The 72089-nt window shown below is 40.4% G+C and overlaps 2 protein-coding genes across 3 annotated transcripts in view; one reads left to right on the top strand and one right to left on the bottom strand.

Annotated features, from left to right (window-relative positions):
- The first annotated feature begins 5087 nt into the window (after nt 1-5087).
- Nucleotides 5088-40889, top strand: LOC135205318 (ubiquitin-conjugating enzyme E2 H). The gene is made up of 5 exons (XM_064235750.1): nt 5088-5254; nt 13855-13931; nt 30540-30707; nt 34557-34685; nt 35438-40889. Exons 1-5 carry the CDS (start codon nt 5202-5204, stop codon nt 35563-35565), a joined length of 555 nt encoding a protein of 184 aa, XP_064091820.1. The 5' UTR covers nt 5088-5201; the 3' UTR covers nt 35566-40889.
- Nucleotides 40890-59705: 18816 nt separating this feature from the next.
- The window catches only part of LOC135205324 (large ribosomal subunit protein eL15-like), a 71135-nt gene continuing 58751 nt past the window's right edge, over nt 59706-72089 (bottom strand). For both annotated transcript variants that reach the window (XM_064235767.1, XM_064235766.1), the window contains exons 2-4: nt 60740-60933; nt 60324-60460; nt 59706-60069 (exon numbers count right to left, since the gene is read on the bottom strand). In XM_064235767.1, the coding sequence (XP_064091837.1) occupies nt 59764-60069; nt 60324-60460; nt 60740-60911 (615 nt within the window). In that variant the 5' untranslated portion in view covers nt 60912-60933 and the 3' untranslated portion in view covers nt 59706-59763. The remainder of the gene's footprint in view (nt 60070-60323; nt 60461-60739; nt 60934-72089) is intronic.

Here is a 72089-nt window from a genome sequence, read left to right on the forward strand (position 1 = left end):
TCGCTCGCTCCGTGGCGAGCGGAATGTCTCTCTTCTCTTCGCTCGTTTGTCGTAATGTTTTGGATTGTTTGTCGATGTGTATATGATGGAACGAGTTACCTAATTATCCTAATATGTAATTAAAGAATGAAGTTATTTGATAAAAGAACATGGTTTAAGAAATGGCTCTATGTGATGGAAGGAATTCCTATTTCGTTCGTTTAATATATAATTAAAGAATGAAGTTCGTTGATAAAAAAAAAACATGGTTTAAAAATGGCAATAGGGCCCACACTATATGATGGAACGAGTTACCTAATTCGTTAGTTTAATATATAATTAAAGAAAAATCGTTGATACAAGAACATGGTTTAAAAAATGGCTATAAGGCCTGCACTGTATGATGGAACGAGTTACCTAATTCATTAGTTTAATGTATAGTTAAAGAATGAAGTACGTTGATAAAGAAACGGTTTAAAAAATGGCTTTAGGTCCTACACTATATGAGGGAACGAGTTACCTAATTCGTTCGTTTAATATTTAATTAAAGAGTAAAGTTCCTTGATAAAAAAAAAAAACACGGTTTATAATGGCTATGCTATAGGGCCTAGACCATGATTATTTAACATGCAGATGGTCAACACTTATTGTATGTATTTGTATAAAATCAGATAAAAATAAAAATGATAATCATTCCATCTTTGCTGCAAGAGATTATAAGCATTGCTTTGCATGCTATTGCAAAGTGTACGATCCATTAGGGCGTATACAATATTAAACTTTAGTTTGTTACCAGTACTCTAATGGGCGGCTTATGATATCCATACACGCAAATGTAACTTTGAGACTAGCTCTATGATTATTTTCTGTTTTATTTCCTCATTGCTTTTGCATTTTCTGATTATCCTTTGGCTTGACGCTTGATTTAGTCTGTCAAGTTTGCTTTATTAGGTATTGGCTGCCGATATCTGCATAGCCCTAGGGTTTGTTCATTTTACGTCATGAACAAACAAACTCTAGACCTATATTATGTCGAGCAAAAACCTTACAATTAAGGCAAACTCGGCAATTGGTAACAGAAGTCAAACTAAACAACGTAAGAACAAGCAAGGGAGAATAAGGCAATAGAAATATAGACAATTAGCCATGAAGCTAGTCCCGTAACAGTTCTAGATCGATGGAGAATGCACGAAATGGGTTGTCTAGAGTGTAAACACTAGTAAAGAATGTTTCCGGTAAGGCACCTACGATTTCCATTAGCTTTCAGTTATTATTATTAATTATTATTATTATTATTATTATTATTATTATTATTATTATTATTATTATTATTATAGTGGGTTGCTTCAAAATGTGTTCAAAATGAAGATAATTCTCATTTTCTATTGTAGTTCAGTTGCTTTGAATATTGTCGGGTAAATACAAATATAGTAAAAAAAATAATATTTACATTAACATACATAATAGCGGTAAATTTCACAGTTATCAAATGTGTTCTTGTTCATATATAAATATCGAATTAAGTAGATTGGACAAGACAAAGGAAAGTCGGTATAGGCCTATACGTGAAAAGGAGGCCTATATATGGACCTCAATCTCCCGCAACCAAGAACTTATAGCGGTCCTGGAGAGTTGATAGGATACGCTTATCTTGAGGTTTTATAGGAAAAAATGACTTGAGTAACACTTGTACGTCAAGTACGAAGAGATATAACGTAAGTAGGTCTAAGCTTCTCCACCGCCTTTCCAACCCGCAATCTACACTTCCACATCTATCGACCCACAACGGACAAACATGCGCGCATATGCGCGCATACACACACGCATGATTGTTCCGCTTAAAGCGCGAGTTTGCCTGCATGTTGGACAAAATGAAATGTGATTTCTGGTTTCGGATAATATGCATGAATAAAAGATTAATAAGCAAATTGATAAAGGTGTTTATAGTTAAGCAAGCGTCCATTCTACCGTATGCACCATGGGTTCGCGTATGTCGATACATAGGCCTGTAAAGAAATTTAAAAATAAAGAAAAATTCTATTGTTTATATATATATATATATATATATATATATATATATATATATATATATAATATATCTATATATATATATATATATAATATTTAAAATATATATATACATATAAATGAATTATTATAATTAATAAATATAACCTTAGAAAGTTTTAAATCATATCTCGTGATGCTGTTATATGTATGTATGTTTTCTTGAAAATATTCTAGAGAATTGATGATTTTGCGACCATTTTTGTATTGAAATTTATTGTTGTTCTTGTAATTGTTGCTGGATTTTTGAAAATTCCACAACTGACCCTCATTATCTGTACTTTTTGTTCACTTTTCAGCAAAATTGCTGTGTACGTCAGCCTCCGAACCAAGTGACAATTTGACAAATCGACCCAGTGACCACCCCCCCGAAAAAAGCTTGAAGATAATCCGATTTCGACAGTAAATTGGAACAGCCAGCCTCTGATTATGAATAGGAAGATGCACTTATCGGATGAGGTACACTCCAAGGTTCCCTAGTATACCCAAAGTCGAAGTTATCTGTTGATCACTTCGACGGGAACTGCCGAGTGCCGAAGAGGCGGAAAGGATTCCTCCGACGGGAAAGAACGTAATCTGATCGGTGTATGTTCGTAAAACTCTCTCTCTCTCTCTCTCTCTCTCTCTCTCTCTCTCTCTCTCTCTTCTCTCTCTCTCTCTCTCACCGAGAGTAACGAAATTTCTGTTGGTATTCGTGATGGACACATCTGAAATAAAGCCATGGAAGTTTTTATTTTTTTTATATATTTTGATAATTAGTCGGTAAATGATAACACATCACGTGATGTCTACATTTGTAAGTCTCACGCTGTAGTACTACATGACACACATTTCAAGCAACGAAGCGGGATAGTGCCGTCAGTGAACCTCTTGTGGTGGACTGTAGGCATTACTTGAGGTTCTTTGCAGCGTGCCTTCCATGGCTCCTATAGCTGCAACATCCTTTCATATTCATTTTCCTCTATCTTACTTTCTACCCTCTCCTCACAATTGATTTATAGCACAACTGCTTTGAGGTTTTCCTTTTGTCACAACTTTTAAAAACGGAGAAGGAACGTAATAAGTGATAACTGAGAATGTTTTCAGTGAGGCCGTTATCAGCAACCTTTTATCGTAAGATAAGCGTGTAAGCTCTCTCTCTCTCTCTCTCTCTCGTCTTACTTGACGTTTTATTCATCAGAATATCGGCTCATTTACATAATGTTCTTGTATTTACAGTCTGAGCGTTCAAGTCTTCTTCTTCTTTGCAACTAGTAGGAAGTTGCAGGGTACGGTAACTAAATATTAAATAAATAGACAATTGGTCTTATAAATAGTTATGTAGACCTTATCATAAGTACACAAACAAGTAAATGTATATAGTTATCCAAATATTTGAATAATTTAATTTTTATATAGCGATGTACTAGCTAGAAAGTGCTAGATGGACGTGGTAGGGGAGAGAATGAGAAAGTCTCTAAACATCTACCTCCCTAGGAAGTGGGAGAGACCATGCCATGCATGCTCCAAAGGTGAGTGGTTCAGTGCGTTTTTTTAGGGCGATTTAATGCCACATGGATGAGACCTATGTGCAGGCACAATGAACGCCTCCTTCTGTTGAAGTTGTCAGCACAAGGGGTTCATCCATAATACAACACTTGATAGACAGATGTGACGTTGTCTAATATGTCCTTTTTCCATTGGAGCTACCCCTGTAGGTAAGTTATATTTGATATATATATATATATATATATATATATATATATATATATATATATATATATATATAATATAGAGAGAGAGAGAGAGAGAGAGAGAGAGAGAGAGAGAGAGAGAGAGAGAGAGAGAGATGTCTGAAGAAGTTTGGAAGGCCAGACTCTCTCTCTCTCTCTCTCTCTCTCTCTCTCTCTCTCTGTTGGTTGCACCGAGTCCAGAGGTGCATTTCAACACCTGTCTCATATACAAGTCTGGTTGAATCAGCCATCTAAATCGAGCTGTGATGTCGAAATCGAACCACAAAAATAGCCAAGTTTGAGCGATAAATAACTACTTGAGCACCAAGACCAGTAGGTCTGCATTCCCCCCATAAGAAGGATAAGTCATCCATTAGAACTTAATGTAAACAATGTTTGGAAATGTAGATATCTTGATTGCGTCGAAACAGAGCTTAAATGCGTTAATTTTATCAGTAACGTCTGAAAATGCCAAGCCATCGATTACAAACTTGAAATACATGTTTTGGGTTTAACTGCGAATACTTTCATTAAAAAAGGGGAGGGGGGAGGTTAAAATACCGTTGTTTCGATGCTCGTGTTTACTTAAAAAGTAAACTAAATCAAATAAAATGCTATTGAGACGCACTGCCATCTTGTAAAGAATTTATCTGAAAAATAAATTAAATCTAAAAGTTTCGAATCACACGTAGCTGGATTTTTTTTTATTAGAACAATTCCGTGAACTTCAAGGTATAAACACATCGTATTGTTGTTTTATACGTCCGTTCGTAAAAGCTACTGGATATCCAGGTATATAATGAAATAAATTTCGAAACCTGTTTACTAGAAACTTTATACATACTTTAAAAAAGTATTATATGTAATTTTCGTCGGAGCTGAATCATGCTAATAGTTTCATAATCGCCCGAACTTTAACATACGGTTGTTTTAGTAGACACATATAGACCTAAGAAGAAATAAATCGCAATGAATAAGGCCTGATTATATAATTTTGTGTCATGAATACCTAAAACAGTGACAGAAACCGTTAACAGCACGAAAATCAAACTAAAATAGTCCCACGTAAAAAGAAATACACTTGACATGCTAAAACGTAAAAACTAACATGGCGTAGCTGCCAGACGTAGGTCCAGTTAGACTACACTGATGGATATTGAAATAAATAATTCAAAAGCTCACGAAGACGAACTTTATTCATTCTTTAGCGACAAAGCCGTAAAATTATAATGATATATAAAAAAAACTGCGTTGGAAAAAAGGGAAGCTTAGCGAACGCCCCCGTGGGGGGGAACGACTTTCAGCCCGCTGCGAGGTTCGTGTATGACGTCATAGATCTCATCAGAAGGTCGCCATTGTTAGGAAGTGTAAAGGTGCATATCTGTCTCGCTCTCCACAGGACGAAGGTTTTAGGGGCGTCGTGGCCCTCGCAGATCCTCCAGGATGTCTTCTCCAAGTGCAGGAAAGCGTCGCATGGACACTGACGTCATCAAACTGTATCCTTTTACTGGCATCAAGGGAGAAAAAAAAGCTTTTCAATTTGTTAGCGAGAGAGGATGATTCCCTATCTCTCTCTCTCTCTCTTTCTCTCTTTCTCTCACTCTCTTACTCTCTCTTTCTCTCTCTCTCTCTCCTTTTCCTTTTGCGTTCTGGGTGAACTGGGAAGGGTATCTCTCTCTCTCTCTCTTTCTCTCTCTACGACACTGCCATGACGCCTTCTCTAAAGAATAGAATTTTCTGCAACGGAAAAGGATATTCTCTCTCTCTCTCTCTCTCTCTCTCTCTCTCTCTGGTGTGGGGGCATTTCGTGGCGTGACCCATTATGACCTTTTCGCGAACACCCATTTATTTGTTTTGATAGGGACCATTTTTGCCAAATGTGGGCCTTCGCCCCCCCCCCCTTCGTCCTTTGCAATCGCAAACAAGGGGGCGACCTGAGACGTACCCAATTGCGATTTTTTTTTGCGAGGGGGGGGGCGGGGGGGGGGCATGGACAGAGGGTATTGGGGGTGGGGGGGGGGTGTCCGAAGACCCGCAGGTAGCTCTAGACCTCGATATCGGAATTGGGAAGGAAACTGGTTTTGTTCTGCAGCAGTCACCTGGCAGCTTTAATCAGCCTGGCCTCTTAAGTATGTGTCTTGGGGTCCTTCTGACGACCTCTTTTGAGGATCTCTTCTGACGGACCTCTTACGACGACCTCTTCTGAGGACCCCTTCCGACGACCTCTTCTGAGGACCCCTTCCGACGACCTCTTCTGACGACCCCTTCCGACGACCTTCAGCCTGAAATTCCATCCTGGTGTTTTGTCATGAAGGCCCAGGATATATATTGGGCAAGAGTCCTGTCGAAAAAAGTGCGGCATACGTTGGTATCATTGTTCTGGGCCCTGGGGTACTTACAAGACTAGCCCAGGTCAAGCTTTTTGTATTGAAATTAAAAGGCTTCGGTAACAAAGCCCTGTGGCTGTTTTGTTCCATTGTCTCGGTATTTGGGCGTAAAATTTAGTGTTGAGAAGACTTGGGGAGTGTTCTTCAACGTAGCCTTTGTTCATCCTTTGTGAAGTGTTGACACTGTTTTTTTATGTGTATTTGACCCCTTATGAAGTATATTTAGCAGCACTAGGGTGTACTCGAAGTGTCTCCGGGTGTTGGGTGAAGTAGCCTGGTTGATAGCTTGGACACATGCTTTGTATTAGAGCTATTGGTATCGCACGAGAACAAAGAAGATCGCACAGTGGTGTAATGTGGCCTGCTCGCTGGTGTATCATTGAAATAAGCAAGTCATTTGCTACAGCGAATGATTTATTTTATTTGCCATTCTGTCTTTGTATGCTATAGTAGGATATGTTCGATTTTGTTGGTAACATACATCCTAAACATGGCTTACTTTGTTACGTAGTTGAAAGCGTACGATGATTTAACTTGCCTTTGTTTAGATGTCTCCTATACGTAGGAATTTGCGGAGAAATTAGGTCCTAAATGAGTTTTACTTTGTTCCCTAAGTTATTGTTCATTCAAGTAATTTCTCTTTGTTGGTGTAAGGTTTAGTTTCTTTCATTCTACTTGTTCTTTGTATAATTCAGACTCATTTCATTATTGGCAAGCCCAAACAAAGATTTTACATTGTTAACACTGAATTTTAAGCAATTTAGGCTAATGTTTTGGTTGCCATAGTACACTTTTAATTAGGTTTGAGAATTGGTTGTAAATTGATTTATTTAGGCTTGGGATTAAATACATATACTATTGTTTCAAACGCTTGTACTGTAACGAGTTTGCATAATTTTATTGCGGCTTACGTTTGCCTCTTTTCTTGTATCATAATAACAGGAAAGTAAGTTGAGCAGGCTACTATTCACATTCGCTGAATTAATAGCTGACTTTAGGATTTGCATTTAATGGTATTGTGAAAATTGTGCAGATGAAAATTGTGCAGAATTGGTCATATGTTTGGTTAAAGACCAAAGTGAACAAAGGAAATAAGGCAGAAGTACTGCAAACTAAAGTTGGTGTCAGCTGATCTGTCATCTGAATGCCATTGTCTTCATTAACAATTGTTCGTGTCAGCGCAGCTCATGATGTCGGTTGCCAATTTGCTTAATTCCATCTTATTTGAATGTCAACAGACTTTGAATCCCTACAAAGGCATTTGTATATATGGAAAACACAGGGTCATACATATGTTAAAAAAGGTGCAAAAATAACAATGAAAAATATGTTCTTTCATGCGCAATGTTAAAAAAAAGTGCAAAAATAACAATGAAAAATATGTTCTTCATGCACAGAAAGTGCAAAAATAACCGAAGATAGGTACGTTCTAAGGAGTTTTAATAGGTACACTCAGGCAATATTGATATTAAAACTAAACGTACAGTACCAGCAAGAAGTACTGGTAAACGTGTATGAACAAACAGAGGAAAATGATCCACAATGACTTTCAGATTCAGAGCTTCAGCTGAAATGCTAGCGCTTTTATCCCAATGTGGTAGTCTGCACTTTGCAGATGTGAAATATCTTTTAAATAAACAATATATATTACATAAGCATCCTTTAAAATAAATGAAATTAGTATTGTAAATGTGCCAAATGACTTGACTATGTGATTTTTTTTAATGATGATTGTAGGCATTTTATAAATAACGGCCTACAGTACTAGTCTCGGGTTACATTGCTTAGTTTTGTTATGATTGCACAGAGGTATACAGCTTGTTTATACTACCAGTGTCGAACATACATGTGTCAATTGTATTTTTTTCTTTGTAAATTTTCATTAATTGTTTAAGTTATGAATGAAATTCTATAAAATATGGGACTGGCATGGTCAAACCTTGCAAAATTTCTTTTTAGTTATGGTTTCACATATCTGCTTGTTATTGTCTTTCATGCGGATCTACTTACCATCTTTAAGATATTGCTTGTTTTATGAAATTTACCCTTTAGAAATCACATCATGAAAATAAGGGGCGGTGAGGGTAATGCTACAGTAGTTCTTTAAAATTCTGGAGGAAGAACATAAGAAAACTGGCTATTAACAAAGCTTACTGTACTGTATGGAAACAATGAGTTTATCGAAGTGTTAAATGTTGAAAAAGATTGGTTTAAAATTAAAACTACTAATGTATTTTCCATATGCTTTTTGTATATAAGCATAATGAATGCTTTTCGTTTATAAGCCTAATGAAGCTAAACATTCAAAATGTTTTTTCAATGATACAGAAAGAAGCACTTTAATACTAATTTTAATACGTTTCTGCCTTTTCTGACGTTCAGCAGTTTATTGGCTACTAACCTAGAAAACTTTATAAGCATTGTCGGGCTCTGCCTTCGAGTATTGGTATACCATTTTGTTGACATTGATAGATCTCGTGAGTGGTTAAGGCTGGTGTGAGGTAAAATCTTCATGAGGTAAAAATCTGCATAGGCCTCTGTACAAGAATGCATGCCCCCTCTCTTACTGACTACAGGAAAAGTTTAACATTATTGAAAAGTATGTGTTAATCGAAGTAAGGGAAATTAAGAAATCCATTACTGGAGGCACATTGAAGGATGTGTTTTTCGATATGTAGATTTTATCTTGAACCAGGTCACAGTAATGGAGACTAGACAAGTGATGAGGAAAAACTCTTAACTTAATGAAAATGGTACGTATTTTTCGATGAGCATTAAACTCTGCATTGGTAGGGTATACAGTACAGTATTGATATTACGGTTTTTACATTTAAAAGTACAGAATTTTCTCAATTAGTCAACAGTTTGAAAAAACGTGTAGGCCTAGTTCTGTAATTTGACACTGAAAATTAGTCAAGATTTTGAACAAACATGTAAGCCTAGTCCTATAATTTCAAGTTTTAAGGCAGTAGGATCGCTGTTATTTCTTTCTTGCCTGCCTCATTTGTTTGTAATTCTCTCTCTAGATTGTTTACTTCTCTCATTTCTTTCATAGTCATTCATTATTCTCTCGTGCTGTGTACTTCCTCTACTATTTTTCTTTCATCCTCTGCCTATGGGCAGTACATCCCACAAGATGCTATGGCCAGCAGTCAGTGATTGTTAATTTTTTTAGTGACAGAAGAGTTGAAACTGAGTACATATAGTACATAGTTCTGTAGGACTTGCTAAATCTCAAGGAACAGTTATTACTATAGTTTAAATTTTTGTTGTCATTTCCAATTTACTCCCATTTTGGGGGTAAGTTGTTATGAATGGTAAATTTTAAAAAACTCCCATGAGGGTACTAACCCTAATCTTTACACGTATATACTTATGGCACAGCCTGTGATCCAGTTTCTACACAAGGTCCTCTTGTACTTCCTTGGTCGTACTCCACTCAAGTATGGGGATCTGTTGGCCCAACACAGTTCAAATGCATGAGTTAGTTGACTTGTTGCTCACCTACATGACTGGGAAATTGAAATTGAAGGTGGCATGTACACTGCTACAAATTTGAGGTAATTTGTCCTCTTGAAGCTAGGTGTCCATATAAAGACGAGGGTTTGTGTTCTCATAGGAGCAAATGAAAAATTTTGAAATGTATCGTGTACATTGGAATTTGTGGGAAACATCAAATCTTGAATGAGGTTTACTTTGTTATGAAAGTTGCGACTCCATGTATTTTTTTGTCAAAAAGCACTTGCTATTGTTGACAGCATGCAATATTTTAGATTGGTGAGAAGAGTGAGGAGTATGATAGTTTTCTTGGTGTGTATAGTCTGTGGCAGAAGGTTACACAGCAAAATGTTTATAAATGAGCTGTAAAATTAATGTGGCACACTTTGCCAACAAAAACCTAACATAACCACCCTCCTTATATGTGAGCCTCAACTTTGAAGGAATTTATTGTGTATCAATCCCAACACAATACGCACCCAGTACTAGGAAGACTTGCTTTATGTGCTTTATTGTGGTAACAGAATGAGTGTTGTTGGATCAGCTTTCATAGTGTTTTGTACTCTAAATATCTTCTTCTATGCATTATGCTTTTGAACCAGTCTGCAAGAAGAATGGAGCTCACAGTAAATGAAATAAGTTTCAATGTATAATTAAAGATTTTTTTTCCTGGTAGTTCTAGAAAAGAATTCTCTTAACATTTTCCCTCACCAAGTCACCTGTTAAAATGGTGGCTCCTTGCATGGTACAGCACCCTGTAGGGGTTACCAAAGGTTTTTACAGCTTCCTGTTGGTTTTTTGCCCCGTAGGTGGCTAGCACCATGGAGCTGCAACTCCTTTTATTGTACCTCCATTCATATTCTCATTCATCTTATCACTTTCCACCTTCTCCTAATTGTTTCAAAATGCAACTGTGAGGTTGTCGTCCTGCTACACCTTTGAGACCTTTCTACTTGTAATTTTCCTTTCAGCACTGAATAACCTCAGTTTCCTGTGCATGGCCTTTGGATGAAAAATTCCATATTCTCTATTCTATTAATGGTTTTTCTTAGGAACAGATTCTTTATGTGGTATAAGTAGTCTGCACTATGCTAATAATATACTTTATGGGTAATTTGTAATTTTACAATTGATTAATTTTGTAGTCTCCACAGTTCTGATGACCCAAGACCCAAAGGTGCTGTATGCAAATTAATGCAGGAAAACTTGAGTGGTTATGTTGTCCTGACCTTCACAACTACAGTGCTGATAAGACACTCGCTTGTCACGTGAAGTGTGTTGTCATTGTTCTAACTTGGTTTTGCTCCTATCATACTACAGAGTTTCTCTCTCTCTCTCTCTCTCTCTCTCTCTCTCTCTCTCGTTTTGCAACTTTTTAAATTGTTACTCCAACAGTAATGACTTGGGTATCACATGCTAGTCAGTGTTTTTTTTTAAATATGTATTATCAAGAATTTAGCAACTTGATTTCTCTTAAGGGGACTTCCGGCTGAGAAATGGTGTTTTACAAGGAATTTTGTCATTTCCAGTTTTTGTTACCATGGCAACGATGTAGGACTTGGGTATCTGGTTATGAAGTTTTATGTTAATATCTCCAATAGTTTTACTGCTAGAGCATTTTTTTGAGAGATACTTTATATGACAGTTATCTATGAAAACCGAGGCACTGTGATATTATATCAAAATATCTAGAAATACTTTATTATAAGAACTTGGATGAACATGAATGGAGTACGATATGTTTTCCTGGCATCGACTTCCATCAAAACAAAGTTCCCAGCTGTTGAAGACTCGGAGTTAGAACGTTGACGAAAGGGGGTGTGTCATTATTTGCTCCGTTTGGCGATCAGCTGACTTGTCGGACTATATTTATCTTTTTCTGGCCTTAGGAAGAAGAAAGGTAGAAAAAAGAAAGACAGCAAAATGAAGAAGTCTACACACCAGGTGGATTCAATTAAAAACAACCTGGCAACAAAAAGAAGATTGGGCAACATTGATACCCTCTTGATGAAAGAGTAATACCCTGCCCGGGTGGGTAGGGGGGGGACCAGGAGCCTATATGGATGCATAATCAAAATATTTTACACCAAAATAATGGTTCTGATGCACAAAAGTGCACATTATAATATGCAACATTCTTTGCAAATCTTTAATTGCTCGTATCTCAAAACTAACTTTTTTCAATATATCTTCTAATAACTTTGCTATTTCTATAGTAGTAGTAGAAACATGCTTATAGAATTAAAAAGAGCCACACTTTCTATCATAAAAATCAAACTATAGTAAAATTAGCGAATATTTCTCTTTGACTTCGTACACCAACATCTCTTCTATGCACACACAAAATTTTACAAGAAAATATAAAAAATTAACAAAGTTATTAGCTCGAAACAAAAGGTCATTTTTATGGGGGGGATTTGGGTTTTTTTTTAGGGGGGGTTGCAAAACGGGGAGTAGTTGATTTTAACCTTGGGAAACCACTCTATGAATGGTACACTTTCAGTGATGTAAATATAAACATAGTCCCCCAGAAAAAGTTTCCAGCCAGAAGGCCCCCTTAATGCATATACGTAGTACATAGATGACAGTATATGTACTGATGATTGATTATAGGTTATATGCTTGATGCAATCTATGTAACTGTCAGTATATTTGCCATTTAATTCTTTTAATTCTCTCAAACGTGCTGATGGGTACATTTCAGTACAGCGATATTAATTTCTTATAGGCGAGTTTTATGTCAAAGAATGTAAGATTCCAGCCACTTTCAGAGAAAGTGTGTTATAACTTTCGATAGGTTTGGGAGTGAGAACTACCCACACTGTAGCTCCGATGTTATGCGGGTTTCAGTATGCTGTAACTGCCTCAGACCAGCCACAGTCCCATTTTCAGTGACCTGTCCCCAGAAATGTCCCTGGTTTTCATTGTGGTGAAAGATCTGAAATTGGAATACAGAAAAAAAATGTTGAACAAACTATACGTAGTTGCACACCATACTACTCACACTACAGTGTACAGTGTATATAACTAAAGAAATGATAAACAGCTTTGCACGGCATAATTTGCAAGAGTGCCTTCCAAGAACGTAAAACCAAATTTCTAGCCAAACTATCGTCAGTATCATCGTGCACGTCCCCGACTCCCCTCTTGCCTTCCCGCCAATGACCAGCAAAGCCCCATTTTCTCCTAGTCTACACTACTTTTTCTTCGGTCTCTTTTCATCTCTATACATTGCGTATTGGTGATTGAATATAGTTCGTTAGTGTTAACATCTTTGACCGTCACTTTTGCTCCAATTTATCTTTCGTGAATCCCAATTTTCAAAAGTTTCCTGAGCAACAAGGTTAGAGTCATTGCCATCAGCAGATCTGTTGTTGTTGTTGTTGTTTTTTTTTTTTTTTTGTTTTTTTCCCAGGTGTTACTCTGCTTTTGAAATCAAGAATCCACCCTCATGGGGGTTAGTGCCATCAGTGCACCTCATGCAATTCACTGTAGGCATTACGTACTTAATGTTCTTTGCAGCTTCCCTTCAGCCCATAGCTACAACCTCTCATTCCTTTTACTATACCTCCGTTCGTATTCTATTCCATCTTACTTTCACCCACTCCGAACAGTTGATTCATAGTGCAACTGCAAGGTTTTCATCCAGATACACCTTCCATCAAACCTTTTCATGGCCAAAATCCTTTTCAGTGCTGGATAACCTCGTAGGACCCAGTGCCTGGCCTTTGGCCTACATCCTATACATATTCTATTCAGTCTCCAATTCCCAGTTTCATTTCACTTCACTTTTAATCCTTACTGCTGCAGTTGTGGTTGCTTAGCAAAAAGATGTATGAGTTTTAAGAATTTTTACCGTAACGGAGGATTTTTTTGTGATATGTACATTTCCTTTTTCCTCCAAAACTTTTAGCAGTTCGGAAGTATGAGATTGTTATTGGTCTTGTTAATTTTAGTCTTATATGTTGTTTACTTAAGTTTAGGCATGTTATTGTATTGGATCCTTGCTTGATAGTCTGATTGGCACTCTCTCTTTCTCTGAAAGAGATAGGGGAAAATGGATGCTATTAAGTGTATTTAATTAAACTTGAAGATAATTGGCAGACATTCAAATAATTACAGTAAAAAGCAAATAAAAATATTGCAATAAATGTGTTAGATTAGAATGATGTTTTGTTGACGGATGCACTTTTCCTTAACCAATATGTCAGAATCGAGAAGAAGCATGAAGTAACGATGTTGAACGGCCTCAATGAGTTCTGTGTGAAATTTTATGGACCAAAAGGCAGTAAGTTAAGAAGATTTGTTTTTGAAAGCATTTAATAGGATATATAGAGATAGCAGGTTACAGCACACACTGTTTACTGTGTTGTGACTTTACAGCACTTGGCTCACAGTGCCATTAGCCTGATTGTACTGTGGCGTAAGCAGTTTTACAATGCCATACCCAGGTTTATGGTGCCTTAACCCAGTTTTAAAGTGCTGTAAGCCCCATTTATTTCCATTATTGTTACGATATTCCAGTTTGCGGCATTTTTCAGGTTACGGCGCACTGTCAGGAAGGGAATCCCCACCGCAAACTGGGACTGCCTGTACAGTACTTAGTTTCTAACTTATGAGAGGTTGTCTTAATGTAGACTGATAATTTACACACTGGTGAAGAAATCCACAGTAGTGTAGAGGTAAATATATATTGTAGAAATATACATTCAAAAGAGCTTCCGAGAATCGAGCAGGTTCTCAAAAGCACACTTTTGTTTATGCAGTGGACCTCCATATTTGTGTTCTCCAGATTTGCAGATTTTTCTCTGGACCATATGTACCCATTATTCGTGGGAATTTTGCCTATTCGTGGTATTTTTCTATGAAAAATATCCACAAATTCCTGGGTTTTTTTATCTATTTCATCATAAAATGCACTTTTTGTGTTAAAACTTAAAAAACCAGATATGAAAATGTGTAGTGGGTTTTCCTTGAGTTTTACTTAACAAAACAGGCCGTTTTCAGCATTTTTATTGGGTTTCCAGCTATTCGCGGATTCTAACTATTCGCGTGGGCTGGGGTCTGGTACACAGTACACATCACCCACAAATAGAGGTGACCACTGTTCATACTAGTATAGTATTTTAAAATATTCATTTGCCTCTACACCTGTGGATTTCTTCGCCGTTTTAGTGACTCAGACTATTATGAGATTTTTATGAACTGACACATTATTGGTACATTTTTAATACATTTGTTTGGGAATTCAGGCTGTCAAGTGTTGGTGATTGAAAGTTGTTTAGAATAAGGGAATAGTGTGTATGGAATTTGTTATAGAAGGCAGTTTGCAAGAGAGAGTGGGTGCATAATTAGGTTCTTTTAATCCTGTGTATTTGCATAATTTGAGTTTTTGAAACTCTTATATAATATTATGGTATACTGTACAGGCAGTCCTGGTTGTTGGTGGATTCAGTTAAATGGGCAATTTACGGCCAATAATATAGTTATGGTGCCATAGCTGGTTATTGGTGCCATAATTACCATAAATTGCTGAGTTTAAGTTATTGGCAGTTTTTGCTTATCACCACTCTGCTGAAAAAGGAACCCTCATCGATAACTGGGGGACTGCCTGTTGTCCTTTTGCCTTGGTTTATTTAAGCCCATTGTTAGTTATTATATTGACCTAAACCACTGATACCCATTTCCAAAAACAGTGTTCCAGTGTTGTGTGCAACCTTGAGTAAGGAGAATACAGAATGTGTTACACAAAAGTTTCCTTGTCTACTTTCAGTACCAAATATACCCAGTGGACCAAATGTACCATTGAACAAAAGACCATAAGTGTCTTGTGTACTTAGAGCACAAAATGTATAGTACTTGTTGAGGCACCAAAAGGCAGTGAGAACATTGGTCTGAGAAATGCGGGTGATCCTCAGGGTACTAACTCGGTGGCAAAAGTGAACCTAATAGATAGATTATCAGTGATCCGGTTTTATGGGGCTTGTCTAGTGCTGAAAATTGCAGTTTTATACATTCAACTTACCTGTCAGATATATACATAGCTATTGACTCCGTCGCGCCAACAGAATTTCGAATTTCGCGCACACGCTACAGGTAGGTCAGGTGATCCACCGCGCCGCCACTGGGTGGCGGAATAGGAACCCATTCCCGTTTTCCATCAGATTTTTTCTGTCGGCCATACTGGCAACATCGTTGTTGGTATCTCCGGCTGGATTTCGTTTTTGGATACAATTGATCATCGTTTTGGACCCTTTGGTGACGTATTTGGATCGTTGTACTGGCATACGCTTTTGTGGATCGTTATTTGGATTTTGGCTTGGAATTTTCATCATGATGTCTGATTCTGGAAGTGTGGTGAGAATGTGTGTGAATGAAGGGTGCAAGGTGAGAATGCCGAAAGCTTCGGTTGATCCTCACACTGTATGTAAAAGATGCAGGAAGTATGAATGCTCGATGGATAACACGTTGTCATGAATGTGAGAGTTTGAGTGCTGAAGGGTGGAAGTCTCTAACTTCTTATTTAAGGAAATTAGAGAAAGACCGGTTAAGGAAGTCATCTTCCAAAACCAAGCCTAGCTCTCAATCTTCAAGTGGTTTGGTGAGTAATATTGTACCCTCCTCTAATATTTCAGGTCCTTCTGCGAATGCAGATCCTACGGACTCTGCTTCGGAGATAGCAAGCCTTAAAGCTGCGCTTATGAAAATGGAGCGTAAAATGGCTGCCATAGAAGGTAAGCAAAGTAGTGCTGTGGAAAGTGATGTGAATTTCCCCAGTGAAGTGGAGGAGGCGTCTGATTGGCTTCACAACGCTCCCAGGCCTAGACCTCTTTCAAGCTCCCAAGCCCAGAGGAGAAGGAATGTCGAAAGCCTTACGGAGGTTATGGAGGATCCCCACCAGTCAGACGTCTCTTCGGCAGAATCTGTAACGTCACAGACTGCCAGAGAATGCATTAGAAAAAGCGTTCTACGTGAATGTTTTTCGTCATCGGAGAATTCCTCACCTAAAAGAGGATGGAGATCAGCGGATCGTTCTCGTCCCTTGAAGAGGATCTGGGAAGAATCGGGCATAAACTCGAGTCCGGAACGTTTTTCAGAGGACTCCCCGACAGAGAATAAGAAAGCAAAGGTTTTGGCTTCTCCCGATAAGTTGTGGGGAATGGAGAAAGAAGGCTCTCCTTCCTCTCGTTTAGACCAGAGAGAAGAAACGACGAAGATATTAAAAGATATGCAAGAGTCTATTGCTTCTCTAGTCGGGGTTCTTTCGAGAGATCCTCCAAGAAGAAAGGATGTTAATCTTCCTGTGAAGAAGTAAAAAACCCTACTATTCAACCTCCCAGAAAAGAAGATTCTTCTTCGGATGAAGGGTCTATTTTCACAGACCCGCGAGTTCGGGGCGCGAGCGCCAGCCAGGCGTGCGCCAGCCGAGCGCGAAGCGCCAGCCAGGCGCGGAGCGCCAGTTAGCCGCAAAGAACTAACACGTAAGCGCGAGGCCCCAATCAGGCGCGACGCGGCAACCAGGCCCTATCCGATATCGCAGGAGACAACTAGGCGCGAGAAGCTGGCCAGGCGTGAGGAGCCAGCCGCGCGTGAGAATTCCTACAAGCAGGAAGAGACAATCAGGCGCGAGGCGCCATCCAGGAGCGTAGCGCCAACCAGACGAGAAGCGCCAGCCAGGCGCGAAGCGCCAGCTAGGCGCGAAGAGCCAGCCAGGCGCGATGCGCCAGACTGCCGAGAAGCGCCTACCAGGCGAGAAGCGCTAGCCAGGCGCGAGGCGCCAGGCGGCCGCGAAGAGACATACAGGCGCGAAGCGCCAGCCAGACGCGACGCGATAGACGGCCGCGAAGCGCCAACCAGGCGTGAAGCGCGAGTCGAGCGCGAGGCCCCAGCCGCGCATGAGGAGCCAGCGTGGCGCGAAGCGCTAGCCGAGCGTGAGGCGCCAGCCGCGCGAGAAGATTCAACCAAGCGCGAAGCGCCAGTCAGGCGCAAGGCGCCAGCTGATCATGAAGAGCGGCAAGAGCGAGAAGTTATAAGGGGTAATAGAAGATCTTTTCATGTAATGTCTTCGGATAGCGAGTCTCCTACAAGTAGAAACCCTAATGCAAGGAAGCAACCTGGTACATCGAAGGTTACGGTTTCAACCTCCATGTCTCAGGATGTTTTGGTGGATAAGAAAGGGATAACTTCTAGATCTGTCAGTCTCTCTCCTTCTAGGATTATTTCTCCTATAGGGAATATGTCTACGGACAAAGAATCTAATAAAAGAGCTCGCTCTCCTTCTAGGATGGAGTTGGATGAGGTGTTGGAGGAAGAAACCCCGAACAATGAGGGGGTATCTAACTACAAAGTGTTAGCCTCTCTTCTCCTACAAGAATTTGGAGACACTCTAAGCCCTGCAGCTCCTCCTTCCCCGAGATCTCTGTTCTCCAGTACGAAGGTTCCTAAATCGTCTTCATATTTAAAAATGAAACCAGCCATATCAATGAAGAAGGCTATTCAATCTTTAAATAATTGGATGAAGGTGAAGAAGGAAGCTCAGAAGACAGTTTTTTGCACTCCTCCATGTAAGCTCGGAGGTAGGAGGGGAATATGGTACAGGACAGAGGAAGCGATGGGGCTTATGCTTCCATCTTCCGCGGAGGCGGATTTTTCAAGCTTGGTTGAAGCATCGAGAAGACATGCTTTGAATACAGCTAAAGCATATTGGAGCATGTCAGAATTGGATCAACACCTCAAGGGACTTTTCCATGTACTAGAAGTTTTTAACTTCTTGGATTGGTCCCTTGGAGTGCTGGCCAAGAAGGCAAATGAACCAGATGTTTTAGAACCTGAAGTTTTACATTGCATTTTATCCTGTATGGATAAGGCGGTTCAGGATGGATCGGGAGAATTGTCATCTCTATTTGGAGCAGGAGTAGTGAAGAAGAGATCATTATTTGGTTCATTTCTAACCAAAGCGGTTTCTCCTTCACAAAGGTCAGCCCTGTTATACGCTCCTCTCTCGGATCACCTTTTCCCTTCGCACTTGGTGAAGGAGATTTCAAAGTCTCTTGCTGAAAAGGCAACCCAAGACTTATTAGTACAATCCTCCAAGAAATCAAGACCAACAGTACCAGTAGCTAAGAAGACTACTCGTACTCCGGTAGTGCCCTTTCGGAGAGGTTCCACCTCTCGTCCTCCAACGAAAAGGAAGACAGCAGAAAAGCGAGGAAGGTCCTCCTTTAGATCTTTCAAGAAATCAAAGTAGCAGCGAGGTCCTCCAAACATCTGTAGGGGCCAGGCTCCTAAACTTCGTAGGGGAATGGAAGATAAGGAAAGCCGACCCTTGGACGCTAGCAGTCTTGGGGAAAGGTTACATTATACCTTTTCATACAATCAACTTACCTGTCAGGTATATACATAGCTAAGACTCAGTCGTCCCCGACAGAAATTCAAATTTCGCGCCACTCGCTACAGGTAGGTCAGGTGATCTACCGGCCTGCTGGGCGGCAGGATAGGAACCATTCCCGTTTTCTACTCATATATTTTCTGTCGCCGGTGGTATCAACATCGTTCTGCCTCCTCTTGACTGGAATTCGCTTTTCTAGACAATTGATCATCTTTTTGTGGACTTTTGGTGACGTACCTGGATCGTTGTTTTGGCATTCGCTACTGTGGACTGGTTTTGGACTTGCTTTTTGATTTTTCTTCAAGAATGTCTGATTCAAGTGTTTGTGTGAGAATGTGTGAATGTAGGCTGCAAGGTGAGGATACCGAAAGCTTCGGTTGATCCTCACACTGTATGTCGCAAATGTAGGGGTTTTGATTGTTCTATTTCTAACACCTGTCATGAGTGTGAGAGGTTGAATGTTGAGGAATGGAAGACTCTAACTTCTTACTTGAAGAAGTTAGAAAGGGATAGAGTCAGAAGGGCTGCATCTAAGATTGCGGGTAGTAGTACAAGGCCTATTGAGCCTTTGGATAATTCTAACTCTTCTCTTAATTATGATTCTGTATCAGGGCCCTCACTGGCTTTACATTCAGATTCGGCCTCGGAAATTGCTGAACTGAAGGCTACTCTTCACAGGATGAGATCCAAAATGGCTACCATGAAAGGTAAGGACTGTGAAAGTGATTATAGTGAAGTGAGTGTCCCCAGTGTTGTGGAGGGGGCGTCTGACCGTCTCTGCGACGCTCCCAGGCCTAGACCTCTTCCAAGCTCCCAAGCCCAGAGGAGAAGGAAAGTCGAAAGCCGTACGGAGGTTGTGGAGAGAATTCCCCCCGGTCAGGCGTCCCTTCAGCAGGTGCTGTATATAGACAGACTGCTCAGGACCGCTATCGAAAAAGCGTCCTCAGAGAGTGCTTCTCTTCGTCCGCTTCTCCCTCTCCTAAACAGGGGTGGGAAGGATTCGGACTTGTCCAGGCCCCTTGAAAAGGCACTGGAGAGATCCTGTGTTGGATTCAAGCCCAGAACGCTTTTCGGAAGAAGCGCCTCCTTCCATCAAGAAGGCGAAGAGGGTTTTGACGTCCCATGATGTGGGCAAAACGCCTTCGAGGTCTCCCTCTCCCGTTCAAGAAGACGCAGGAGAGGCTTCCAAGAGGATCATTTTGGCGGTGCAGGAACAGCTATCCGCCTTGGTAGGAGTCCTTTCGAAGGATCCTCCTCGTAAGAAAGACTTGAGACTGCCGGTCAAGAAGACTCGTCTTCCTTCTCCGCCCGCCAGGAGTGAGGCTCCTGTGGGACGTGAGTCTTTTGAGAATTACTCGGATAGAGACTCTTTGGACGATTTTGATTCGCCAGACAAGCGCGTCGCGCCAGTCAAGCGCGAGGCGTCCTACAGACGAGAAGCGTCTTCTAGGATTAGAGCGTCAGACAAGCGAGAAACGCTTTACAGGCGAGAGGATACTCCCAGATGGGATACGTCTGCCAGGCTAGCAGCTTCAGCCGAGCGCGTGGTAACAACCAGGCGCGAGGATTCAGCCAAGCGCGAGGCGCCAGACAAGCATCTGACATACAAGGATGTGGCACCAGAAAGGCGCGAGACTCCAACCAGGCGCGAGGCGTCAGTCAGGCGCGAGAGCTTTGAGAGGCGCGAGACGCCAGTCAGGCGCGAGGCGCCAGCCAAGCGCGAGGAGTCAGCCAGGCGCGAGACAGCCAGGCGCGAGGATCCTGCCAGGCGCGAGGCGCCAGCCAAGCGCGAGGAGTCAGCCAGGCGCGAGACGCCAGCCAGGCTGCGAGGCGCGAGGCAGCAGGCGACGGCGCCAGCCAAGCTCGAGGCGCCAGCCAAGCGCGAAGAGCCAGCCAAGTACGAAGAGCCAGCCAGGCATAGGAGCTCTTTACACTCTCTTAGCCCCTCTCCTATTAGGAGTTTGTCTCCCGTAGAGAGAGTTTTTGAACAGGAAGACCCGGAACGGGAAGTGGCCTCTCCTTCTGATCGATTTTGGAAGAGGAACTCAGAGGAAGAGTCTCACGGCAAAGAAGGACTGTCTAACTACAAAGTTTTGACAGCTCTCCTACTCCAGGAATACGGAGATGCATTGATCCCTGCCGCTCCTCTTTTGCCTCGTTCACTTTTTTCATGCTCTAAGACGCCGAAATCGTCGGCTTTCTTGAAGATGAGACCGACGATTTCTATGAAGAGAGCTCTGCAATCGCTGGATAGCTGGATGCTAACTAAGAAAGAGCTAGTAAGGACAGTGTTTTGCATGCCTCCCGCTAGACTCACGGGCAAGAGAGGATTTGGTACCAGACTGGGGAGAATATGGGTCTCACACTCCCAGCTTCAGCTGAAGCTGACTTTTCCAGTCTGGTAGATGCATCCAGGAGACATAGCCTTCACACTGCTAAGATTACTTGGGGTCTTTCAGAGTTGGATCATCTCCTCAAGGGACTTTTTCACATTCTAGAAGTCTTTAACTTCCTAGATTGGTCCCTTGGGGTGATGTCCAAGAAGGCTCATGCCCCTGAAGGGCTAGAACCGGACGTACTCCTTGCAATTTTGTCATGTATTGACAAGGCGGTGCAGGACGGCTCAGGGGAAGTTTCTTCCTTATTTGGAGCAGGTCTTTTGAAGAAGAGATCTGTTTTTAGCGCTTTCTTGACGAAAGCAGTATCACATTCGCAAAGAGCAGCTTTGTTATTCGCCCCTAGGTCTGATTTTCTGTTCCCTTTCTTCACGCTGGTGAGGGATATTTCCCGATCTCTGCGGAGACAGCGACACAGGATCTCCTGCGGACGAAAAGCGAACACAGGATCTTCTCCTGCAATCTTCCAGGAAGAAGAGACCAGTGATGGTGGGAGAAAAGAAAGGGGTGTCTACTCCTGTTCGGCCCTTTCGAGGAGGCCCCTCCCACTAGAGTTACCGCTAAAAGGAAAACGACCGAGAAGAGAGGTCGAGCCTTTCGTTCCGCCCCTTTAAAAGGGGAAAGTGAAGTGGCGCTCCTCCAAACACCAGTAGGTGCCAGGCTCCGGGGATTTGCGGAAGCCTGGTCTCTCATCGACACAGACGCTTGGTCGATGTCGGTGCTTCAGAAGGGATATCTCATTCCTTTCCTGGACAATCCTCCCCTGACGTCAACTCCGAGGGAATTGTCCGCCAATTACAAGGACCCTGTGTTGAAAGATACTCTTCAACAAATGGTGGATCAGATGTGGGACAAGAGAGCTATAGAACTAGTGCTGGATCAAAGCTCCCCAGGGTTTTACAATCGTCTTTTCTTGGTTGCGAAAGCCTCGGGGGGCTGGAGACCAGTTCTGGATGTCAGCGCTCTGAACAAGTTTGTTCAGAAACAGAAGTTCTCCATGGAAACCTCTGCTTCAGTCCTTGCGGCTCTTCGCCAAGGGGATTGGATGGTGTCTCTGGATCTCCAGGACGCCTATTTTCACGTCCCGATCCATCCTTCGTCGAAGAAGTACCTCCGTTTCATGACGGGGGAAGGATCTTCCAATTCAGAGCCTTGTGTTTCGGCCTGTCTACGGCGCCTCAGGTTTTCACGAACCTTTTGAAAAATGTGGCGAGATGGCTTCATCTGAAAGGAATCAGTATATCTCTATACCTAGACGACTGGCTTATCAGAGCAAAGTCAGAGAAAAAGTGTTTGGAGGACCTGACTGTGACACTAAACCTGATAAAGACATTAGGATTACTCGTGAACCTCGAGAAGTCCCAACTGATCCCCAGCCAGAACTTGGTCTATCTGGGGATTCGGATGGATTCTCGGGGTTTTCGAGTATTTCCTTCTCAAGAGAGACTAGCGAGAGGTTTAGAAAAAGTCTCTCTCTTCCTAAGGAAGGAACGTACTTCGGCGAGGGAATGGTTGAGCCTGTTAGGGACCCTTTCCTCGCTCGAACAGTTCTTTCATCTAGGAAGACTTCATCTCCGTCCTCTTCAGTTCTTCCTCAGAAGTTCGTGGAACATGAAGACAGGACTCCTCTCGGACAGTTTTCCCATTCCAGATCGGATGAAACGCCATCTAGAATGGTGGTTACTCCCACTGAGGGAAAACAAGGGTACTTCCCTGGAAATACAGAGCCCAAACCTTGTATTGTTTTCCGACGCGTCGGAAAAAGGTTTTGGGGAGCAACTTTGGGAAAGAGAGAAGTGTCAGGCACTTGGAATGCTCTCCAAGTGTCCTGGCACATAAACTGCAAAGAACTGTTGGCTGTACACCTAGCTCTAAGAGCTTCGAACCGTTAGTGTGCAACAAAATAGTACAAGTGAATGCGGACAATACAACCGCTCTGGCATACATTCGGAGCAAGGAGGTACTCACTCGTATGCCCTTTACGAACTCGCAAGGGACCTGCTGTTGTGGACATCGCCAAAGGAACATCTCTCTATTGACGAGGTTCGTTCAGGGAGTAAGGAACGTGAGAGCGGACAGGCTGAGCAGGAGGAACCAGGTCCTTCATACCGAATGGACCCTCCACTCAGACGTTTGCCGCAATCTCTGGTCTCTTTGGGGGACTCCTCATGTCGACCTCTTTGCCACGTTCCTCTCGAAGAGACTGGAAGTCTTCTGTTCAGTAGTGGAAGATCCCAGAGCTCTAGCAGTAGACGCCTTCCTGCTAGATTGGTCTCAGGTAGACGTTTACGCATTTCCCCCATTCAAGATTCTGGGGCAAGTGCTCGGGAAGTTTGTGACTTCAAAGGGGACAAGAATGACCCTGATAGCCCCCTTTTGGCCAGCTCAAGAGTGGTTCCCAGAGGTACTGGAGTGGATAGTAGACTTCCCCAGATCCCTTCCACAAAGGAAGGATCTTCTCAGACAACCACACTTTCGAGAGGTTTCATCAAAACCTCCCCGCTCTCGCTCTGACTGCCTTTCGACTATCGAAAGACTTGTCAGAGCGAGAGGCTTTTCTAGCAAAGCAGCAAGCTCGATCGCTAGAGCCCGGAGAACTTCCACTATCTGGGTTTACCAATCCAAGTGGGAAGTTTTTAGAAGGTGGTGTAAGTCGAAGAAGTTGTCCTCCTCCAGTACCTCTGTAACAGAAATAGCTGATTTTCTGTTATTTCTGAGAGAAGAATCGCAGCTCTCCGTAGCCACGATAAAGGGCGATAGGAGTATGCTATCGGCCGTCTTTAGGAATAGAGGCCTAGATTTGGGAAACGATAAAGATCTACATGATCTGATTAGGTCTTTTGAGACCATGAAGTCTAAGATTACTTCTCCCCCTAACTGGAATCTAGACGTAGTGCTGAAGTCTTGCTTCAGAGAGATTGAACCCCTACATTTGGCCTCGTTTCGTGATATAACGAGAAAATGTTTATTTCTTTTGTCACTGGCGACGGCGAAAGAGTTAGTGAACTACACGCCCTTAGTGACAAAGTCGGGTTCAATATAGATTCAGCCATCTGTTCCTTCAAGGAATTATCTTGGCGAAAAATGAAAATCCTTCGAATCCCTGGCCGAGACTTCGAGGTAAAAGGATTATCGGGTCTCGTCGGCAGGGAACCGGAGAGGTCTCTTTGCCCAGTAAGGGCGTTAAAGTTTACTTACAGAAAAAGGAACAGTTGGGAGGTTCTAGACAAGGTCTTTGGTGCTCAGTGAAGGATCCATCAATACCTATGTCTAAGAATGCTTTAGCCTTTTTTGTCAGGAACGTAATTACAGACGCTCATAAGGCTTGCACGGATGATTCTTTAAAACTCCTGAGAGTAAGAGCTCATGAAGTGAGAGCGGTGGCGACGTCTCTCTCTTTTCAGAGAAATATGTCACTGAAGAATATCTTGGAAGCGACATATTGAGATGTAATTCTGTGTTTGCTTCTCACTATTTGAAGGACGTGCGTGTGACCTATGAAAAATGTTTTTCCTTAGGTCCTTTTGTGTCTGCGGGCACAATCCTGGGTACAGGAGCTGACAACAATCCTTAATTTTTTTTTTACTACTTAAGTCTAATAGATATGTTCTAGACTTTCTGCTGAACAAGTGCAGATACCGCACAAGCGGCCAGTCACTTCCGTTCAGTAAGGAACTCTTGTGATATCTTTTAATAGATGAATTTTTTTTTTTTTTTTTAAATTATTCTGTGCGTGTGCAATTTGGTTTGAGTTACGGTTGTTGCGAAGAGTTGGGGATAACTCGGAGCAATTTTTATACTAACATGGTGGTTAGGATCAGGTGGTCGGGATTGGTTGTGTGCTCCTTAATAAGGTGTATTGTCATATAAGCGGATCAGCACCCATTGACAAAGTCCTTTCAGGCTCTGCCGAGTAAGTGGATAAGACCCCTTCGGCAGACCCACAAGAATTCTTGGCCATAGATCACATATCTCGCTAAAGTTTCTTGAGGTGATGCAGACTACGGGACAAACACCCACGAAGTCTACCACCTATCAGGTAGGAACCAAGGTTTTTATTTTATACCTACAACAGATGTTGTTTACCTGTCTATTCCAGTAGTAGCTGTCTCTTACCCTCCACCGAAGGGTGCCAATCAGCTATGTATATATCTGACAGGTAAGTTGATTGTATGAAAATGATATTGTTATAATACAATAAAGTTTCATACATACTTACCTGGCAGATATATACGATTAGGGCCCACCCAGCCTCCCCGCAAGGAGACAGGTGGAAGAGAAAATATATGAGTAGAAAACGGGAATGGTTCCTAGTCCTGCCGCCCAGGGCAGGCCGGTAGATCACCTGACCTACCTGTAGCGAGTGGCGCGAAATTTGAATTTCTGTCGGGGACGACGGAGTCTTAGCTATGTATATATCTGCCAGGTAAGTATGTATGAAACTTTATTGTATTATAACAATATCATTTTCAGGACAGACCACCTTTGTCGAATTCCCCAAAGGAACTGTCGGCGAAGTACAAGGACCCTGTTCTGAGGGAGACACTTCTTCAGATGGTGATAGGAATGAAGGACAAAGAGGCAATAGAAGAGGTTCAGGATCCTTCCTCTCCGGGGTTTTACAACCGCCTGTTTTTAGTTCCAAAGGCATCCGGGGGATGGAGGCCAGTCTTGGACGTGAGCATTCTGAACAAATATGTGGAAAAGAAAAAGTTCTCGATGGAGACTTCTGCCTCGGTACTTTCAGCCCTACGAAGAGGAGACTGGATGGTCTCTCTAGACCTGCAGGATGCATATTTCCACGTTCCTATTCACCCGTCATCAAAGAAGTATCTCAGGTTTGTGATTCAAGGGAAAGTCTACCAGTTCAGGGCCTTGTGCTTCGGCCTCTCCACGGCTCCACAGGTATTTACGTACCTGATGTGGAACGTAGCCAGATGGCTACACCTGGAAGGCATAAGCGTCTCTCTGTACCTAGACGATTGGCTGATAAGAGCAAAATCCCAGGAACAATGTTTGGAGGATCTGAAGAAAACATTAGAATTGACAAAGGAATTAGGACTTCTCGTGAATCTCGAGAAATCGCAGATGACCCCCAGTCAGGACATAGTCTATTTGGGGATTCAGATGAACTCTCGGGATTTTTGGGTTTTTCCGTCCCAAGAAAGGATTCTTCGGGGATTCAGAAAGTTACATCCTTCCTAAAGAAAGACAGGAGTTCAGCCAGGGAGTGGCTGAGCCTTCTAGGGACTCTTTCTTCCCTGGAACAATTTGTATCCCTAGGAAGACTTCATCTAAGGCCTCTACAATTCTTCCTAAAGAGATCTTGGACTTGGAAGAAGGGCCATCTGTCGGACACTTTTCCGGTAACATTAGAGGTGAAGAAACACCTAAAGTGGTGGCTGCTCCCACTCAAAGAGAACAAGGGAGTGTCCCTAGAGGTTCGGAACCCAAACCAAATCTTGTTCTCAGACGCTTCAGAAACGGGATGGGGAGCGACTCTAGGGGCAAGAGAAGTCTCTGGCAAATGGAAGAAAGAACAAAGAGATTGGCATATAAATGCCAAAGAACTATATGCAGTGTTTCTGGCATTAAAATTCTTCGAGTCAGAAGTAAGAAATCAAGTGATTCAAGTCAACGCAGACAACACCACGGAGTTGGCTTATATAAAAAAACAGGGGGGCGGGAGGGGGGGACGCACTTCGTTTTCCCTATTCGAGATAACGAAGGATCTGTTGTCATGGACGGAGGAGAGGAATATTACCCTCCTGACCAGATTTGTGAAAGGGGAAAGAAATATCAGAGCAGACAGGCTCAGCAGGACGAAACAAGTTCTCCCCACGGAGTGGACTTTGCACGAGCAAGTCTGCCAAAGTCTGTGGAACCTGTGGGGGAGGCCGCAGATAGATTTGTTTGCGACGTTCCTGTCAAAGAGGATAGAGAACTTCTGCTCCTTAGTAGAAGACCCGAGAGCGATAGCTGTGGATGCCATGCTACTGGAGTGGTCGGGATTCGACGCTTACGCTTTCCCTCCATTCAAGTTGCTAGGAGTAGTGATGAAGTTCGTAGCATCAACAGGGACGAGATTAACTCTCATCGCCCCGTTTTGGCCATCCCAAGATTGGTTCACAGAGGTACAGGAATGGACAGTAGACTATCCAAGATCTCTTCCAAACAGGATAGATCTTCTCAGACAACCCCACTTCAAGAGGTTCCATCAAAACCTCCCCGCTCTCGCTCTGACTGCCTTTCGACTATCGAAAGTTTGGTCAGAGCGAGAGGCTTTTCAAGCAAGGCTTCGAAAGCAATTGCTAGAGCCCGGAGATCGTCAACTATCCGGGTCTATCAATCGAAGTGGGATGTATTTAGAAGATGGTGTAGGAAGAATAAGCTGTCCTCCTCCGATACCTCTGTGACCAATATAGCAGATTTTCTGTTATTCCTGAGAGAGGAATCCAATCTGTCCGTAGCTACAATAAAGGGATACCGAAGTATGCTCTCAGCGGTATTTAGAAATAGAGGCTTAAACTTGGCAGAGGATAGAGATTTGCACGATCTCATAAGATCGTTCGAGACGTCAAAATCTATATCCTCTACTCCGCCAAGTTGGAATCTGGATGTTGTGCTCAAATTCCTTACATCGGAAAAATTTGAACCTCCCGACCGTGCCTCGTTCAGGGATTGGACAAGAAAGTGTGTTTTTCTCATAGCCTTAGCGACGGCTAAGAGAATAAGTGAAATCCATGCCCTAGATTCTCGGGTGGGTTTTAAGAAAGACGCAGCCATCTGTTCTTTTCAAACTCTGTTTTTGGCAAAAAATGAGAACCCTTCGAAACCATGGCCAAGGAGTTTTGAGGTGAAAAGTCTTTCAAACTTAATGGGAGACGAAATTGAAAGAACTTTATGCCCGGTTAGAGCTCTTAGGTTCTATCTTAAAAAGAAAGAAGAGTTGAAGGCATGTAAACAAAGTCTATGGTGCGCAGTTCGGGACACGAAAAGACCAATGTCCAAGAATGCGCTAGCGTATTTTATTAGAAGTGTGATTATGGAAGCTCATAGCGATTGTGCAGAGGATTCCTTTAAATTATTACAAGTTAAAGCTCATGAGGTAAGAGCAGTGGCAACATCATTATCATTCCAAAAGAATATGTCCATGAAGGACATTATTAATGCGACCTATTGGAGATGCAACTCGGTATTTGCATCCCACTATCTTAGAGATGTTAAAATTACCTACGACAAGTGCTTCTCTCTAGGTCCTTTTGTGTCTGCGGATACAGTGCTGGGACTGAGGACACATACCGATCCTTAAACTTTTATGAAAAGTCTAATACTTCCATACCATACTGGTGGGATGGGCTCTAACTTTCTTACCTGACGGCTAGTTGTTGCACAGGCGGCCATGGCCTTGTTTAGGTAAGGAACTTTGAGTTTATCTTACAGGATAGGCTTGGATAAAAACGGTGTCTTTGATTACGGAGATCTCCACTATTTGAGGCAGTTTTGTGTTACTAGTGGTAAAAGTGCTTGGTGTCGCACAGGCGGCCATAGCCCTTGCTAGTGAGGAACTAGAAATGTGCCTTTTAAACGGAGTAGGATTAAAGACATTGTCTAAATTCGTACAGGGACCTCTCCTTTTAAGACAGTATCAGGATTTTCTGCTGACAAGAGTGCTTGGGCTAGCACAGGCGGCTTTTGGGTGCTTTTGACAGTATGAGAATGTGCATAGGTCTTACAAGTGAGGTAGTACAAATTGAAATTATATTTGTTTATTTTTATTTTTATTTATTTTTCATAAAGAATTAGGTGTAAAATATTGTGATTGAGTTTTTTTTTTGGTTGTTTGCAAGGAGTCTGGGGATGACTTCTTGCAATCTTAGATACAACATTTGGTTAGGTTAAGGTGATCAGGATCGGGATTGTGCTCCTTAGAAAAAAGGTTCTTGTCATATAAGTGGATTGAAACCCAACCTTTGACATAGCCCTTATAGGATCGGCCAAATAAGTGGATAAGACCCCTTTGGCAGACCTACAAGAACTCTTAGCAATAGATCAATATCTCGCTGAGGCTCTTGAGACTAAGCAGACTCCTGGGCATTAACCATGAAGTCTTCAGTCTAAACAGGTAGGAACCAAGGTTTTATGTTATTAATACCTACAACGATTGTTGTGTTTTCCTGTTAAATCAGTTATTAGCTGTCTTTACCCTCCTCCAATGGTGTGAATCAGCTATGTATATATCTGACAGGTAAGTTGAATGTATAAAAATGATATTGTTATGATACAATAAAGTTTTATACATACTTACCTGGCAGATATATACAATTAAACTACCCACCCAGCCTCCCCTCAGGAGACAGATGGTGTAGAAAAAATCTGATGGAAAACGGGAATGGGTTCCTATTCCCGCCACCCAGCGGCGGCGCGGTGGATCACCTGACCTACCTGTAGTGTGTGCGCGAAATTCGAAATTCTGTCGGCGCGACGGAGTCAATAGCTATGTATATATCTGCCAGGTAAGTATGTATAAAACTTTATTGTATCATAACAATATCATATTTTCTATTATTGGTGATTTTTACTTATTGTCATGCTGTTGGAACGGAACCCCTGCTGAAAACCAGGGACTGCCTGTACAGTGATAGATTTCTGACATATTTTACATAACATTCAGTACAAAAACAATACCTTTATACAGTACTTTTTGTGAAAGAACATCAAGGAGATTGTCATTGATTATATTTTCTGAATAAAAGAAACAAAATTTTGCATGAATTAAAAAATAAATGTATTGACAGGTAAAGATTATGGTATACAAAAAACAAAGTTGAAGGGCTTCATTTGTTAAGAAGGTTCCAGTATAATAATCATATTTTTTTTAATGATTCAACAAAAAAATGTATAGCATGTACTTTGCAATCTGCTTATATAAACACATGTCAAAGGAGGTTAGAAATATCTAGTTGATTGTGCAATTTATAGTATGTACTTTGCAATCCAGTTGTATTTAGAAATCTTGCACTCTCACAGTTTTAATATAAAAGCAGCCTTGTGTTCATTATGAAGTTCTGTACAGTCTATGGGACATTTCTAATCAAAGTTTCCTTTTCAGCCCCATACGAGGGAGGTGTCTGGAAAGTTCGTGTGCATCTGCCAGAGCATTACCCTTTCAAATCTCCCAGCATTGGGTTCATGAACAAAGTGTATCACCCGAACATTGACGAAGTGTCTGGGACTGTTTGCTTGGATGTCATAAATCAAGCATGGACCGCACTGTATGGTAAGTAGAGTTGTGCCATTGCCTTAAGAGCTCTTTAGATTTTATCTTAAGGAGCAGTATATAACAGGTCTCCAAATATAAAATTTCATAGACTGTCAGATGCTTTGGTTCTCTGGCCTCCTGACAAGTAACAAAGACCCTGTAGTATAGCCCACACTTGAGAAATGATGTCCTACAGCAGACTTAATCATTTCTACCCTCAACTAAACTGTAACTGTACAACACAAATATCCTGTAACGGAATCATCTACAGAAATGTTTATAAAGGTGGCCTAACAAAAAAAAACTTTAAATTAATAAGAAGGTGCACAGGAACTCATTTCATGTCTGAGCCCCCATAGAGGGAAAGTCCTGACATAAATTTTGATGGTTTGTGCAGTGGAATTATGTAGGTGTAAGATGAGGTGTACTGTGTAATTTGGAGATGAGATAAGTTGTTAACTTTTAATTTTGGAGTGTAAAAGTTTTTTTTTCTTCAGTGGTTGATGATTGTCAGAAGTTTGTACAGTGGTACCTCGAGATACAAAATTAATGTTCCGAGGCAGCCTTCGTATCATGAGTTTTTCGTATCTTGAACTGCATTTTACATGTAAAATGCCTTATCTGTTCCAAGCCCTACAAAAACACCCCAGTAAATTATATTTCCAGGCTTACAACACACGTTCTAGGGTTACGACGCCGATCTGACGGAAGAAATGTGACTCCAAAAAGGCAAAATACTGTACATACTTGAGTAATATTCAACTGCATGTAATGTTCAACCCCATTTTTACTGCATATATTAGGACTTTAGCATATGTTCCCTTAGCCAATAAGGGCCTAGACCTATGTTAAGGCAGTTGCTACTGTAGCCTAGTCTATGATTCTGACATCTAAACCTAAGAAGCTAAAAGCTTAGAATATGCCAATAAAATGTATAAATAATCAGTATGTACTCATTTCAAATAGTTATTAATTAATCATTAACTATAATACACAAACAGACAAAAAAAAAAAAACTTCCAACCGTTTGTTTACATTCAGCTGTTACGAGTACCGAACGATCGCCAAGTAAGCCATAAATTTTCATTATTATCTCTCTTCAACTAATAAAACTACCAAACAGTATAATAACCATTCATTTCTATTCTTTATTCTATCTTTACCTAATGGAGATACCGAGTTACTGACAGCTATAATGAAACATATACGTAGTATTAAAACAGAAGAATTCTAGAAAATACGTATTTGTTGGCTTCGATAATAGCAGTCTGATTTATTTTATATTTTATGATATCTAATTCACAATTTTTTTTATTAAATGTATTGCATGTACTCATTTCAAATAATTATTAAGTAACCATTATCTAAAAAAAAAAAAAAAGCTTCCAAACTTCTGTTCACATCCAGCACTTACGAGTACCGAACGATCGCCAAGCAATCACTTTTCCTACCACACAGTAAGCCATAAATTTTCATTATCTCTCTTCAACTACTGAAACAACCAAACAGTATAATAACCATTCATTTCTATTCTTTATTCTATCTTTACCTAATGTTTTTTTTTATTAAATGTATTGCATGAATAAGTTGTTCAATTTACAGCATCCTTTTACCAATAGAATACATAGAGCACAAGGGGTAGATGCTGACCAATAGGAGAGCAGGATCTTATGGGGTGACTAGCATCAGGAACCAATGGGAGAGTGGGAGGATAGTGGCGAGTTTACTCAGTTGGCGGCGCGGGAGTTTCAAAATTGTTCTCGGTGGTCCAGGTGAATCTCGGGACTTTACAGCAACAACCTTTCGTAACTTGAACTATTTTCGTCGGTAGAGCCAAAAAAATCTTTGTATTTGCTTTCGTATCTCGAGTTTTTCGTAAGTTGAGCCTTTCGTATGTCGAGGTACCACTGTATTTGGAAAATGTTTAAGACAAAATTGCAAGATGAGAAATACAGTAGTACCTCAGACTTCGAATTTAATCCATTCCAGAAGGCTATTCGAAGTAGGATTTGTTCGCAATATAAAACTAATATCCCCGTAAGAAATAAAGGGAATCAGGATTATTCATTCCAGCCAACCCATAAAGTCCCCCTTTTCACATTTTTTCTATTATTAATGTTAAAAAATTTAAAGTAAGAGTGTAAAGTAATGAAACTACATTATATGAAGTAAATTTTGTGTGTGTGTGTGTATGATTTACGAACTGTTTGGTGAAAATGGCGCCTGGCCGGCTTGTGGATGGAGGGAGGATAGACGGGGAACCCTTTGAGGAAACCGAAATGGTCGCAGTAGGTAAAGGTTGATAACAAATCAATTTTATCCTTATTTTACAAGAATAAATAGTGTTTGTGCCCAGTTCTGTGTCAGAGAGAGAGTAATCAGCATGTTTATACTTGGATCTTAAGTGCATGAAAGAGGTTAATTATGCCATAATACATCAACTTACTGTTGGCAAACGGCAGACTTTGAAATAAACATGAAGGTTTTGCAAACAAATAAGTAATAAGTCAAGAAGGGAAGAAAAGAAAAGAGAGATAAAATAACTTTTCACAAGGAAGCTGTTTAAACAAACAATCAAAGGCATGCAGAAGCTGAACGTGGCACCAGTTTGTTTATTACAGAGCTGAGTTATTTTACAGTAGTATAAAATCATAAAAAGCAATGGCACTATCTAGGTATTTTACCATAGCAAAAAGAAAGGATTTGGGCAGATCAAGTGTTAAGTGAAAGAAATGGGCGAATAATCATTCCAGCCCAGCTGGTAAGTCCGAAGGGAGCAGACCCTTTCTTCCCTCTCCTCTCCTCTCGCTCTCTGTTATCGGGTCAGTGCACTGAACGGCGAACACTGACTTGAGCAAGGTTTTTTTTTTTTTTTTTTTTAACTATTGCATTTGATTGTTTTCATAACTTGAAATCATTCATTCATTATTCCTCAAAAATATAAACTGCCCCTCCCTCTACCTCAAGTTAGCTGTGTAACTCCGCAATGATGAATATTTTGTCAATCGATGCTACATTTTATTGTGAAAAGCTTTGTTCCTGCATTTACTATTTTGCTGATTGTTGTTCAACTAGACCGTCTCACTCAGCGCACCGAACACTGGCTCAGTTAAGACTTATTTTTCTGTATTGCATTTGATTGTTGTCATATTTTATCATTACGTTAAATTTATTGTGAAATTCCTTTTTTTATGTGAATTGTTATAGCTTTTACATACATACAGTAATATTTTAACTCTCTTCTCCTTTTCTCAACATATCAACTCTCCCTCGTTCAGTCTCAAGTCAGCTGGGCATGATGTCACCGCGGTAACGTACGATTTTATACATCTTTTTTGCTAAATTTTATATTGAAAGCTAAATTTTTTATTGAAATGCTTTATGCTCTTGTCTATTCTGTCAAATATGGTTATCACTAAACCATATATTGTAAATGAAAAAAAATGTTTGTACTGTTTGTACAGTTTTTCTTGTTGGACACCGAATACAAGTATAAACTAGATAATCAGTCAGTTTGAAGTACGAGCATTTGTTCAACAGACGATACAAAATTTTATCGAAAATTTCGTTCGAAAAACCAAATGTTCGGCATAAGAAACGTTTGACAAACGAGGTACCACTGTACTCAATATTGCATTGTCTGCGTTACTTTGTGTTAGTAATATTTTTAACTTTTTCCATTTCAAGAAAGGTTTCGGGATTTTTATGTTATGTACCGCTACCAGAGTACGTATTCATTATTGAGGCATTAGTATATTCTGCATTTTGCATTTCATATTATGTCATATGTTTAGGTTACTTTATGCACTGTTGATTACAAGAACAAGTAACTGGTTAAGTATAACTGTTGGATCTTGCCCTTTCCAGATTTGTCCAATATTTTTGAGAGTTTTCTACCGCAGCTGCTAACGTACCCTAATCCCATCGATCCCTTAAATGGGGACGCAGCAGCCATGTATCTTCATAAACCTGAAGAGTACAAGAAAAAAGTTTCAGGTAAGTTAACTTATTTCTTATTGGTTTGAAAACTTACACTCGAAAATTTAGCTAATGAAACTTCCTATAGAAATTTTCACTTAAAAACTGTTAGTGCTAATGATGATGTGAAGAATTATGATATGAAAGATGGAATTATGCAATACAGTTCAGGACCAGCTCATGTCTCCATTTCACCAGTTCTTAGTCAAGGGTTTTGACTGATTAAACCATGCTGTAAATGGTGGTTCAGTGGCAGGTGGGTCTCTTCCACTGAGCTTTGTATTCTTTGTGTGTGTGTTTCTTGATGTGTAACCCTCTGTCATCTGGAGGCATATGCATCATGTCATTTTGGGTTTTGTAAATTTCAGTCTCATAGGCTAACCAGAAAACTCCCTTCCCAAGTGATAGGAATATCGTAGCAGCAAGAAACTTTAAATTGGAAGGCTTGTTGAAGGTGGTTGAATGTTGCAATACTCATTATATTTGCCTTATTGTCCGGAATACTATATTCTTTTGTTTTCAATATGAATTGCATTGTTTTAAATTATACTCATATTTTCTGCCACGCAAAATTTCCTATGGAGTAGAAAACACAAATTTAGAAGAAAAACATATCAGTTGTGCGTACATTAAGAAACCTGAAATATTTCATATGCCTTGGGAACTTTCCTCATTTGAAGGCTGGAGCAAATCAGACAACAGCATTAGCTCGGAAGCCACGCTTCCTTTTGACACCCAGCATGAATATATGCGAGCATCTCTCATTGCAGATTACGTTAAGCGTTATGCAACGGAGGAAGCGCTGAAGGAGCAGGAAGCTGCCCAGGCAGACTCCTCCGACTCCGAGTCGTCCATGTCAGACTTTTCGGAAGATGAAGCACAAGACATGGAGCTCTAACCAGCCCATCTGGCCCCCTTAATCATCATGGTCTTCTTCATCCCCCTCCCCCCCTCACCTACTGCTCCAGACTCCAGGCCAACTTGAGCCTGCAACGATGCTTCTTGAATGCAACTCTGTGATGGTGAACAATTGAAAGAAGAGGTTAAAATAGTGCTGCCGCCTCACACTTGTAACGTGATATTTGCAACACTAGGACTCTTCGCTGCTCACAGCTGCAACTTACTCGAGTAATGGTGTAAATATGGATAAAAAGAGTTGTGGGGTTTTTTGTTTTTCAAAACCGTAGAGATATGTAATCCGTGCAATTCGTCTCCTGACAGGATGGTGCCGTTTGGAGGTCAATATAGTGAGAGAACTTATTTTTGTAACAATATTTAAGTTTGTATTTTAAGCAGTACAGTAGTTTGTCGTTTCCCCCATTCTTAATCTCGGTGAAAAGTTTGACTAAAGTATTCCTCTTTGTTTTAAATGTTTGTATTTACCTTTTTTTGGAAATGTGCCTGTCAGAGCATAGAACACCCTTATTGTTTACAGAATTGGTACGAAACGGTTGCTGGCCCCTCTGAGAGTTCTGGAGCTTCACAATCGTTCACAGAGATTATATTAAGTGTAAACAGTGACTCCTTCAGTGATGAAGGAATAGTTTTTATACAAAATATTTTTTTTTTTCATAAAGCCGCTGGTTTTCCCTAAAACTGTATTAATGACTCTGCTCAGGCTGTTCTGGAACTCTTCATTTTGTTTTTGAGTGCTGTCGATGGCTCCATTCTGTACTTAAGGTATTCTCACTTATGCAGTAAAGTCTCAATCTTTTCATTTTAGGAGAGGAATTCAAAAAAAGTCGTAGTCGGACCAATATTCACTGAATATGCAGTACAGTACGCCACTGTCAGGAATATTGTCAAATGTTTTCTGAGTCAAATTATATTTGGTGGTGTTTCCTCAGTTGTCAGATCATAGCCGGAGCAGACTCGTAATACAGTAGCTCGAAGCTTGTTTTACCCAGGATACCAGCGAGCCAAGTTATGTGCTGTCAGCTAAAGCTAAGCAGCTACTCATCACCCAAAAGTTGATTATTAAAAAGCAATGGTAGTTCCACAATTAGACTGAACTTGCCTTTATTCGTTGAGAAGTGTACTCTGAATATTAATCCAAATTAAGTCAAATGTTCAAAAGCCACATTTGATTTTAATATATAGCAAGTATCTTGTTTTAGCAACGACAACTTTTGGTCATGACACTGTTTGGACGGGAGTTGATCAAGCGCGTTCTACATAACGTTGAGTGTGTTGTTGTCTTCGTTTTTACCTTATGATGATGATGATGATGACAGAAGGTTTAATGTGTCTATTTTGTTTTACTGGTGAAGAGATGCTTGAGCTGGACGACTCGATACACCCCTCCCTCATTCATTCATTACTTTTGCATTTTTTCCATCAAGATAGTACTCCCCCCAGAGTTTGTTTACCTTGACGACACGTACAAGTCAGAAACTCGACCGTTTGTCACCGCTAGCTCAAGGCTAGAGAGATAAAGACAAGTAAATCCAGAGACTGTAATCAGTGCAAGTAAGGGACTGAATAACCCATTATATGGCAAACTGTACTAGGGCAAACTAGATAGCTTTATTCTTATTGTATATCTGAATTGTATATGAATCTTGTTTGTATTTTTATCAAGTGTAATTGACATTTACTGCCATCGTAATCTGATAACATGATAAAAGATAATTAACAGTAAGGTAGGTTTAATAAATGTACTACTGTTCGACTAGGATTGGCACAAGTGCGATGCCCCATAATGCTCAGCATGTCTTTAGTTCCATTGGAAGGTTATTAGTTTTGAGTTCAGACTTTTCAGATTAAAGGAAACACTTGAAAAAAAAAATCACTATTGTAACTTGAGTGGGTGAACTACTCTCAAGTTTGGAGAAGCCTATCCTAGTCAGTTTTGTTTTCATTTTGATTTAACAGTTTTCTTTTCACAATTTTATTTGTCACACAAACTGCAGTTTATGGACGAGGTGGTTAATGAGTCAGATGGAAGTCTATAATTTTGTCAATCAAAAGAAGTTTGAACAAATGTTGTTCACAGTATTCCTTTGGATATATAAAATGCAGTTTGTGTAGCTTTACTGAAGCTACCAGCTGCAAGCAAATTTTCATTTGCCTTTTAGCATGAGGGGTTACAACTCCTCGTTCCTTCCCAACATATGTATCTATTGTGAGTATGCAAGACAAATAAGTGTCAAGGTTTATACCTGGTACCGGGTGTAGACCTCCACTTAGCAATAACACATTATAATATTCTTGGGTGAAATTACTCGTTTTCCATCTGTGTATGTGGCAGACTTCACGATGCTAAAGTCTTTGAAGGTGTCGTTTCGTAACCCGTGATCTTATAAGAGCTTTAATGTCAAACTCGGTGTTTTGCATGCCAACACACACACACACACACACACACACACACACACACACATTCTGTTTTTGGTGAGTGTTGGGTTAGTTAAAAAACCATCCTCTCTTATTCTGTAATTTGTATAGTAATTATCAAGAGCACACTTTTGTGGGCAAGAACAACCTGTTATCAGTTACTCATTTTGAGAATGACCACATTGAATTTTTCAATTCCTGTACTAAACAAAACAATAACCACCACCTAAACAGTATCTGTAGAATTTCTGAAACGAGTTTCAGCCAAAATGTATAAGCGAAAGTGTTTCAGTAACCATTTGATTAAAAACTTACTTTTTTTAGAATCTTTTTGTCTCTGAGCAGAATTTAGTTTAAGAGGAGTTGCTTGTTGTAATTGTAAGTAAAGGATATGTTTGTAGATTTAGTGTGTGGTTTCACTTGGCAAAGAGGATATAAGAGCTGTGCTGATGCTGTGTGTAGAGTTTTCTTAGCATAGGCTGACCATCATCACAACACTTTGGCTCATCACGTGAGTCGCCTTTCAGAACTGTTAGAGACGTTCAGGTTTATTTTTGGTTTCCCCACGGAAAGTTATTATCAAATTCAAAAGCCAGAGGTAAATTCATACGCGAGGGATAATAGCATGAAGACTCGTTGCAGTTGGTAAGCTGAAGGATGTCTTGATGTAGCCTTTAGTTGTTAAGGTCCATTAATAATAATTATAATAATAATAATAATAATAATAATACTGTCCAGCCAGCCCCCCAAAAGCTTTAAGGGCAAGTGCTCATGAGGAGCGTGTCGAAGGTGTGGGATAAATGGAAAGACAGCATGTCTCCTGCTAATTACTTTGCATGGTTAGGTAAAGCGTCAGGTGTCTTCAAGGTATCTGCCTAAATTCCAAAATATAGTTTATTAAATGACCAAAGCAAAATGACCAGACCAGAGAAACTTCTGTGAGAAGTTCTGCAGTCAGGTTGATAATTCGTAAATATTGTTGATGGATTGATAGGAAAGGTTCTATTGTCTATGCAAATGCTTTTGTACAAACTTTAAAAGTTAGTCCTTTCTTTTCATATGAAATCAATTTGGAGGTTTATTTGTTTCAGGTGTTTTTTATTAGCATTGTGAAATGGCATTAGAGGTTAAAAGTGAATGATCAGTGAAAAGTGGCTATAGTTGGATGACCTTAAGGGATTTCAATCACTCGTAATAATGTCCCATGAAGTGGTAGTTCTCTGCTGTTGGGGTTCAATTTAATTATGTAAATTTCATATAATGGAATTATACGTACTAGCACTTGTGCTGAAACAAAGAATCTCTGTTACATCACATCATAAATCTCACCGTCCTTGAAATTACCTCAGAAGTCTTAATACAATAATGGTCGTATTGGCCTGGGCATTTGATCGTTGTCTTCAATTGGCTTAGGCACCAAGTGTCGTGCAATAGTCTCGTGATTGGTTGATGGGGTTAATAGTCGACAGTACACATTGGGTTTCGTGTAATAATAAAGGTTTATCTATCGAGCATAGTTTCACACATGCAGATTTGAAGATTAACAATCTTTGGTACGTGCAATAGGAGTAATTTGTCATTTTGTGTGTTTGTTAGTCAGCAGTGACAGAATGCACCACTGATCTGGCAAGAAATGGGAAGAGTTCGGAAAGTCAAAATTGCATCATTTATCTGATCCACATTGTCTCAAGTCACCACAGGAATGGAGTTATTTCATTGCTTCTCTGCAGCTTTGCTCATTACTTAGTCATTGCAAGAACCTCCTGGATTAAGGACCAAAGGTGTAAATAGTGCAATTAACTTGAGTGACCAGATTCAAGAGCACTTTGTCTTTCATAACCATAACCTCACTGTCTTTCATAGGGGGGTCTGGCTGGTACACTGACACAAGGGATGAAATTGTAGGAACATTAATGATTACAGGTACCACAAAGATTCAAGCTGAGTTTTGCTTCAATTCCATGATTAGGAAGTGAGAACCCCTGATAAATTGTCAAGTACAGTAGTGTCAATATCTTCTTGCAGATAATCCATTGGTGGAAATAGTGGTCTGGTATCTCCATTTGCCAAATATTAAGTGTTTTTACAGCTCCAACATTGTGGCAGTCTTGTATAAGATATTTCCCCCTGTTAAGTCACAGTAGCTAGAGGAAAAGGTAGAGCACATGTCAAGAATGTTTGTACTCAATTGCATGAAAGGAGTTTCCACGTGTACAAGCGTATGAAACCTGTAATGAGGCGTTGATAGCTGCAAGGAAAATAAATCAAGGTTAATGTTGGTCCACGAGAGGAAAAGAAACCATTTTGAAAGCACAGGATCATGACTTTAAATTTTTCTTTAGCACCATTATCTTTCATGAAAAAAGTTTCTTATTTTTAAGGAAGTGTGTGTTCAAGATGGCTCATTTGTGTACAGTACAGTTAACCTTCACAAGAATTTCTCAGGTGTGTGATTTTCCTTAGCAAGTGGCTCTGCATTAAATTAATCAAAATCCAACGATGGCCTAGATTGAAATTGCTCGTTGATCAGCTAAACCAATATGCAAAATCATTAAAATTGTGGGGTTTGATTGATCACTTACTCATATTAGGACAAAACGCAAGGTAATGAGGTTTGTACTGTACGAAGGGAAGCACGAAGTTATTAATAACAGAAAATTGGCCGGGGTCTTTTCACCTGATGACTTAAAACACTCTTGTTAAGATTTCATATGTAAATAAATTTTGCAGTTATAGATGTTTATGATTACTGTATTTAGGAATGAATGCCAATTGAAAGAAATCTTTATATTAGACATTTTGATGACCACCTCAAAGCATTGTGTAAGTGCTGGCTATCATCACTTTGTATATTCTTAAGCTGAATAAATGGCTTTGTGTTATTTGTAATTCTTGTTTTATTTTTAACACTACAGCCTTCCTTTTTCAGTTTTTTTAAGTGGCTTATGTAAGGTACACTGGCAAAATCAGAACTAAAATCGTACTTTTTATAAAATGACAAAGAGGTAAATACTTTAGTAACATTTAAAATTTCCGTACAAATCAGTGTATGTGGACTGGTTGAACTGTCATCATTTTAATTTATCTTTACAGTTGTAACTGATGTATCTTTGGTCTTTTCAGCATATGACACCTAGGAAGATTAAAGACGTAGTTGTGAAGTCAAAGGGCGAATGAAATGAAGAGGGAAGCCTAAAAGCTCTGGGAAAAGAAGAGGATGGAAGTAGAAGAAAACAAAAAACAGTAGACTAAGGCAGGAAGGTCAAACACAGCACACACACGATGTCAAAAGCACAGGAGACACACACTAGCAGGAAGGCCATGCACTAGACTGTATTTGTTGAGGTTTAGCTGGTATGTGATAAGGAATACTAAGTCAAGCAATCGTGCCTAGAAAGCAGGGGAATGGAAATACACATGAGGAGTGATGATGTAGTGTCCCACCACAGCCCAAAGTTCAGGCATTGAGAGGATACAACCATCAAGAATCAACAGTTCTTTGCAATTTCTGATGGTGATGGTGCAAGCTAAAATGTTGGGACATCAAAGCTAGTTATTGCAGAGGACTAGTGTTACAAAGGAATCTTACGGGAAATATATTTAGAATAATTAAAAGATGGAAGATTGGAGTGAACATTTTAATAAAATTAATACTTAGAAGAATGGTTTTTGTAAGAGGAAACAACAGACAATGTGGGTGTAGTGACAAGTCTCAATCATGTCACGAGAAATGCTCAGAATTGCATAGCTTAAATGGAATACAGGATTATCTGTGCCCGAATGTAAGTGCTTAGGAGTTACAACAGATGTAGTTCATGAACAAACTTTGGACATGAAAAAAGTGCCAAATTCATTACTTCCGCAAGGACAAGTATACTGTGTATAATGACGTAACTTCGGCAAAAGCTGGTCCAGTAGTTGAAGCTTGGTAACAATGTAATTAACAAACAGAAAGTGAACACTGGATTGGAAATATACTACTGCTTGACTGTGTCACTTTTTATTCAGTTGTGCTGTTACACAGCAATTGTTCAAGCATTTTCCAGGAACATAACCCTCGCCAGCATTTGTTTTTGCAGAGGCTAGAAGCAACCACCATCTTTGAACTGCCTTCAGTGAAAATCTCCTGCTGCTTCCCACATGGGATGGTACTTGTTTTGTTCTATCCTTGCTTAGTCTGAGGAGGAGGGTACACTCAGGCTGGATAGTGACTGAACTGGGTGCTCATGGGATGGGATGTTGTACTATAATGGAATGGATATTCCTATGCAGTAGCTTTAATCATCTTTCTTCTCTTAGGTCCTTCAGGCTTCTGCTGTGCTGACAAATCTTAAGGCATCTTTGTTACTCAGGAGTTGCAGCCTTCAATTTCCTGCAGTATTGTCTCAGCAGTATCCTCTCCTGCTGTAAACCTCATTGCTTGCTTCAAATTGTGGGAGCTCCCGGTGTTTCTCCTTTCCTTCTAAAGATGTTTGTCTTGACTCCTTTATAGACATGGGAGCAATACGAGAGGTTTATGTTAGAATTGAAATAAAAATGCAGACCTTCCTTTTCCTCCTTGCCATTAATGTTTCTGGACCTGCAGAAGAGCAGGGGGAAGGCCTGGAAGGCACCACTCGGCAAGAAGTGTGCAAAATCTTCTATAAGTACTGCTCTCTTGCCAAGAGCAATAGCAGTCATTCCTGAACTGTGTGTGGCAACGATTCAAAACCTGAGAGTTCCTGATGAGAGGTTAGGGAGATTTTCAGCCCCTTTCCACCAAAAAATCTTAGCGAGGATTAGGATGACATGCTTTTAGATCCGGTGTTTTTCAGTACTAACCACCAATGATTCAACATCATATACCAAACTGTCAAGAATGCTTGGTAATAGAAAGCACAAGGACGTATTCAAGGGCAGTCTCATTCTGGCATCAGGTCTTCAAGGGAGTACGCAAACTACTGGGTGGGATCAATTGCTTCATACACCAGTTGAGGGGTGACTGCTCTACTGGCTGGGTGATGGTTCATGAAGTCAGGGGTAGTGCTCTGTCCTTGGTGTTCTACCTCAAAAGTTGGGTACACATTGCTCTGCTGTGTAATACCATTTGAAATGTAGGTCATTGGCACCAGAATGCAACTACGATCATGTTAGAAAAAAAATAATAACTTTGCTCCAGAACAGAAAGCAGGTGCAGTAATCATAAGGTTGATATATTTTGTTTTCATGGGATTTAGGCTGTCAAGCCAAGCACTGGAACACTCCAGCCATTCAGTGCTTAATAAAAAGTGTTTGGATAGCACGATTAAGAGATCCAGATAATATAGAAAATTAAGTACACAGGTATAAAGATGGAACTGGAAAAAAAAACCTGCAGCTTGGTTCAGATGTAATGTTACTTTTATGGGGTTTAATCTGATCTGAAGACTATATATTTTATTCTTGAATTTTTTATGCATACTTCCTGGATCCTTACCTGATCGTGGTCTTCGTATGTGATAACCATTTCCTGCTTCCTGTCTTATATTTTAAGCAAATGGCAAGAAAGATGGACTTCTCCTCATCTTGCCAATAATAGAAAGTACAGAAATATTAGAAATAATATATTGCCGTGGCCTTCGTCTTTCCAGTCTGATAGGCGAACAGAAATAGTTTTAAGCAGACTGAGGATTGGGCACACTTATTTGACCCATCAGTTTATTCTAGAAGGGGGCAGCCTCCCAGAGTGTGCTTGTGGTGGCGAGATGCTAACAGTGGAGCACATTCTGGTTGCTTGCCCCAGATATTTTAACCAGAGAGAGAGATATCTTAGGGGTAAATCCCTTTGTGATATTTTGGGAGATGAAGCAGATATTTCTGCTCTCATCTCCTTTTTAAAGTCTATAAACATTTTTAATAACATTTAATTATTTTTTATCTATCACATCATAGATATATATATATTTATTTATTAAGCATTTTCTTCATTCATTTCTTCATTAATTCATTCATTTCTATGGGATATATGAACCATTTTCTTCATACACTTATTAACTCATTTATAATGCAATTTATTTACTCTCCATTACGGCGCTGAATGGCTTCTTTCGCCCCAGTGCCAAGGGCTTTTGCCCTAAAACTCATACATCCATCCATCCATCCATCCATTTCCTGCCTTAGCCTTAGGTCATTACATAGCAATTGGATTTTTTATGATCTCGTCAATTGCTGGACATTGGCCTTGCATTATTTCAATTTTCTTTCCTGCTGCTTATAGTTTGTCTACTAATGGGATACCTATTATCTGCTGGTTATATTTATTTTTTATTTACTAATGGATACCCAAATTTACTTAGGCAGTCCCCGGGTTACGACGGGAGTTCCGTTCTTAAGACGCGACGTAACCCGAAAATCGTTGTAAGCCGGAACGACGTTGTTGAAAACATGTCCACAGGGAAAATTTCACTAATTTGCAATTTTTCTTAGGGCCGTATCTCTAAAGTTATCACTAATTTACTTTTTTCATGTGCAACACTGTGTATTCACAAATTACTGTATATTTTCATTAAAATACAAGAGAGAGAGATTACATAAAACCATTAAATTCATTGACCATTGTATGGCATTGTTACTTTCCCAGCTCCGAGTGTCACTGGAGTTATGAGGTAGGGAAATTGATACAGAAAAAGACGAAGGGAAGAATTTTCTTTTGAAATTAGTTATCGTATTATTACTACTACTACTATTATTGTTATTATTATTATTATTATTATTATTATTATTATTATTTGAAATATAATAAACACGTGCATCTACCTTAAAATTTTCTCATCTCTAGTAAGAAAGAGGAATTATCCTTACAAGTGAAATGGAAAGGTCATTTTCATCTCATTAAAATACGACCATTATGAATTTTGTAATTACAGTTTTATTATTATTATTATTATCATTATTAAATAACTGAAATTATCAATAAACATTTTACATACTAGTGCCATAAAAATTCTTTCATCTCGGTAAAAAAGAGAGAGAGAGAGAGAGAGAGTTTATCTCTCTCTGTTCTCTCAAAAAATACTTATAACGCTTCCAGCGAAAGAGAGGGAGGGAGTTACCACTATGACACATTATCATCTTGTGGCGCAAAAGAGAGAGAGAGAGAGAGTTAACCTTAATTAAAAGTGACATGGATAGATTAGTATTGTATTTTTTTTAAATACTATCACATATGAATTTTGTAATTACAGTTATTATTATTATTATTATTTGAAAGTATTAAAAACAAATAGTACAAGTACATCAAAAATCTCTAGTCTCAGTAAATGAGAGAGAGAGAGAGAGAGAAAAAGGGGGTGGGGGGAAATTTCATGAGCACTTGATGGCAACACAGCAGCTCTTCCCCCTCCTGTCACAGAACTTGATATATCTGACAGTTTTAGTACCTGGAGTTAGAGAAAGAAGACTGGGATTTCCTTCATTCTTCCATAATTTTTTAAATATATAAGCTAAAATCTTACTAATTCACTATGGTATTTTCTTTAATTAATTGATATTATTGCTGTATAAATTAATATTATTTGAAAATAGTAAATCATTTATTTATCATACAAAAAAACACATCTTTGTAGTAGAGAGAGAGAGAGAATTATTATTTTTATTATGTGATATCATTTCAACTTATTAAACTTACTAATACAGTATTAATCATAATTAATATTTGAAAATTAGTAAATAATTTTTGTATTATAAAAATGTATTTAGTCATGAAAATAAACATCAAAATACACTAATTAGTGATTATTTTCGTCAGAAAATACAAGAGAGAGAGAGAGAGAAACTATGGTTTTTATATCCAAGTCTAAGTAGAGTATAAATGGATTCTTTAAGTGAAATAATGTTTCAATGATATTTTGCTGTTTTGTATTAAAGGATATGTATACTGTTTGAGAATGCGTTCCTTATCCTTGACTATGGTTACCATACAGTTTAGTAGTGTAAATTAATTTATGCGCCCTCCGCCGAGAAATTAGTTCTGCGTATGAGGTATTGTTAAAAAGCATAAAAAACCATCGTAACCTTGGAATTTGTGTTGTAATCTAACCAGAAACTTACTTTGTTATTATTACTGGAAACAAGCAATAATTTTTTCATTATTTGCGCTTTTGGACTGTTATAAACTTTGTGCATCGCAAGCTAGTATTCATTCGCTCGGAAACTAGTTCCGCATATGAGGCGTCACTAAAAAAATTAGAAAAATACGACTTAAAAAGTGTCGAAAATCATCATAACCTCAAAATTTTTTTTGTAATCTAACCAGAAACTTATTTTTATTAATATACTGTGCTAAACTATAAATGATTTTTATCATAGTATGCGTTTTTTAAAAGCGTCATTAACTTGGAGCGTCGGCGTCGTAACCTCGGAACAAACATCGTAACCCAGGGCGGATTTTTCATTGAATATTTAAGAAAAAGCGTCGTAACCTCGGAACGTCGTAACCCGGGAACTGCCTGTATGTGGTGGTCCAATAGTTTTTCTACCGCTGATTCCGTACTGAAGGTGGATTGAAAGCGCAGATTTGTACTACTTGTGTCGGAGCCAATTTCTTTATGGGCTAGCACCCTAAACTCTGCTTCACTTACAGGACATCAATTTCCTTTTTAGTCTAAATTGCAGCTGCTAGGGTCTTCAGTTTCTGCACTTCTTTACGGCTATCACAAATGCCAACAATAATAGAGCGAAGGGCTCGGGATTCATCATTAATGAACACAAACATTAATCTCAAATTCTCTATTCATCTGACCCTCTCAGGATTCTCTCGTCTCTGCTTCATAACTATCCTCTATTCTCTCTCTCCGTATTCTATCGAATGTATTTGCTTTATTGACCAACCATTAATACCAGCCAGTGATTCCTCCAGCACTTTATACATTTGCTTTTACTTTTTCTCATACACACTAAACTTGTCCTATACATTCCTTCTTTCATTTATTATGGCCAGCTTATGAAGACTACTCTCCAGTTACATTTCTTTTAGAATTCTTTCTGCTACTCCTTTATCTTCCCAAGGGTCCAGTCAAGTTTTTGTAGGCAAAACTTCTCTTCAATTGCCTTTACTACTACAACAAAAGTATCATGTGTTTTCCCATTTTTCTTCTCCCACAACTGCTTACTATTCCAGCTGCCTTGGATATCTTTCAGAGTTTACCTTTACTTTTTTTAGTACTATTTGACTAAACATTTTATTTATTTTTTTTTTTTTTTGCTTTAATTTTTTTTTTTTTTTAGAAAGTGTTATAGATTCCTGCTGAATTCTAATACTGTTCCACATGCCTGTAACCTATAGCAATGGTTCCGTGCCATATTACTCTTTCACTTCTGGTCGTGAAATATGTAATCATGTATTACATACTCTTAATATAACCTCCCATACAAACACCACTCAGGATGTCTTAACAAACAGAGGGCGGCTAGAGACGGGCAGTATAACGTTAAGACCTCAGGTTTGTAGCTATGAAAAATACAAATTGTCATAGAAATGATATGAACAAAACTTCGGTCTTAACAATAGGATAGACTCATACTTTTGAAGGGAGGTACTACAAGATATCCTAAACCGGCTGGGGCCCTACCCACCAGTCCAGCTTCCAGAAGAAATGATTTCTGGAAAGGGACTGAAGCCCGTTAAGAAGCTAGATAAATTTATTTATAATCACTCGGAACCTGAGTGACGTACAATGATATATGGGAGAACCATTGTATAGGGAACCAAAGAGAAACTCTGACTGTCCAATAACAAACTCATACAACAGGGTTTGTATTACTCCCAATCCCTCCTTGCCAAGGAGTGGAGCATATGCTACTGAATAGCGGGTAAGATGATGTATGTTACACGACCACACTATCAGTATGACTACCTTACTCACCTGTATCAGACCAGTCCAGCGAATGACGTGTCTATTCCTTAAATCACTCTAAGGAAGAAGGAAAGGTACAAGAGAAAGAAGGAGACCAGCCAACTCACTCATTCTCTCATCCACACAATCACCTTGGGTAAGATACAAAGGTGCCCTGTTAAGGATAACTATGAGTTACACAACCTGTTGGGCAGCCACCACAGGACCCAGGGAAAATGTGCCAGTGCTCAGCACTATATACAGCCAAGTTCTTTTTGAAAACCAGAGAGGGACCAATACCCCTAACATCATGTGCGCTAGTCTGCACAGGCGTGGTGGTAGAATCAACAAGAGTCAAGTATGCCTGTCTGATGGCTTCCTGTATCCAAAAAGAGATAATATTCTTAGAGACTCCTTTCTTTATACAGCCCGTGCTAACAAAAAGTCCGCGGCAGCCTGGTCTAAGGTGCCGAGTCCTTTTAACATAGCAACACGGGGTCCGGACAGGGCACAATAAAAGCTCTTCAGCATCACCACCCACAAAGTCATTCAGTGGTGGAATGGAAAACGAAGTGAACCTGTCATCATGCACAGAGGGATTTTGGGTCTTGGCCACAATTTCCGGGAAAAATTCGAAGGACATCGACCCCCAACCCCTGGTGTGCTTCACCCACTTCTCCGTCCCATAACTCTGCCACTTGGCCCAACCCCCCCACCTGTGGTGCAGGAGAGGGAGAGGCGCCTACCGAAAGCCCCCTTTACCTCTGGCCCTTGGGGCCCCTCTTGGCTCAAAGGAATGAGAGCGAAAGGGGCGTTGATCCTCTAACTTGGGCTGAGTCGAACAGGAAGGCCCTGCCGACTGCTGCTGGACAGGGGGAAGAGGAGGAGCCGGATGTCCCCAAGGACGAGACTCCGACTTAGACACGGCCTGGTACACCAGTCTGACTTTGGTGTAAGCCTGACGCCGGTCTATTGCATTCTCAAGCTCTGTCCAAAGAAACAAATATTGGGACTCCAACAGACCTCCGTTCCTCAATGCCAGCAAGGACTTCATGTCAAACGTTCTCTCCATCCTAGACAAAGCCGCGTCTCTTCTAATCAGAAGAGGGTTAGCCCATAAATTAGCACTGCAACAGGCTGGCAAGCGAGGATGCACTCACCAACCCTTCCAGGGACAAGTCCAACCAAGAAACCATCTGCAACATGGAGGCTGCCGTAAATTCCAATGCTTCAAGCGAATGACGTCTGGGTTAAGATGGCGCGACAACAAAACAGCAGAGCTCTTAGCATAGTACTTCCTACGTCTCGTGAGAGGCGGGGGTAGTAGCTTGGTAGAGCCCCTAGAGCGAAGCGAACCGTCCTGGTCCGAAACAGAGGCGTTAACCTTCTGCAGCACTGACTGAACGTGCCCCGACCAAGGAAGCTGAAGAGATGATTTGGGGTCCTGAGTAGTTCCCACTAAGGCTTCCAAGCGAGAAGGTGTAAGACGACCAAGCCTGAGTCCTACTTTCCAAATTGTTAAACCCACGAACGAGATCAACAACTTCCGAAAAGGAAGACAAAAACTCTTGCATGTCTCCCTCCTGCTCCAGCAACGGAGACCGACGACGAGAAGGATGTGCAGGCTCCTCTAAGGCACCTTCCCCACTAAAATTAACGGAAGGGTTAGCAGCCAAACAGCCCAAAACCCCAACTATCCTGTCTGGGGTGGGTCCATGCGTCGGCTTCCGAGACGAACCCATTATAACACTAGGAACATCACTTACCCCAACAGATAACTCATTAACATGTCCGTGAATGGTCACTGGCATGGCAGACATACGAACAAGAGATGGGGGGGGATTCCAAACACTCGAGATCGAAGGAGGATCCCCAAGTCGAACTCTAGGAAGCACCAGTGAGAGAGGCAGGCAAACACTCCTGCTGCACCAACTCTGCACTCACTACCTTCGACCTCTTGACAGGCGCCTTGAGATCCTTATGGCTACGAATAGGTCTTGGAGAAGGAGCGCTTACAACATGTGCACAGGTAGGGGAGGTTGCAACATGCCCGTGATGTGCATAGATGGGGGGTTGTAACACACCTGTGATTCGAAGCAAAGGACGAAGCAGCCCCTGCAGATTGCTCAAGGGAAGGTACACTAACACTGCCCAAAACACCAACACTCTCGGGAACACGTCCGCGTTGTTCCTCCCTCGTAGGCGAAGAAAGGGCAAAGTTCTTAGCCTTCCAACACTTGATACATCGACAGGGCGTAGAGGGGGAAGAGGGAGAGGAAGACAGCACTGGTTTCTTATGCGAACTTTTCTCAAGAGGCGGGGATGAAGCAACACGTTTCCTGCCAGTCCTCCCAACCAATAAGGCAGCCAACTTGACATCTAAAACAGGTCCAACCACTGAAGCACTGCCTGGCATATAACCTCAGACTCATGTGCCAGAGAGGGCTCCGATGACAAGGAAGGGAGATGTAGCGAACTGGGTGGCAGGGATGATGTCGCGGCCGAGAGAGGCAGATCAGAGGTGATGACTAGGAGAGACGTCATCGATGGGAGTGGTGACGTCACGGCTTCCCCTCGGTGCGAGGGGGAATCAGACACCACTGGCGGAGGAATACACCAAGACAGATCCCATGACGTCATCGACGGAGCTGACGCCACGGCGTCTCTACAACTCAAAAAAGCGGCAGCAGTCACTGGCGGAGTAATACAAGATGGCCAACCTCGACTACCCACAAAGGCAAGGCCGAGAGGAGGGGGGATGGCCTGGCCAGTCTGGGGAAGGGGTGGTGTAAGCCTCCACAAAATGCGCTAGCAACCCCTCCAAGGACGAGGGGCCACCTAGCCCGAGCGTCTTCCAAATCGCCGCCAGTTTGGACGCCTCAGACTCTGGAAGAAAATTGATGAAAAAGCCTCCCCCTTCTCGGGAATCAAATTAACTCCCGAAGAAGAAGGGGCGACACTACAAACATCAGCCTGGTGGCTTCCTAATACTTCCAGCAACGAGTCAATGGAAGAAAAGTAAGGAGACACAGGAACAACACTGCTACGGGGGTTGACTACTACAGGAGACTAAGCATCGGGGAGAGGCTAAAAGCCCTCCCGTATAGAAAGAGCCGAAACCCTTCGATGTTCTCTCATGCTATAAAACGACTTCCACTGCTCTTTAGGCCATGCCCGCCATTCCATGCAAGGATTCGTTATAGTACAAAAATTAGAGCGACACCTACTGCACGTGATGTGGGGGTCAGTCGTTGCCAAAGCCAAAAAACGAGAACACGGAAAACCTGGAACTCTGGGGCACATACGTTGACGAGGCTGAGGAGCAGAAGCCATATCATCAGCCAAACACACACACGCACTAAACACAAGCGAAACGGGAAATCAACCGGGAAAAGGCCAAGGAGGTAACACCACTCTCGCCCAGGCAGTCAAAAGAAAAGACTGGCGTAGCGGTGTGGTCCTTGACCACTCTTCACCCGAGCTACGCATGCGTTGCCAGATATCACAAGATTCCTTGCTTTCATCTGCTTTTTAACCGGATCCAGCTGGGCGCTAGAAATGATCCTATTGCTAAGTTTGTTTGTATGGTGTTTTTATGTTGTATGGAACCAGTGGTTATTCAGCAACGGGACCAACGGCTTTACGTGACTTACGAACTATGCCGAGTGAACTTCTATCTCCAGAAATACACATCTCTCACACCTCAATAGAATGCCCGAGAATTGAACTTGCTGCCACCGAGGTGGTACGCCAACACCATACCGACCATGCCACTGAGGCGCTCCTATTGTTAACACTGAAGGTTTGTAGCTATGAAAAATACAAGTTGTCTTAGAAAATTTGTCAGTTTTTCATGTTCAGTCTTCTGTAGCTGGCCTACAAAAATTTCCCATCAAAATATCTTGCCTTCGTGGTTTGGATGATCAGCACTTGCACACCCTGAAGCATGGACTGTATGGCATGAACACAGCTAAACCCCAAGATAAAAAACTGTGTGTGTCTAGTCACTATCAATGGTAAATCAGTCGTTTAGAACATAGAACATGCATCACACCGACACTGAACCTCATAACAACTGGCCTGTGGTGTTAGCACTTTAAACATTGGATGAACTGGTATTAAGTACATGTATTGTTTATTTGTATGGTTTTTACGTTGCATGGAACCAGTGGTTATTCTGCAACGGGACCAATGGCGTTACGCCCCCTCAAAGTGAGACCACCTTGACGTGGTGAGGGGGCTCTTGAACCCCTGGAATTTGTTCCCGGGTTTGAGTCCAAGAGTCTCACGTATTTAAAATATAAATTTTTTGGAGTAATTTAGTGGGATTTTCAACTTTGAAAAATTTCACTGCTTAGGTGAGTCTGAGAAGGGATCGTGCCTTGGAAGGGGTTTGCATTCAAAGCTAATTGTGGGAGTTGTGGTGGTTGAGTCGCCACCCGATATGGTTTGGACCTAAGAGATGGTGATGGGATTTTCCTATTGCCATCTTGAGGGTGGAACCATCTCCAGGGATCAGCCCATCGGAATCCAGTGGGGGCTGGTGTTTGGGGATGGGACTCCTGGCTTCTGTCCGGAAGCCCACCAATACGTTTGGAGTGGGGAGTTAGTCCCCATTAGTGGGGGCAGAACTCTCAGCAGGCGGATTGGCTTATACCTGGGCCACTGCAAACATATTGATGCTATACTGAAAGGGTAGGGTATGGGGTGGACTATTGGGAGTCGAACTCTCACTTGTGCCATTGGTGGAGAATGCGAATGCCTGACCGACCCACGATACTTTCTTGATAAAACCAAGCAGTTTTGGGTGTGTAGGTGAGCCGGTTTGTGTGAGGTGGTCTGGTGTGTGCGTGCTAATTATCCTGGGATCGCTTTGTGGGCTTGTGCGGTTTGTTGGGGTGGTGAGACAGGGCATTAGAAGCTGACTGGGCTTCCCTTTCTGATGTGCTGTTGGACTTCTGAATGTGAACCGGCATAATTCTATGGATTTGGTTGCTAGTTCTCCCTCCCCTGGATCCGACGACTTACTGGCACTGGCAACGACTTCTGGCATGAAGATGGATATGAGCTCAGAAATCGGACAGAATCAAACACTGAGACACCAGGGTATTAGTAAATCTGGTGGATTTGATCCTAATAGTAGAGTCCTTCATTGCACTAATATAAACTTGTTATCAGATTATGAATGTTTGTACAGTGTAATGAAACAATTTGGTAAAGTGGAAAGAATGAAATTAGTTCTGGAAAAAGACAAACAGTCATTTTCTGTTTTTGTTAAATTTTCCTCACCCTTGGAAGCTAGTGAGGCACAACAGACTCCATGGCCACATTCTCAATGATTCGGTTCTTAGCACGAAAGTGTGAAAAATTTAAATGATGAGCCATTTGATTTTATCCCAAAGAATGAAGAACATGGACCAGCCCCATGTACCAGAGCGCTTCCTACCCCTATATGGCATGTTGCTAGCTACAAGGAGGGAGGAAAATTTGCTGCTGAATGTATCGAGAGCAAGGTAGGTTCCATTCCCATTGGAAACTTAAGCGTTATGGAAAGAACTTACTAATAAAAGCTGGTTATGAAACCCAAGCAATTCTGCTATCGAATTTTAAACCTCCTGAAAGTGGAAATATCGAATGTATTGCATCGCATAGATTCTTTAACACTGAAAGGGGTAGTATACTCAAAAGACCTACATGTTTTTGAAGAGGAGGAGATTCTTCATCGGTGTCTTCCTTGTGTATCTCTCGTAAAAAAGCTAGGAGGGGATTCAGCTATCCATTTAACCTTCTCCTCCAGTTACTTACCTGATACTATCATTGTTGGCCATGAGAGGATGCAGGTTAAAAGATATAAAAGAAATCTTAAACAGTGTCGCAAATGTTTTGAATATGGACACATTCAAAACTCTTGTGAAAACAAAAAAGAAAGATGTTCTGTGTGCTTTGCGGAGCATGATAATTTTGACGAGTGTAGCAGCCCAATACAGTTTTCAATGTAAGGGTGATCACTCTCCAAATTCTAGGACTTGCCTCAGATACAGATTTGAAGAAGATGTATTGGCAGTGGCTGACAATGAACATGTCAGCATCAGCGAAGCAAAGCGTGTGGTAATGGGGGCAAACAAAAGTGCCAACTCAACCTATGCTGCAGTAATAAAACTTATGAAAAGTTCCAGCAATGTAAGGCAACTAATAACTGCATCTGATAATAGGCATCACATACCTGCTACTCCACGGACAGTAAATAATGGGAATCTCCAATCTGTCAAGAAATTTTCATCTGCTAGTGCCTTGGAGTCCAACAGTTGTACTTCAAGAAGTACAGAAAACTCACCTACCAAAGTCAATACAAAGGTGACTAATATGATAGTTGCAGGCTTACCTCCTAAAAAAAGGGAGCCAAAATCAATTAATAATTCAGGAAGCTGTTCCAAAAACACTTCCAACAAGAATAAGCCTAGGTACCAATCCTAATTAGATAGAGCTACTTCAGAGCCCTCAATTGTCACAGCCACAAATAGAAATGAAAACAAAACTATAATTACAACCACCAAGAAGCGCACAAGGAATACATCCCCAAATAATGATGGCTTTAAAATAAAAACCTCAAATGGGTTCAGTGTTTTGGAAGAGATCTCTCCACCTAGAAAGGTGGTTCCAAAAGCAGTTTCAGGCCCAAAAACATATGAGTTCTGATCAGCCTTTCGCCCTAAGACAAAGGACATGCTTTGTGATTCGCAGAATCACAGTAGAAATTCTGATCAGAATCAATACCAAAAATATAATCAGCCAAAAACTCTAAATTCCAATTCAAATGAAAAGGGATTAAAGAAAAAGAGTCACTTATAAAGGAGAACTTTCCTCCCCACACTAGGAACTGTACTTCCTCTCTATGGAGTGGGAAGTAGCACTTTTTACCGCCTTAACATTCATGTTCGATATCCTCCAGTGGGACTGTAAAGGTCCCAGAGCCCGTGCAGAAGACCTTAAAGTCTTAATTCATGAATTCAATCCAGGGATTATATGCCTGCAGGAGACAATGTTTGGTAACTCTCCATATAATCCTGGACTAAATTATTCAATATTTAACTCCTCTCCCCCAAGTGGTGGTCGAGCCCATGGAGGTGCTGCAATTATTGTTAATAAAGCTCTGCAGCACTCCATAATACAATTAAATACAACTCTACAAGCTGTTGCTATTTCAGTCATCTTGAAAAAAAGGATAACAGTCTGCTCCTTATACCTTCTACCAGATCTTGTTTTTAGCAGTGAAGATATTCAGTCCTTAATTAACCAACTTCCAGCTCCTTTACTTCTCCTAGGTGATTTTAATGCCCACAACCCCCTTTGGGGAAGTTGGTTTCTAGACAGTAAAGGGAAATTAATTGAAGATGTTATCCTATATAATAATGGGTCAGTGACTTTCCACAGCATTCATGATCATCATTTCTCTGCACTGGACCTTAGTATCTCTTCAGGAAGTATCCACCTTTATTTTAGTTGGTGTGTTAACGAGAATTTAAATGGGAGTGATCATTACCCGATCCATTTGAAATATGCTATGAATGGTCCATCTGTAGTTTTACCAAAGTGGAAGGTAGAGGAGGCAGACTGGGATAAATTCAGTGAGGGCGTCATACTAGATAGGGAGTTTGAGTCATTTCATTCTCATCTAGATGCTTATGATTACTTTATTGAATCTACTCTGAAGAGTGCTGAAGGCTCGATTCCCAAAACAAAAGGTAAACCTCGTAGACCTGCAGTTCCCTGGTGGAATAAGACTCGTGGTATTCTGAGGAAAGTTACTAGGAAGTGCTACAGACGTTACAAACTAGTGGTTCTCCTCAGTCTAAATTAATCTGCAAACGTGCTTTAGCCAAGCAATGGCGCTTTTATAAGAGAGCCAAAAGAGAAAGTTGGCTTTACTATATTAATGGAATAAACTCAAAGACTCCACTGAAAGTGGTGTGGCGCAAAATAAGGAAACTGAGTGGGAAATTTGTTGCGTCACCATTACCCTCATTAAAAATAAATGACACTCTGAGAACATGACGCCCACTGAAGTTGCCAATGAGCTAGGAGAACACTTTTCTGAAGTTTCCAGCGCCAAGAATTATTCTCGAGAATTTCAAAAAATTAGGAATTCTGAAATGATTCTGGAATTCGATTCAGGAAAATCTGAACCATACAACTACAGGTTTTCCTTGAGAGAATTACGGGAGGCGCTCTCCTCTAGTGAATTCACAACTCCAGGTGAGGTTACAATCATATATGAAATGCTTAAACACCTCCCAGACGATGCCAAAAAATATTTACTGAAGATTATTAACAAAATATGGGAAACTGGAATTTTACCCAACGACTGGAAAATATCCATACGTAGTTGTTCCATTTAAAAAGCCTAATAAAGATGCTTCCCTAGCCACCAGCTATAGGCCAATAGCTCTAACCTCTGTGTGTGTAAGCTGATGGAGAAAATGATAAATACTAGGACTAGTTTGGCACTTAGAAACTAAAGGATTAATATCACCATTTCAATTTGGTTTCAGGAAAAACCGCTCCACCCTTGATCCGTTGCTGAGGCTGACAAACCAAATCCAGCAAGGATTCGCCAAACAATGTCAGACCATCGGAGTATATTTTGACCTCGAAAAAGCATATGACACTGCCTGGAGAATTGGCATAATGAAAAAATTGCACTTCCTTTTTAACGGACAGATTTTTTAAGGCAAAAGTGGGAAACACTTTCTCCCAACCTTTTGTGCAGGAGGAAGGAGTTCCCCAAGGAAGCGTTTTAAGTGTAACACTTTTCAGTGGCAATAAATAGCGTGGTTGAAAAAAATCTTGCCTCCTGTTAAATGCTCACTTTTTGTTGATGACCTTGCAATATACTGCACAGGATATGATTAATTGTCAGTATGTAAACATCTGCAAAGGTCTATTAACGCAATTACTAGTGGGCTGATGAAAATGGTTTTAAATACTCCTCTTCCAAAACTGTTGCAGTAAGATTTACCAGATGCCGGTGTGTGGAAGTTCCCACACTTAGTTTAAGAGGATCGATCATTCCTTATGAAAGTGAAGTAAAATTTCTGGGGATGATTATTGACGACAAATTAACATGGGCCAGCCGCATAAATGCCCTAAAGATTAATGTGAAAAAATCTGAATATTTTAAAGGTTGTTTCTGGTTTTAGTTGGGGGGGCTGATAAAAAAATCCCTTTTGAGGCTATATGTGACTCACTGTGTCGCTCCAAGCTAGACTATGGCTGTCAGATTTATTCCTCAGCTTGTAAAACCAAGCTAAAGAAATTGGATGTTGTACAGAACATGGGGTTGAGAATATGCTCAGGGGCTTTTAGAACTTCTCCTGTTGAAAGCACGTATGTCAACACAGATCATCTTCCCCTTGATCTAAGAAGGCAAGAGCTAGGGGTTGCGGTACGTGGCTAGAATGAAAAGTGCTCCCAAAAATCCCTCCTTTCATGTATTTAAGGAAACAGACTCGCGGAATTTCTCTGGTACAAGAGCTTCTAAACCATTCCAAATTCGACTGAATGAGGATGTTTGGGATAACCATCTCAAATCCCTGAAAGGAGGATTTGCATCCCGTAAATCCTCCATGGCTTATTCATGAAGCATTAGTATGCAAGAAACCATATAAGAAGGATTGTACTGAAGAAGAGATGAGGGGAAAATTCTTAGAGCACGACGTTACCCATGCCAATTATGTGAAGATTTATACAGATGGATCAAAGTCGGATAGAGGTGTTGGGTGTGCTGTTATCCTTAGTGATACAGCATAACAGCTAAATTACCCGACTTTGCATCAATATTTACTGCCGAATTAACAGCCGTAGTCTCTACCCTAGATTTAGTTCTTCAAAGTAGCGACACTAATTTTGTCATATACTCTGATTCTAAAAGCACTTTAGAAGCTATCATAAGATTTAATAGCTTTCATCCGTTAATCCAAAAACTTCAGGAGTCACTTTTTCGTATATATTGTCTGCGTAAGTCAGTCTCTTTCTGTTGAGTCCCTTCTCACGTGGGGATTCACGGAAACGAGACTGCAGACAGGGAAGCAAAAGCTGCTAGCGCTTTGCCAGCAACAACCTTCAGAAAAGTGCCTCATACAGACCTAAAAGGTCCTATTAGGTCTTATGTATTAAGTAAATGGCAAGAAAGGTGGACTTCTCTTCTTGCCAATAACAGTAAGTACAGAAGTATTAGGAAAAGTATACAGCCGTGGCCTTCGTCATTCCAGCTTGACAGACGAGCAGAGGTTATTTTAACGAGGTTAAGGATTGGGCACACTTATTTAACCCATCAGTTTATTTTAGAAGGAAGCAGCCCACCAGTGTGTGCTTACTGTGACGAGATACTAAAGGTGCGTCCACACGTTCGAACAATGCCCGACGGACAAACACTGTTACCATATCATAGGTGAAGCAGGATGACGTCATAAGCGTTGATACGATGGAAGTAGATCTGGTAACAAACAGTGGTACCAGATAAGGTTGTATATCACTGTTTTTACTCTGCTCACAAGGCAAAGACCGGCAGACAATTGTTAATTGGTAACAGTTTGTCCGTCGGACATTGTTCGACCGTGTGGAAGCACCTTAACAGTGGAGCACATTCTGATGGTTTGCCCCAGATATTTTAACCAAAGGGAAAGATATTTCCAAGGTCAATCCCTCTCAAATATCTTGGCAGATGAAGCAGACATTTCTGCTATAATCTCCATTTTAGTGTATAGAAATTTTTAATAATATTTAGATAAACTTTCATATATCATATACAGCTTTTTAAAGAAACTATTTTAATATATATTACTCCGTTCATTAAAATATTTTTGATTTATTTATTAGTCATCTAATCTTATAAATCATTTCCTTTAATAATTCATTTACCATAATTCAACTATTTAACCTTCATTACGGCAGTGAATGGCCTTCTTGGCCACAGCGCCTGGTCTTTAGCCCTAAATATCATACATCCATCCAATGGCTTTACGTGACTTCTGAACCACGTCGAGAGTGAACTTCTATCACCAGAAATACACATCTCCCTCCTTAATGGAATGGACGAGAATCGAACCCGCGATCAACTAAGTGGGATGCAAACACCATACCAACCATGCCACTGAGGCACTTAGTACATGTATTGGCCTGTTACTATGCTGCAACTACTAAAAATTGATTTATAGATTCCCAAAGGTTTAATATAGCTCCTCTCGGTCAAAACGTTGTTACCACTATCCTCTTGGCTATAAGCTCAATTGAAGGCCATTTACGATGTTCTTGACTGTAAGAATGAATAGTTAAATTGAGCTTCCAAAATGAATTTAACCGCACCATCTTGTTTCAACATTGCTCTTAAATGTTAACTTTGGAGACTTCTGAAGAATGAATTGACTGGTTCATAAGCCCAACATCCAATTGGTATTTCGTTTAATCCTGAAAGCAGTCTGTCTCTTTTGAAAACTAAACATCAAGGAAGTGCATTTCCCAATTTCCTACTTACCCAAAACCATATTAAAATTGAACAATGACTAGGGAATATTTTTTTAATGTTATATCAGCTTATCCAAACCACCACAGTCTGTGGTCAACCATTAAAATATGAGCATCTGACATATTACATGGAAGCACATCAATAACCCTTTCAGCTGCTACTACTGTTGTGATTCTGCAAGTGTCATGTACTCCCACTAGCTACAAAAAATCTAGCAAGCTAAACAAATAGGCCTGTTGAGGAACAAAACTGTTCATACAGCTCAGACATGTTACTTACACACCTGAATTGTGTGCATTTTTCCAAGCATTTAACAAGGAAATATAAAGTCAATTTGTATTTTTTTCTTTTAATTGGACCCCAGATGGAATCACAAAATAATAATAATAGCCTAACGCCTTCGGCGAAGACTCAAAGTATTCTTTCTTAGCCAATTGGCGCGACGTGATCCTCCCTTCGTGTGGGCAAAGCGATGGCCTCTTCCAAGACCTCTGTGTTTGCGGCCAGCTGAAGTCTTTCCGCGCAGTTCACGATGCTTGTGTTGTGGTTTGCACGCCCAGTTGTATGTGGGGTTACGGCGAATGCCCTTGTGAGTGGGGACCAACAAAATCACTTCATAGTACTTGTATGTGGAATCCTGAGCTACCCAGTAGCTGTTCAACACAACTAGACCTCCAAGTCTACGACCAACCCTTTCCTGAAAAGAAAAGGTCTTGTTTAGCTCCAATATCAGAGGACTAAAAAGAAATTCTGAATTAGACAAAACTTTTTACTACTTTAGAATGCTGATTGACAAAAACAGACTCAGACCAACTGTTGAAATTGACACACAAAAAAGGACACATAACCTAGTTGCATCACTAAAACAAATGAATACACTTAAAATAAGATTGGGTTCTTCCTCACATTTGACAGATATAACTAAAAATTGACAGCACTAAATGAAATTACCTCGGCCAAAGACTGAAGGTTCCTTGTAGGTTTCAACTGGTTGACACCATGGCTCTTGGGCTTACCATAGGTAGCACCCTTGGGCACAGGGCGCTTGCGGCCACCACGGCGCACACGGATGCGGTAAATAACAATACCTGAAACAACAGTATTTTAGCTCAAAACAGGAAAGCCTGGATTAAAATAAAAAAAAATACTGTAAGATGTGAAATGCCAAATTAAAACAGGCTACCTATCATCTGTGGCAGAATGAAACAAAGGCTTATCAGTGGTATAATACAAAATTTTCTAGTCCACTTAAAAATACCAAATCCAGTACAGTGCAATATTTCAAGGTAAATTCATCACAAGAGAGAATTAGAGAGAAAAATCTACAATTAGAAAACTGTACCTGACACTTTAAAAGCAGTCCTTACCTTGCTTGGCCTTGTAGCCCAACCTACGAGCCTTTTCAGGTCGGCTAGGCCTTGGAGCACGATGTAGCTTACTCAGGTGGCGGTAATGCCAGGCCCTGATCCTCAGCAGAAAACGCATAACATCGCTCTGCTTCTTGCGATAAATCTCTTGCATGTACTTATACGCACCCATTTTGATGGGTTAGGTCTCAAACCTGAAATACAAAAGAACGTTGACCGTTCTTAAAAGCCTGAACAAACACGAGTGATAAGTCTGGGAATTAAATTTACCATCAAATGAGCACCATAGAGCAAAATAACAAAGATACAAATTCAGACCATAAACCACAATGAGCCTGTGATTTTCATGATATTTCACAAAACATTAAATATATTCTAAACCCTTGAGCTGCAAAAAGCGGACAAAACAATTGGCCTAATAATGTGTACAAGTATAACAACTAAAACTACTCTGCATATTGATCCATGCATACTTTCAATCATTTTCCTTACTAGAAAATTTGTCTTGCTTTCTCCTTATTCCTTACATTTAAGAATTCCAATAAATAAATATCTTGTATGACAAGGGCACAAGTATAGCTATTCATAAAAAAACAAAAAATCCTAAGAATGTCCCATAAACCATGCCCCTAAGTTTATGAACTATACAAGGCTCGTCACCTCCATTCAAGTTTATCAATACTTTCCTCTCAAGGTCCTGGCACTAGGAACAATTCCAAGATTTACATAGCAATATGGCAAGAAATGAAGAAGTAGACATGGCAACCTTCACAAGAGGGAGGAATAGAATTAGTATTATCGTAGCATGCAGAGAGAATACTACACAAGGGTTTGGAGAAAGGCTGATCCTACCCTGACTAATAGCAAATTTTCAAAATGTGCCTACAAATACCACACGAAAAGTGCATACTCAAAATTCAATTAAATAAACATTAGAGTAATCTTAAAAGTAGCTGTTCACATGTAGAGGATTTTGACAGGTAATGGATAGGAATGTCAGCAGCAGCAGTCGGGGCAGAATGATTACTGTTTAGCAAGTGTAGCATTACTAGTTATCAATTTTAAATAGCAACATTACTTTGATAAGGAATTTACTACTGTACAATGCTCTATGATGTAGGCTAACTTCAGTTCATGTACAAACAATATCAACATGATTACAAAGCTAAATGCCCCACAGTACTAAATGCAGGATACCTAGGTTAATTTGACTATTTCAAATATACTAAACTGTATTTCATAGAAAACCCCTTTCCATCATTCACATCCTACTGTAGTTTTCACCACCCCAAATGCCTTGACAACTGATCATCTTTAGATCAGTTTCTCTTATATTACTAGACATCAGTCATGAACTGACAAGGCACCAAGCAGTCAATGTTGTTTTATTCACACTGAGTGAAAAATTGGTGGTAAACCATACCCTTAAAATGAGGTTGAGGTCAACAATCACAATATCACCTTCAATGCTCTGTAACAAAGGTCTTGAAAATTCTACTAAAGTCTTTCCTGTCCCTTAATTTCTAAAAACCTAAAATTGGGGCAGATGCAGAGTAGGGAGTCAGGGTTAGGCTTGAGAGAAACCCAACGAAGATGGGTAAATGCTAACCTTTCCTAAAATGCTGTAGTATCCTGACCTAGCCAGACCTTACCTTCCTAAACTGACTTTGGGCTCCGTGCCTAGACATGGGCTGGGGGGATTTTCCACCCCTGGCCACCCACTAAATAACATAACCTTTAATAATGTTGTGCCCTGACCTAACCAGAAATTACCTTCTTAACCTGGGTGAGAGGTTTTGTCACCCCCTGGACTTCCCCACCTTAAATAATTTTGAATATCAGATACAAATCGGCAGAGACTAAACTCAGGAGGCAAAATTGTCAACATCCCAAGTGTCCTTCCACTCTGCCTACCTACTACCCCAAGTATCTCGACATACATCCAGCGCCCTACTCTTACTCTTCCTGGCACTTATAGGGCCAACTGACAATATCAATACCATGGTATTTCTCGTGGTTTGGGTGAGGGTTTATATCGATGCCATCTCCGTTTTGAATTGGCAAATGCAACACCTTGACTTCCCTTAAGGGTAAACAAATACCATATTAGTATTATCAGGTTTCTCCTCTAATGGCAGTAAGGCACAGCACCTGTTGTGGAGCAGATGCAGAACTGGGAGACAATGGCAAGGGCAAGATATCCAACCGTGCAAATGGGCCACTCCTAACCTTTCCTAGAGTGCCGTGACCTGGCCTAACCTATCACTGACAGGGTCGGGTCACGGAACTACTTATACTTACCTTGGCAGAGGGATTATGGGCCGGGGCAAAAGGTGTTGCGCGGCCTGGCCAACTAAACTGTAAACTACCCAACTGCTGAGCATTTTATCTGCTTAAAGAAGCAGAGATCGTAAAAAAGCAGATAATACGGTAGCTCTTAAGCCGGTATTCTGCAGCGACATAGCAGCCACCATCCCCAAAAATTACTTAAATTTGCTGCCATGAGCACCGGTCAAGAATTGTGACGCACCGCTGGCTGCACACAGAGCTCTCTACGTTCACCTTTGAGTAGGTTTGGTACTAAATTATGAAATAATTGCATAGGGTAAACAACCGCAGACGATCCATCGTCATCGCGTGGTCAGGCCTTATTCACTCGACATTTAATTGGTGAAAGAAGAATGCATATACAACGTTGAGCATAACGTGATATATATATGAAAGCCCCATACAAACTAAAATAAGCATGCGAGCTCTTCGTAAAATATGTTTTCAAAGCAGTTTTGAAATCCAATATGGCAGCAATCGCGTGACTGGCCGTTCCAACCACAGACAACTCACCATCTTTCCCAGCACTCATTTGAACAATGTTAGTGTATATATGTAACTTTTATTAATCTTACTCAAGATTGCAGTTTTAATCAGCACAATAAAACAACATTTTTGGCCACCCTCTGAAAAAGTACTTTAACACGTCCTGACACCGGAGATGGTCTTCAGTCATGACCTCTACTCTCCTTTCAAAGTAAGTATTTTCCCCAAAGTTAGAAATTAAGACCATATTTTAAGATTCAAAAGGAGGGTAATGAAAAGTGTGGCCAAACACAGTGCACACTACCCCCACGACGCTTTCACATTTTCACTTTTCAGCGTTGTCAATTGGTATGTTTACCCTCCAAACTGGGTATAAGACTTCACAAAACCAGGTAAATAAGAGAAATTTGCATATCTATTTGTAGTATATATACAAATTACAGCAATCTTATCATTACTGCATTACTATGACAATTAGAATTCATGGAAACAGTTTGTAAATGCATCGGCGTATGTGTGAAGCTCCACTAGTTGGCAACGATGAGTCTTTTTGCCGTCGTCTGCTCGTACTTCAGAAATATCTTCAATTTTTCGGTGTTAATCTGGTTACAAAAAAGGGATAATAGACATGAATATACATTTTGAAGTAAAGTTAAACTAAATAATGAGTAAAGTAAACAACTGAGGAAATAAAGCTTTGCACCTCATGAACATGTAGTCGTCTGCTGCTCATAACTGTGTTTGCAGAGTGAGTGCTTAGGAACCAGGAACAGCAACGTGGTTCAAGTGCAATGTGGAGTGAATTAAGACCAAAATGTGTATAATTACAATCAAATAATCCCTGGAGTTTTAGTTGTGATGGCAGTAAGGATAAAACCACAGTTTACCAGGTAAAAATGAACTCAGTTTCAAACCATGACTCTGGGAATAAAAAGTTTCATACTTTCACTAATATAGGCAACAAAATTTTTTATTGTGCTGATTACAACTGCAATCTTGAGGAAGATCAATAAACGTTACATATATACGCTAACACTGTTCAAATGAGTGCTGGGAAGGCTGAGAAAGATGGTGGATTGTCTGTGATTAGACAGGTTAGCCAAACGATTGCCGCCATATTGGATTTCAAAACTGCCTTGAAAACATAGTTTATGAAGAGCTCACATGCTTATTTTAGTTTGTATGGGGGTAGATCTAGGATACTTATCCGCGGTGGCCTAGACTATGGCAGTTGCGGTTTTTCTATGCAGTTTTCTACTGAAGAATTTTAAGTAATATTTATTCGGACGACTAATTAACCGCCCAGGGGCCAGTACTAAACACGACAAAATACACTGGACGGCCCCCAATCCCTAGTGGATGTCATATCCGCGGTTACGTTCCTTGCAGTCCGTGCGGACTGCTTCTGTAGAAATACCTGTCTGGGGCTTTCATATATCATATTATGTTGACGAAACCTCAATCTTTTGAATGGTATGCCTAAAGTTGTAATTGTATTCTTGATTCACCCATTAGGGTAAAAAATCACTGACTACCAACCCTTATCATGCTGGACGGGTCTTATTCACTCGACATTTAATTGGTGAAACAAGAATACAATTAAAACTCTAAGCATACCATTCAAAAGATTGAAGTTTCGTCAACGTAATGTGATATGTGAAAGCCCCATACGAACTAAAATAAGCATGTGACGCTCTTCGTAAAGTATGTTTTCAAGGCAGTTTTGAAATCCAATATGGCGGCTCCCGTGTGGATGGCAGAGCCTGGTCACGGATGGACTTCATCTTTCCCAGCACTCATTTGAATGTTAGCGTATATATGTAACTTTTATTGATCTTACTCCAGATTGCTTATATTAGTGAAAGTATGAAACTTGTTATTCCTGGGGTCATGGTTTGAACTGAATTCATTTCTACCTTGTAATCAGTGGTTTTTATCCTTACTGCCGTTATTATACACATTTTGGTCTCAATTCACTCCACGTTGCACTTTAAACAAGTTGCTGTTCCTGGTTCCTTTGTTATTTAAAAATATCAATTTAATTCATGTATATTATCCCTTTTTTGCAACCAAATTACCCCCAAAAAATACAGATATTTCTAAAGTAGATACAATCCAATGTTTCTAACCTTGTCGTACATCTGGCTGCCGAAAACCATAGAGGAACAGACTACAGATAAGTGGATTATATATATATTTTTCTTGCTTTTTTTTTTTGCTAGCACTTTTCATTGATTCAAGTCTATATTAGTTTTGGTTTTTTTAAATAACTGTAAGCCAGAAATAAATGTAACCTTTGACGTTTGCATGCTAAGAATGGCAAAATCATCGTTGCCACATTAGTGAAGCTTAACACATACGCCGATGCATTATTATAAACTGTTTCCATGAATTCTAGTTGTCATAGTAATGCAATGAATAAGATTGCTTGCTTTAATATTTATGTATATATACTTTCAATACATAGGCTGATTTCACCAATTTCCAAGTTTAGTGTAAGTCTTATACCCAGTTTGGAGGGTGAAAACATACCAATTGGCAACAGAGAGAGAGGAGAGAGAGGCGAAGGAAGGACAGGGGGGTGGTGTGGGGTGGGGGGGGAGAAGGTAGGTGGAGCTTTTTACGTGTTAGTATCCATTTCTGTCTCTTGGCACAAGGACAAGTGTCGTTATTCTTTACGATTAGTGATTCACGATACCCTTACAAATTATGGTACTGGGTGTAATGCACTATAGCAAAATCTCGTTCTGATACGAATGTTCGTTACAGAAATATTGCCAAAAAACGTGCTTCCACCATCTCAATCAAAACACATGCCCCTCAATGCTAACTTTCCTCTTTTAACGACTTTCTGGTCATTGCAAAATCGGCCCCATTAATTTCTTATGGTGCGAAAACAGACAGAGGCCCAGGGACCGAAAGTGATCGAGTCACACTATGGCGGTAATCCTGCAATAAAACATCTTCAAATATCCAAAAAGTAAAGATATATATATGCGCATTACGATTATAACAATTACATGCATAGCTGATTACATGCATAGCTGATAATCTGCATGAATAACTGGTAATCTGTTCTGCAAGAAAGTTGAGTATAGCAATTATTTACAATAGGGTAGAATATCACAGCAGGCCAAGCAGGCCACCTACAATCAACGCTAGCCACCCTCCGAAAAAGTACATTATAACGCGTCCTGACACCGGAGATGGGCATCAGTCGCGACTTCTTGTTGGTGAGAAACGGAGCTAAAGACCTCTACTCTCCTTTCGAAGTAAGTATTTTCTCCAAGTTAGAAATTAACGCTAAATTTTAAGATTTAAACAGAGGGTACTGAAAATGGCGTCCACGGCAGTGGAAATCTCACCAAAACGCTTTAGAAATTTTTACTTACAACTAAAAAATGTTTCGAAGATTGATGCTATCTTGATAGTTTTACGGCGTCCGCTTCGTGGTCAACAAACTTTCCTCATTTCATGTGCTAAATCTGCACACCACTTGTACCCATAGACGCTGGGGCACTTTCATCACAACAATCGTAAACCCACCTCTTACCAGCACTTATTCGTACTTATTCAAGAGGACTACGGCATTCTTTGCGGCGTTTTGCGCTCTTCAATTGTTTATCAGTGTTGTCAATTGGTATGTGTTTACCCTCCAAACTAGGTATAAGACTTACACAAAACCGGGGAAATAAGTGAAATTAGCGTATCTATTTGTAGTATATACATATTAGAGCAATTTTATCATTACTGCATTACTATGACAACTAGAATTCATCGAAACAGTTTGTAAATGCATCGGCGTATGTGTGACGCTCCACTAGATTGGCAACGATGAGCCATTTTTCCTCACGTCGTCTGCTCGTAAGTAGGGTAAAATATCACAGCAGGCCAAGCAGGCCACCTACAATCAACGCTAGCCACCCTCCGAAAAAGTACATTATAACGCGTCCTGACACCGGAGATGGGCATCAGTCGCGACTTCTTGTTGGTGAAAAACGGAGCTAAAGACCTCTACTCTCCTTTCGAAGTGAGTATTTTCTCCAAAGTTAGAAATTAACGCCAAATTTTAAGATTTAAACAGAGGGTACTGAAAAGGGTGACCTACTGCAGTGGAAATCTCACCAAAACGCTTTAGAAATTTTTACTTACAACTAAAAATGTTTCGAAGATTGACGCCATCTTGATGTTTACGGAGTCGCTTGTGTCAACAAACTTCCCATTTCATGTGCTAAATCTGCACACCACTTGTACCCATAGACGCTGGGGCACTTTCATCACAACAATCGTAAACCCACCTCTTACCAGCACTTATTCGTACTTGTTCAAGGGGACTATGGCATTCTTTGCGGCGTTTTGCGCTCTTCAATTGTTTATCAGTGTTGTCAATTGGTATGTGTTTACCCTCCAAACTAGGTATAAGACTTACACAAAACCGGGGAAATAAGTGAAATTAGCGTATCTATTTGTAGTATATACATATTAGAGCAATTTTATCATTACTGCATTACTATGACAACTAGAATTCATCGAAACAGTTTGTAAATGCATCGGCGTATGTGTGACGCTCCACTAGATTGGCAACGATGAGCCATTTTTCCTCACGTCGTCTGCTCGTAAGTAGGGTAGATCATCACAGCAGGCCACGCAGGCCACCTACCATCAATGCAAGCCACCCTCCGAAAAAGTACATTATAACGCGTCCTGACACCCGAGATGGGCATCAGTCGCGACTTGTTGTTGGTGAGAAACGGAGCTAAAGACCTCTACTCTCCTTTCGAAGTAAGTATTTTCTCCAAATAGAGGGTACTGAAAACGGTCTCAAACGTAGTGCAAATCTCACCAAAACGCGTTCAACATTTTTACTTACAACTCGAGGTATTTAGAAGATTGACGCCATCTCGATGTTTACGGAGTAGCTTGTGTCAATAAACTAACCATTTCCTGTGATAAATCCGCACACCACTTGTACCCACAGACGCTGGAGCACTTTTATCACAACAATCGAAACACGATTTCTCATCAACAAGCCAGGCGTAAACAGCTGTTGGGGTAGAAGATGACGAGAAGCGTGCTCTTGGCTAATTTTTAAATAAGTAGTAAAACATCAATATTTTACATATTTATGATGATTAATTTGAAAATATTCGTTATTGAAAAAGTAACTCGACTCTGACTCAAATTTAAGTAATTATTTTTCTGAATTAGAACGTTCTTTCAAGTTCTGTATTATGACGTCACGACATCTTGACTTTCGTACCTATTGTAAATAATTGCTATACTCAACTGTCATTGCAGAACAGTTTACCAGTTATTCATGCAGATTGTTATCAGCTATACATGTAATTGTTATAATCGTAATGCGCATATATATCTTTATTATTTACTTTTTGGATATATGAAGATGTTTTACTGCTGGATTATCGCCGTAGTGTGACGCAATCGTTTTCGGTCCATGGGCCTCTTGTCTGTTTTCGCACCATAAGAAATTATGGGGCCGAATTTGCAATGACCAGAAAGTCGTTAAAAGAGGAAAGTTAGCATTGAGGGGCATATGTTTTGACTGAGAAAAATAAAAATTTATTCAATAGCTAGCTTGTAAAAAATACTTGTTATAAAAACTTGATTGACAACTAAGCAGCATGTCTACTATGGGTTTCAGAGACAGTGCAAGCAGGTTTTTGGGCAATACCTATTTCTGTAACGAACACTCTTAACAGAACGAGATTTTGCTATAGTGCATTACACCCAGTGCCGTAATTTATAAGGGTATCGTGAATCACTAATCGTAAAGAATAACGACACTTGTCCTTGTACCAAGAGACAAAAACTCCATTATGCAGAAATGGATACGAACACGTATAAAAGCTTCCCCACCCTTGTAAGCCTCCCCCCCCCCCCTTCCCCAACGTCCCCCCCCATTCTCTCTTCCCCCCCCCCTTTCGTCTCTCTCCCGCTCCTCCTTTTCCCTCTCTCTCTCTTCTCTCTCTACTCTCTCTCTCTCTCTGTTGCCATTCGGTATGTGTTGACCCTCCAAACTGGGTATAAGACTACACACAAAACGTTGAAATTGGTGAAATTAGGCTATGTATTGGAAGTATATATACATAAATATTAAAGCAATTTTATCATTATTGCATTACTATGACAACTAGAATTCATGGAAACGTTTATAAACCTTTTTGTTAAGCGTCACCCACGTAATAATACGTTTACCGCGATCTACTCGGTAGCGCCTTCAACGGGATATTACGTTCAAGACTTTAACTGTGCTTGTCAAGTCGTCAGCCCCGTAATAATACGTTTACTCGCATAGAGTGTAGGAACATCATTTGGTAACACTCTCAGCACATGGGAAACTTATTTCCAGCCTGGCAACTCTTTCCTGGTGGTCGCTTATGCTAGAAAACTGCCTGTCCCTGTTGGTTTTCTTTCAATACGCTTCGGGCGTTTATCGAGACAAGTTGGATTTCGCGTCTTTCACAATGAATGTCCCAAAGAGGAGGCATATTTCTTTAGGTGAGATCAATCAAATACTAGATGAGGAGTGTGATATTGATAACCTATTTGATGATGAGAGCTCTAGTTCTGAATCCTCCAGGGATGATACAAACTTTTCTTCCAATTGCGGGAGTGAAGATGACTTTTCTTTGCCGAGTGACTGGACTCCGAGAGAGAGAAGAGAGGAGGGAGAGAGAGAAGGGAGAGAGAGAGAGAGGAGGAAGAGAGATAGAGAGAGAGAGAGAGGAAGAGAGAGAGAGAGAGAGAGAGAGAGAGAGAGAAGTTTCCAACAGTTAATTTACAGTATGAATAACAAGCATAAAAATCAATATTAACTTTGAAAAACTATCATCAGTGCTATGATCGCTGATTACAAAAAAAGCGTGACGGTACGTTAGCAGCGAGCTCATCAGGGGCGGACGCTTAACAGGATAATGGAACGGCGTATGTGTGAAGCCTCCACTAATGTGGCAACGATGATTTTGCCATTCTTAGCATGCAAACATTAAAGCATGCAAACATTAAAGGTTACATTTATTTCTGGCATACGATTATTTAAGAAATTCAAAATACTAATAAAGACTGAAATCAATGAAAAGTGCTAGCAAAAACAAAAAAGCAAAAAAAAAAAAAAAAAAAAAACGTATCGTTCCTCTATGCACTTTTCCGTATTCGTTCCTCTATGGTTTTCGGCAGCCAGATGTACGAAAACGTTAGAAACATTTGATTTTATCTACGTTAGAAATATCTGTAATTTTCGGGGTAATTTGGTTGCAAAAAAGGGATAATATACATGAATTAAATCAAAATTTTTAAATAACAATGTAAATTTAAACTAAATAACGAGTAAAGTAAACAGTTTAGGGAATAAAACTTTGCAGTTTCGTCGTCTGTCGTCGTCTGCTGTTTGTAATTGTGTTTATGGCGCGCGCGCTTAGAAACCAGGAACAGCAACGGGTTTAAAGTGCAATGTGGAGTGAACTGAGACCAAAATGTGTATAATAACAATCAAATAAGCACTGTGGAGTTTCAGTTGTGATGGCAGTAAGGATAAAAACCGCCGATTACAAGGTAAGAATGAATTCAGTTCCAACCATAACCCCGGGAATAACAAGTTTCATACTTTCACTAATATAGGCAACAAAATGTTGTTTTATTGTGCTGATTACAACTGCAATCTTGAGTAAGATCAATAAACGTTACATACATACGCTAACATTGTTCAAATGAGTGCTGGGAAGGCTGGGGAAAGATGGTGTCCGTCACTGATGAGAACCGTCCATGAAAAACGTAGCCGCCATATTGGATTTCAAAACTGCCTTGAAAACATATTTTACGAAGAGCTCACATGCTTATTTTAGTTCGTATGGGGCTTTCATATATCACAATATGTTGACGAAACTTCAGTCTTTTAAATGGTATGCTTAGAGTTGCAATTGTATTCATGTTTCACCAATTAAATATCGAGTGAATAAGACCCGTCTACCGTGATGAGGGTTGGCCTGTCGTGATGTTTCCCCCTAATTTGGTTGCAAAAAAGGGATAATGGACATGAATTAAATAAACATTTTGAAGTAGAGTTAAACTAAATATTGAGTAAAGTAAACAATTAAGGGAATAAAGCTTTGCATCTCATAATCATTGTCGTCGTCTGCTGCTCGTAACTTTGTTTACGGAGTGAGTGCTTAGGAAACACGAACAGCAATGTGGTTCGAGTGCACTGTGGATTCAATTAAGACCAAAATGTGTATAATTACAATCAAATAAGCACTGTGGAGTTTCAGTTGTGATGGCAGTAAGGATAAAACCACTGATTACAAGGTAAGAATGAATTCAGTTCCAACCATAACCCCGGGAATAACAAGTTTCATACTTTCACTAATATAGGCAACAAAATGTTGTTTTATTGTGCTGATTACAACTGCAATCTTGAGTAAGATCAATAAACGTTACATACATACGCTAACATTGTTCAAATGAGTGCTGGGAAGGCTGGGGAAAGATGGTGGCCGTCACTGATGAGAACCGTCCATGC

This window comes from Macrobrachium nipponense, chromosome 49, assembly GCF_015104395.2.
Source record: "Macrobrachium nipponense isolate FS-2020 chromosome 49, ASM1510439v2, whole genome shotgun sequence".
NCBI lineage: Eukaryota > Metazoa > Arthropoda > Malacostraca > Decapoda > Palaemonidae > Macrobrachium > Macrobrachium nipponense.

Coding starts and splice junctions, on each gene's coding strand:
- LOC135205318 (XM_064235750.1), top strand. CDS start 5,202: ATGTCTTCTCCAAGTGCAGGAAAGCGTCGCATGGACACTGACGTCATC. Junction 13,932..30,539: donor ATTTTATGGACCAAAAGGCA/GTAAGTTAAGAA, acceptor TTTCCTTTTCAG/CCCCATACGAGGGAGGTGTC. Junction 30,708..34,556: donor AGCATGGACCGCACTGTATG/GTAAGTAGAGTT, acceptor TGCCCTTTCCAG/ATTTGTCCAATATTTTTGAG.